The 72089-nt window shown below is 44.5% G+C and overlaps 10 non-coding genes across 10 annotated transcripts; 3 read left to right on the top strand and 7 right to left on the bottom strand.

Annotated features, from left to right (window-relative positions):
- The first annotated feature begins 3073 nt into the window (after positions 1-3073).
- On the top strand, positions 3074-3155 carry trnas-gcu (transfer RNA serine (anticodon GCU)). Its single transcript has one exon. It is a non-coding gene; the product is annotated as a tRNA-Ser (tRNA).
- Positions 3156-8208: 5053 nt separating this feature from the next.
- trnap-agg (transfer RNA proline (anticodon AGG)) lies at positions 8209-8297 on the bottom strand. Its single transcript is given in 2 exon segments — positions 8209-8244; positions 8262-8297. It is a non-coding gene; the product is annotated as a tRNA-Pro (tRNA).
- Positions 8298-12505: 4208 nt separating this feature from the next.
- trnat-agu (transfer RNA threonine (anticodon AGU)) lies at positions 12506-12579 on the top strand. The gene has a single exon. It is a non-coding gene; the product is annotated as a tRNA-Thr (tRNA).
- Positions 12580-16500: 3921 nt separating this feature from the next.
- trnas-cga (transfer RNA serine (anticodon CGA)) lies at positions 16501-16582 on the top strand. Its single transcript has one exon. It is a non-coding gene; the product is annotated as a tRNA-Ser (tRNA).
- A 4670-nt stretch (positions 16583-21252) lies between these two features.
- On the bottom strand, positions 21253-21326 carry trnat-agu (transfer RNA threonine (anticodon AGU)). Its single transcript has one exon. It is a non-coding gene; the product is annotated as a tRNA-Thr (tRNA).
- Positions 21327-32760: 11434 nt separating this feature from the next.
- On the bottom strand, positions 32761-32842 carry trnas-gcu (transfer RNA serine (anticodon GCU)). Its single transcript has one exon. It is a non-coding gene; the product is annotated as a tRNA-Ser (tRNA).
- Positions 32843-36199: 3357 nt separating this feature from the next.
- Positions 36200-36273, bottom strand: trnat-ugu (transfer RNA threonine (anticodon UGU)). The gene has a single exon. It is a non-coding gene; the product is annotated as a tRNA-Thr (tRNA).
- A 7884-nt stretch (positions 36274-44157) lies between these two features.
- On the bottom strand, positions 44158-44228 carry trnag-ccc (transfer RNA glycine (anticodon CCC)). Its single transcript has one exon. It is a non-coding gene; the product is annotated as a tRNA-Gly (tRNA).
- Positions 44229-55732: 11504 nt separating this feature from the next.
- On the bottom strand, positions 55733-55805 carry trnav-cac (transfer RNA valine (anticodon CAC)). The gene has a single exon. It is a non-coding gene; the product is annotated as a tRNA-Val (tRNA).
- Positions 55806-58783: 2978 nt separating this feature from the next.
- trnaa-agc (transfer RNA alanine (anticodon AGC)) lies at positions 58784-58856 on the bottom strand. Its single transcript has one exon. It is a non-coding gene; the product is annotated as a tRNA-Ala (tRNA).
- Between the last annotated feature and the right edge of the window lie 13233 nt (positions 58857-72089).

Raw genomic sequence — 72089 nt, 5'->3', positions numbered from 1 at the left:
ACACACTTTCATTATTCAGACAGACCTCTCATTGAATGTGTCTCTAACACGTTCTTGTTTCTGGTCTCGTTGGGGTCGGAGTATAATTCACGATTTGAAGTTTAAACCCGGAAGTAGTCCTAATTCTGACCGAGACTTGTGATCTTGACCAGCGGTGCAAACTTTTGAAAACTGGAAAGTGAAAGTTTCCAAATCACTCCACCTGAATCCCCGGGCCCTGACGAAATATATCCCAGGCTGTTAATAGAAGCAAGGAAGGAAATAGCGGAGGCTCTGACCATCGTTTTCCAATCCTCCCTGGTTACAGGTGTGATGCCGGAGGATTGGAGGGCTGCTAAAGATGTACCGTTGTTTAAAAGGGAGAAAGAGATCGATCGAGTAATTACTGGCCAGTCAGAATAACCTCGGTCAGGCTGAAGGTATTTCATTAAATCTACACTGTACTTCCTCCACAGCCAATACTGGGAGGAGGGGACTCTTGACTGACAAGCCTCAGCTACACCAGGAGAGCAAACCCGCGCTCTCTCTTATTCCTGGGATGTGCTACTTTTGAAAAAAAAAGGTGAGTATCTCTATACCTTTAAACTCTCTGTCTCTCTGCACAGCATTGACAGTGTATTGTAGGACGGTGTGAGTGTCTTTATACCTTTAAACTCTCTGTTTCACTGCACAGCATTGACAGTGTATTGTAGGACGGTATGAATGGGATGAGGGTCTGTGGGGCGAAGTGCAGCCGATTGGGAGCAGCGCCCATTTGCGGGATGAGTATTGCACGCTTGATTTTGTCTCTCCCTTCTATCTTTCTTTCTCTCTTTCTTCCTTTCACCTCCCTCTCTCCCATTCTTTCTTTCACTCTCATGTCATTCTTCTTATTTCGTGCTTTTTCTTTCTGCCCCAGCACCTTTGTCTGGATCCTGTTTTTGTTCTCTCATGTGTCTCTGTTGGATGATCCAAAATTCAGACCCGCCGCTGCCTCCAGCTTTTTCTTCCTTCCACAATCATGGTCTATTTCATTGAGACTTTCCTGCGGCCTTGCCTACTCTAACACTCACTTTCACATTTAAGTTTGCTCGACATCGACCGCGGTTTCTCGGGGGCACATGTCCCGTTCGCATCAATGTTCATGTGTGCCTTGAAACCAGTCGATACATTTCCATCTGCTCCAGAGACAAGCTCAAAGAAAGCAGGGCTGGCATTCGGAAGGACAGCGCATACTTTTCCGTGAAATTTCCACGGGGTATCTTGTGACACGGGGGATGTTAACTGAAGAACTGGGTTTTGTTTCCATGGTCGTTCGCGCTTTTCCCCGAGCAGTTGATTTGCGGGAGAGACGGGCGGCGCGACATAGCTGCGAAAGACGGATGAAAGCTGCACTTTTGGCAATCTGGGCGGTGCAGGAAAGTCGGAAATGTTCTGCTTGATCGTAATAGGTCTGTGGAAATGTCCGATTGTAAAGGAATGAGGAGAAATGAAAAGAGCGGCAATGGTGAAAAAGTGTCGATTACAGGAGGTTGGCCGTGAGCGAAAGGTCCTTTGAAAGCTGGGCGCGGAGGGGATTTTGTTCCGAAACGGCAGACTTTAAGCGCGTGGGGAAAGTAAAGTGCGAGCTTTGTCCTTGGGTCAAAATGGGTGTTTTCAGGAAAACAGCCATTGTGAAATCTCAAAAATGAAAACAGAAAATGCTGAAAACGCTGAGCAGGTCAGGCAGCACCTGTGGAAAAAGAACCAGAGGTAATGTTTCAGCTCCATGACCTGAATCATCAGATCTGAAGGGTTTGCCATGTGCGTGAGTAACTTCGCTGTCTCAGATGCTGGCTTCCATCTCTGAATTATGTGGGCTCGAATCGCACTGCTGCCAGAATTTGTGGAGTTTTTCATTTTGGCCGCCTCACCAAAAACCCTTCTTTAATACAAGTGCTTTTCCGCATTGCTGGTTTAAACCTATTTGCACAATTCAGCAAAGTATGGATTGCCACCCAACTGTTTCTTAGACGGAGGTGTTGGGATTGTAAGGTGTGATCTCGGTGAAGTATCAATCAATGTGCACAATGGCGCCCTGGTGAACCGAGTACCTCTTATAGTCAGTATAATATGAAAGGTATGCACCATAATTATGAATGTCTTCTTTGCATCACACTAGGATTTATTATCAGGGAATGTACATGAGCAGGTCGATTTACGTCACGCTCCGGTCGCTTCGCATCGCCTCCTACAAATAGAATAGAATCATCGAAAGGTCACAGCACGAAAAGAGGCCATTCGGCACATCGAGTCCGTGCCGGCTCTCTGCAAGTGCATTCCAGATAGACCCACTCCCCCACCCTTTCCCTGTCGCCCTGCATTTTCTTTCGTTTCAAATACTTATCCAGTTCCTTATTGAAGAAGATGATTGAATCTGCCTCCACCACCCCCTCGGGCGGTGTATTCCAGATCCGAAACACTCGCTGTGTAGAAAAGTTTTTCCTCATGTCACCTTTGGTTCTTTTGCCAAACCACTTCAATCGATGTTCTCTGGTCCTTGAACCTTCCGCCAATAGGAACAGTTTCTCTCTATCGACTCTGTCTGGATCCTTCATGATTTTGAATACCTCTATCAAATCTCCTCGTAACCGTCTCTGTTCCAAGCAGAACAACCCCAGCTTCTCCAATCGATCCATGAAACTTATTCCCCTCATCCCTGGAATCTTTACAGTAAATCTCTTCTGCTGGGATTTGGTATTAACATCGCCGAACCGCCACCATCAACATACTAGTGGTTATCATTAACCAGAAACATAACTGGACCAGCCACATATATACTGTGGTTACAAAAGCAGGTCAGAGGCTGGATATTCTGAGCCAAGTCACTCACCTTCTAATTCCCTAAAGCCGTTCAACCATCGACAAGGCGCAAGTTGAGTGAGTTGGAATACTCATGTGATGGTCATCGACCTGAAACGTTAACTCTGTTTCTATGTCGAAAGATTCTGCCTGACCTGCTGAGGATAAACACATTTACAGTTTTCATTTCAGTTTGGCAACATTGCCAGTATTTTCATTTTGAATAAAGGAGCTTTCGCTTATTTCACCATGCGACGAGGTGGCCGAGAGGTTAAGGCGATGGACTGCTAATCCATTGTGCTATGCACGCGTGGGTTCGAATCCCATCCTCGTCGTTATTTTGTTTAAATTTTGTTTCTCTCATTCAGTCCACCCAGAAGATCTGGTCGAAGTCCCATCCTTCTCGAAACGGCAGACGGAGGGTTTTGCATTGTTTGCTGAAATCAGCAACAGTTCCTTCCAGGAAGGTGTTGAGATTGTGAGATCGCGAAATATCAGAGTGTACATTGGTGTCATTGTAAAAAGAGTAAATCTTATGGTCAACGTCAGAGAAACTTATGGACCACAATGAAGATTTATGACCGGATCATTCCGTGTGCGTGTCCGTTAAAAAGGGACGTACTGTTCGTCCCGGATTATTCCGTATCTGTGTCTATTTAAAAGGGGTGTGCTGTAAGTCCCGGATCATTCTGTGTGCGTTTTACCCGATTTTCTTGAGACCTTGTTCCTTCTGAACTGCAATGACGATCCTCTCTCGAGAAGAAGGTTCACCGCCTGTTTCGGGCAACTGGTAGGAAAAATAACAAAAACTGATGAGACCAAGTTCATTCTGATGAGCTTCCATCCCAATCTCCGCACTCTATCCCCCATTCAGTTCCACCCCGCCTGGACATTATAATCTGCGATATTCATAAGGGAATGGAAAAGCCGAATTTCACGGTTATAATTTTCTTGGTTGCTCAACACTGAATAGCATCAATTGCAATGATTCAGAAGGTAATCAGAGAATCATAGAATATTACAGCACAGAAGGAGGCCATTCGGCCGTCGTGCCAGTGTCGGCTTTTTCGAAGATCTGTCCAAATTAGACCCACACCCCAGATTTTTCCCCATAACACTGCAAATTAGTCCTCTTCAATTATGTCCAATTGCCTTTTAAATGATCCAATGGAATCTGCTTCCACCATCCTTTCAGGAAGTGCGTTCCTGATCTTAACAACCCTCTGTGTGAAAAAAATTCTTCTCAATTCCCCTCTTGTTCTTTTGCCAATTATTTTAAATCTGTGATCTCTGGTTACCGACCCACTTGCCAGAGGAAACAGTTTCTCCCTACTTGCTCTTTCAAAACCCCTCATTATTTTGAATATCTCTATTAGGTCTCCCGTTAACCATCTCTGTTGTAAGGAGAACAATCCCAGCTTCTCCAATCTCTCCACATAACTGAAGTCCCTCAGCACTGGTGTCATCCAGGTCAACCTGCTCTGAATCCTCTTCACTGCCTTTTCATCCTAAAGTGTGGTGCCCAGATCTGTACAATATACTTCAGCTGAGGCCGAACCAATGATTTGTAAGGATTAGTATGATTTCCTTTTTAAATATTCAATGCCCCGATTCACAAAGCCAAGTATCCCATACGCTTTCTTAATCACCTTATTAACTTGCCCTGTTTTCTGAATATGAACCCCCAGGTCCCTCTGCTCTTAGAACCCCCCATAAATAGTTCCATTTAGATTATACTGCCTCTCCATGTTCTTCTTCCAAAAGTGCATCACTTCACACTGATCGGCGTTAAATCTGTCACGTGACCGCCCATTTCACCAGTCTGTCGTTGTCCTCCTGAAGTCTGCTATTATCTTGCTCACTATTTACCACGTTACCAAGTTTTGTATCATCCGCAAACTTCGAAATTGTACTCCCTATTGCCACATCCAAGTCATTTATATATAACAAGAAAATCAATAATCCTAATACCGACCCCTGGGGGATCCCACTGCATATTTCTCTCCAATCAGAAAAACATCCGTTCACCACGAATCTCTGCCTCCTATCCTTTAGCCAATTACTTGTCCACGTTTCCACCGACCCTTTAATCCCACGTGCTTCTAGTTTTCGAATAAGTCTGTAATGTGTTAATTTCTAAAATGTGTCCTCAAAATAAATATATCCCTATAATTTTATTGTTAAACAATGAGAATACAGATATTAAATCGAGTGCTAGATCGGGTTCATTCCCATTACCCGAAGGTGACGGGACCCGAGGACGGGGAATCCCATCTGGGTTTATTTTTTCCGAAAACGGAGACGGAAAATAGCAAATCTCATCCCGTTGAAATCCAACAATTGGACGAAGAACCGACAGCCTTTTCCCATCCCGGGTTTGCAGACCTGGCCGTTGAAGGAAGCCTGATAAGTCCATTAGGGATCAACAGCGAAAGTGAAGAAACGCAGACAGAGATAGATAGATACATGCAAAGAAAAATAGTATAAATCTCCAATTCTGTGATTGAGCAGAATTTAGGTGGCAGCTTAAAGGAAATTCGTCGCATGCCGTGAAATCTTAGACGTGTACATAGGGCTGGATTCTTACATTATTTCTGAAAAAAGTAAACACTGCCTGGTAACGACAGCTCTTATTTATTTGACCATTTTACAGTGGCGGTGTGAAGTGATTTCGAATCTCAGTGAATTTCAAGACCATGCTTGACCCACTCGTTTGGTCACCCACAGGTAGCACGCGGTTGGAGACTGCGCTGGCTTATCCCAGGAACTCTGCCAGACTGCATGTTCCAGACTTGTATCCAACGCTACACGTGCAGCCTGCAGCCGTGTGTGGATTGGTGGTTCAGTGTAGAATCCACGCCTGCGACGGGAAACCAGGGGTTTGGTTCCAGGCCAATGCAGCTTCCTTTACCTTTTGTATCTGTACCCATGAGATCGCCTGAATTGGGATAAATTCATGTGCCGGCTTCAATCTGCACAACTTCTTGAAAGATTATCTTCATTTCGTCCACTTGTCTTTCGTGGACATACCCTCTGCATTCTCTCCTCTGGTGTTCAAACATGCTCGGCTGGAGATAAGTCAAACCTGCCTTCTGCACTTGCTTCAAAGATGTGAGAAGCCAATTGGTGGTTTTTGACGAAAAATGGGGAAGCAAGGGGGCTCATACCGGGATTTGAACCAGTGAAACTCCCTGAGCGAGAATCAGATCCAAAGTCCAACTGGGAACAGAGCCGTGCAGCCACTGTAAAATTTCGCTGCCACGCAGCCGATCCGCCATCCTTTCAGAACACCATGGCCATCCAAACTCGCTTTCTTGTACGATATACGATGTAGAGCAATATCAGGTTCTAAACTAATTATTTCAGATCAACAATATTCGTCTCTCTTTATCAAATTTGTTTTGAATGTACGACTTGTATTATCAAGTAACACTTTACAGAATGAATTACTCTGAAACTACATTGTCGTCTGTCTCGGCACCGTCATAGTTTACACTCTACCATAAGTACACTTTACTCAAATTGTTGCTTTCATTCACCATGAGAACGAAGAGCCAAGGATGTGGAAACATTAGCTACGAATTTATCAGCTGGGTTGCACCTTTCCTTTTCCGACTTCCTCAGTCTTTTTTTTCTTTAACCTTCTCTGCTATTGTTGCAGGTTAGATCAGCCATCGCCGTTCAAGGAAGCCTGAGAAGTCCATTGTGGACAATACAGAGAGACAAGAAACAGAGACATGGAGAGATAGAGAGATGCATGCAAAGAAAATAAAGAGTATAAATGTCAGGTTTTGCAAACTAGCAGAATTTAAGTTACAGATTGGGAGAGATTCCTTCTTGGATCTTGAAATCTTGCAAGAGAAGATTGGACACAAGTTGAAAGCATCGGCCTCGCTGGAGAATCTCTCATTCTGGGAGAGAGATAAATGCGGTCAATTAATTCCAATTAATCTATTTCAGCACTGAAGTGATCTTTAAACAGTAGCTCTGCGAGCAGAATTCAAACCTGCGCAGGAAAACCTCAATTGAATTTTGAGTCCAACGCTTTAAACACTCGGCCACCGCAGCTGTAAACGGCATGTTCATTCAGATCGGATTCCAAATGGACACATGCTGCTGTTCCAAACGCGCGCATTGATGGTGCTTGGGGTCGAATTCTTACTTGTTACGCTGGAGACCTTGGTTCGATTCCCAATACAATGCAGGATCATTCTGTAACAATGAGGAGCTGAAGAGCAAAAGTATACTATTTGGCCCCTCGAGCCTTATGCGCAATTCAGTGAGATCCTGGTTGATATGTAACCTAACTGCATATTATCACCTTAGCCCCATGTCCCTGAATGCCTTTGGTTAACAAAAATCTATCAATTTCAGTTTTAAAATGAACAATTGAGCTCGCATCAACTGCCGTTTGCGGAAGAGAGTTCCAAACTTCTACCTCCCTTTGCTTGCAGAGGTGTTTCCCAACTTCACTCCTGAAAGTCCTGACCCTAATATTTAGGCTGCGTCCCCGAGTCCTGGACACGCTAACGGGCGGAAATCTTTTTTTTTCTGTTTACCCCATCAGTTCCCCTTCATATTTTGAAATGTTCGATCAAATCAGCACTTAATCTACTGAATTCGAGGCAAACCCGAGTTTATGTAATCTCTCCGCGTAATTTAAACTGTGGAGTCCAGGCAACATTCTAGTAAATAGACGCTGCACTCCCTTTATAGCCAATATATCCTTCCGAAGGTGCGTTGCCCAGAACTGAAGGCAATACTCCAGGTGTGGTCGAACCAGAGCTTTGTATAGCTGTATCATAATGCCGATCACCTTGAATCTAGTCCTCTGGATATAAAGACCAACATTCCATTAACCTTTTTGATTATTTTTTGTACCTGTCCATGACATTTTAATGATGTATGTTCATGGACCCCAAAGTCGTTTTGGACCTCCACTGTTTCGAGCTTTTCACCATTTAGAAAGTGCTCTGATTTATCCTTTTAGGTCCAAAGTAGATGACCTCACACTTGACGAAATTCATATCGATTTGCCACAATTTTGCACATTCATTTATTATATTAATGCCTCTCTGTAATTTTATGCTTTCATCTGCACTGCTGACAATGCTGCCCATCTTGGTGTCATCGGCAAACTTGGATATGTGGCTTTCTATCCCGTCATCGAATATCCGCCTGAATTGGGAAAAATTAAAATTCAGTTTCAATCTCCTCATCATCTTGAGACATTTTATTTGCTTCATGTGTATTGCGCCGACGAAACTTCGGCATTCAGTCCACTGGAGCTCAAACATCCTCTGGATATAATTCAGTTCTCCCAACAGCAAAACTGAAAAGATGTGAGAAGACAATTGGTGACTTTTCACTCAAAGGAGAAAAACATGCAGGCTTGTCCGGGATTTGAACCCGGGACCTCTCGCATATCACTCAATGAAACGCCCTAAGCGAGAATCATACCCCTAGACCAACGAGCCACTGTTACTTTAGTTTTGCAGCCAGTGTAAATGTTGGTTGCGTCTCACAGCCGATCGACCATCCTTTCAGACCACTTCGATCCATTCAATCTCGTTTTCTGTTCGGGTGGACAGCAATATCAAGTTGTGCACCAACTATTTCCATTCACCAATATTAGTCTCCCTTTACCAAATTGCTTTCGAGTGCACGACTTGAGTTATCAAGTAAGACGTTTCAGAATTAGTTGCTCTTAAAATACATTGCTTGTGAGGATACTCAGAGTCGTGTCGATTTATGGCACGCTCTGTTCCCTTTGCATTGCAACCTGCACATAGAATTGAATCATAGAAAGCTGACAGCACGGAAAGAGGCCATTCGCGCCATCGAGTCCGTGCGAGATCTCTGCAAGAGCAATCCAGCTAGAACCACTCCCCCGCCTTTCCCCGAAGCCCTGCATTTTTTTTCCCTTTCAAGTACCTGTCCAGCTCCCCTTTGAAGGCCATGATTGAATCTGCCTCCATCACACCCTCGGGCAGTGCATTCGAGATCCGAACCTCTCGCTGTGTAAAAAAGTTTTTCCTCATGTCACCTTTGGTTATTTTGCCAATCACTTTAAATCTATGTCCTCTGGTTCTTGACCCTTCCGCCAATGGGAACAGTTTCTCTCCATCTTCCATGCCGAGATCCTTCATGATTTTGAATACCTCTATCAAATCTCTACAAAACCGTCTCTGTTCCAAGGAGAACAACCTCAGATTCTCCGGTCTATCCACGTCAGTAAAGTCCCTTATCCCTGGAATTCTGACAGTATTTTTTTTCTGCACCCCCTCGAAGGCCTTCACATCTTTCCTGAAGTGCGGTGTCCCGAACCCCACACAAAATTTCAGTTGTGTTCGAACCAGTGTGTTATAAAGTTTCATCCTGACTTCTATACTTTTGTACTTTTGTACTCTATACATCTATTTCTGAAGCCCAGGATCTCGTATGCTTTTTAACCGATTTCTCAACCTGCCCTGCCACATTCAACGATTTGTACACATAAACACCTCTTTGTTCCTCTACCGCTTTTACATTTGTGCCCTGGAGTTCATTTTGCCTCTCCTCGTTTTTCCGACCGAAATGTATCACTTCGCATTTTTTTTGCGTTAAATTTCATCTGCCCCGTCTCCGCCCATGCCACCAGCCTGTCTATATCCTTTGAAGTCTATTACTATCCGTATCACTGTTCACTACCCTTCCAAGTTTTGTTTCATCTGCAAATTTTGAAATTGTGCTCTGTGCACTCAAGTCCAAGTGATTAATATATATCAAGAAAAGCAGTGGTCCCAGCACTGATCCCTGGGGAACGCCACTGGACACCTCTCGCCTGTTCGAAAAACAACAGTTCACCAGTAATCTGATTCTTGCTGTTCGTCAATTCTGCATTTATGTTGTTTCTGCCCCGTTTATTCCATGGGCCGCAATCTTGATGAGAAGCCCACCATGTGGCACTTTAGCAAACACCTTTTGAAAGTCCTTACACACCACATCAACTAAATTGCCCTCATCTATCCTCTCTGTTACCTCATCAAAAAACTCTAACAGGTCAGTTAAACACGATTTGCCTTTAACAAATCCGTGCTGCCTTTCCCTAATCAATCCACCCTCGCCCAAGTGGCTGTTAATTCTGTCCCGGGTTATGGTTTCTGAACGTTTCCCCACCACTGAGGTTAAACTGACTGGCCTATAATTGCTGGGTTTAGCCGTACACCCTTTTTTGGACAAGGGTGTAACCTTTGCAATTTTCCAGTCCGCTGGCACCACACACATGTTGATAGATAATGGCCAGTACCTCCGCAATTTCCACCCTTACTTCCCTCAACAACCTAGCATGCATCCCATCCGGACGTGGTGGCTTATCTACTTTAAGTACAGCCAGCCGTTCAAGTGCCTCTTCTTTATCAATTTTTAGACCATCCAGTATCTCAACGATAACTTCCTTTGCTGAGACTCTGTCTTCTTGGTAAAGATAGATGCAAAATACTCATTTGTTACATCGGCCATCCCCTCTGCCTCCATGAGTAGATCTCCTTTATCGTGCCGAATCGGCCTCACCCCTCCCCTTACTACCCGTTTACTGTTTACATGCCTGTCGAAGTCTTTTGGATTCCCTTTTATGTTGGCCGTCAGTCCATAGTCATATTTCTCTTTGCCTCTCATTTCCTTTTTCACTTCCCCTCTGAACGCCCGAAATTCGGCCTGGTGAATTAACGCATTAAAAATTTATCATTTCTTTCAGCCGGAAACAGAAAGTTACAGGTTGATCAATGGCGATTTGAACAAGTATTCGTCTTTTTTACAGAGTTGAATGAGTTTTGCGAAATTAATACAGTGAACTAATACAGTAAAGTTGAATTCCTGATCGGGAACCGCCTCAGACAGCGCATTACTGCCCATCCCTGGGAAACAAGATACGATCGAAACTTTGACAACACATCGCAGGTCCCGCTGCAAAGACACAGCTTGCCAGCTGTTCCGAAATCTGGAGCCTGGACAGGGAGTTAAACGCTGGACCTTCAGCTCACTGCCCACTTTGAAAGTCTGATACTCTACCGACTGAGCTACTCAGGCTCGATACTACATAAGCTCCCATCGTACATATTCATGGGAGGCCTCTGAATCATCCCTGCAGCCGGCGAGCAAGGGTGAGGTCCGTTTGATAAAATTCTCAGCAACGTGTTGAGGAGAATCCTTGTTCCTGTTGAACATGATGTAAGAAACATGGACAGTGAACTCGTGAGTTTACAATTATTCTTCTATGTGCCAAATGTTTTGTCATTCGTTTGCACCAATTAAAATAACACTTTACCCAGCGGCTCAAATGCTGAACTTGTCCCACACGGGAGTTGGAAAAGGCCTCTCGACCTTTCAGCGTATTAACATCTGGAAGCTGAATAATTTCTTCCGTTACACAGTGACACCAGGCAGAATATTTCCCTAACAAATTTTGCCAACACGAAACTTCCAACCGATGAATATCGGCTTAACGAAAAGAAGAATTGTTTGTTTGGTTCTTTAGATTTAAAGATCTCGTACCGGCCCCTTTGCCATATGAGCTGCCGCTAAAAGCCCCCTCTCCCCCTATGAACAAGTAAACTGGCACCTGCTATTGCAAGACGGCAGGCCGGAGGAACCCAAGAGCTCCCATGGGAACACTGAGAAGTAGATGCGTTATTGAACATACCAGTTGTACATTGAACTCCAGTCAAAATGTTCGGAGTAAAAGGTTTGATTGTTTTAGAAGACGCTCGAACTCACACCCTGGTCATTTCTGGAGTCCATACTGCTATAAATAAGTAACGCACGCTCAATAATTGTGCAACACGAGAGCAGCGAACAACCGACAGCATCAGCGCTCCTGCCAAACAGCTTCATTTTCGGTCTCTCAATTATCACTTCGAGATCTTTCTCAAACAGAAGCCTCCAATCAAGATGCGCTTCGTTAAATAACAATTCTTAAATCAAGAGAGTTTTGATCGATCATGACTGAAGCATGTACAATTTCCTCACTTGTTCCTTTCAATCCCCTGGGATGGTAAACATCAGGTCCTGGAGATTTGTCTATCTTTAGCCTAATTATTTTCTCCATTGCCATTATTTTACTAAAACGAAACCCCTTGATTTATTAACAGTTTTCCTCGTGTCTCTGCTATGTTAGCCTCATCCATTTCTGTGACGACCGATGCTAAGTAAAAATTTAGCAACTCTGCCATTTCCTGATTTTCAATTACAATATCACCTCCATCTGTCTTCAAGCGGCCCACATTACTCCAAGCCTCCCTTCGTTCTCTTAATATATTTGGAAAAACCTTGAGAGTTGTCCTAATTTTCCCTCACAAGTTTTTCTCCTTTTCCTTTTTTGCTCCTCTTACGCTTTTTTTTAGTTTCAGCACGACAATAAACAACACATCGCTGTAAAGTTCGGCTCAATAGTTCTCCAATGTCAGAGCGAGAATTGTCTGATCCCCGAATTTATTTAATGTAACAAATACAATCACACATAATCATCCGTGTAACAACGCACTGATGGATACACAAAGATAAACACAGCGAGAAATCCAGTCAGTGTCGGAATGCACAGGTGAACGGACAAGCGAAACAGACAAAGACAAAACGGCCTGAACCCCCAAAAGTGAAGTGTCGCTGATAGATATTAATGAGAGGAGGTGGAGATAAAGTGTCATCAATTGGCGCTGTGGCTTAGTTGGTTAAAGCGTCTGTCTAGTAAACAGAAGATCCTGGGTTCAACTCCCAGCAGTGCCTTGTGCAGCTGGTTATTTTACCTAATTTGTGGAATTGAGCGACAAAATAACACTGTGGTGTTTGTTCAGGAGGAAACGGATAACCGAATGACTGTTCAAAAACGCCCTTTCATTGTGCAGACAGACCTCTCATGGAATGTGTCTGCAACACGTTAATTTAAAGACACGTTCTTGTTTCTGGGCTCGTTGTGGTCGTGGTTTCATTCACGATTTGAGGTTCAAACCCGGAAGTGGTCCTAATTTGGACCTGGACTTGTGATCTTGACCTGCGGTGCAAACGTTTGCAAAGAGGGAAAGGAAGTCCCCAAATCACTCCACCTGAATCGCCAGGCCCGGATGAAATACATCCCAGGCTGTTAACAGAAGCAAGGAAGGAAATAGCGGAGGCTCTGACCATCATTTTCCAATCCTCCCTGGCTGCAGGTGTGATGCCGGAGGATTGGAGGACTGCTGAAGTTGTACCGTTGTTTAAAAAGGGAGAAAGGAATAGATCGAATTATTGCAGGCCAATCAGCCTAACCTCGGTATTGAGCACAATTCTGGGGGAAAGTATTAATCTTCATTTCGAAAGGGACGGATTAATGAAGGGCAGTCAGCATGGATTTGTGAAGGGAAGGTCGTTTGAATTGAATTTTTTTGGAGGTATCAAGGAAGGTGGATGAGGGTAGTGCGTTTTTTGTAGTCTACATAGATTTTCGCGAGGCTTTTGACAAAGTCCTACATGGCAGATTGGTCAAAAGTGTAAAAGTCCATTGGATCCAAGGGAAATTGGCAAGTTGACCCAAAATTGACTGAGTGGCAGGAAGCAATGGTCGATGGGTGTTTTTGTGACTGCAAGGCTGTCTCGAGTGGGGTTCCGCAGGGATCCGTACTAGGTCGCTGCTTTTCGTAGCACAGATCATTGATTTGGATTTAAATGTACGGGGTATTATTAACAATTTTGCAGAAGATGCAAAAATTGGTCGTGTGGTTGATGGTGAGGAGGGAAGCTGTGGACTGCAGGAAGATATCAGTGGAATGGACAGGTGGATAGAATAGTGGCAAATGCAATTCAATCTGGAGAATGAGGTAATACATTTAGGGAGGGCAAACAAGGCAAGGGAATACACAATAAATATTGAAACTAATTTGCCATTTACACGCCCATTTTGCAAGTTTACTGACGTCTTCCTGTATTTTTCGCATTTTTCCTTTGCATTCACTACAGCTCCCAATTATGTGCTGCCTGTCAATTTTGAAATTGTATTTCCGATTCCTATGACTAAATCATTTTTGTAAATTGTGAACAACAATGGTCCCATCACCGATAAATTGTGAACAACAGTTGTCCCAGCACCGATAAATTGTGAACAACAGTGGTCCCAGCACTGACAAAATTGTGAACAACAGTGGTCCCAGCACTAATTCCTTGACTTGGAATCGAACTCATGAGGTGGTCGGTTGAGTCGGTTGAGAGGAGATTTGATAGAAGTGATCAAAATCATGAAGGGTTTCGAAAAAGTAAATAAAGAGAACCTGTTCCCATTGGCTGAAGGGTTGAGAACCAGAGGACACAGATTTAAGGTGATTGGCAAAAAAAAACAAAGGCAAAATGAGTAAAACTTTTTTACGCAGCGAGTGGTTATAATCTGGAAGGTGCTGCCTGAAACGGTGGAAGCAGAATCAATCGTGGCTTTCAAAAAGGAATTGGATAACTACTTGAAGGGAAAAATTTGCAGGGCCACGTGGAAAGAGCGGGGGAATGAGGCTAACTGGATTCCTCTTACAAAGAGATAGCACGGTCTGGATGGGCCGAATTGACTTCCTTCTGTGCTGTAACCATTCTATGATTCGATGATTGGATGGACAGAGCGGTCTAAAAGGATAGGCGATCGGTTGTGGGGAGCAGGGAAACTTTCGACTGGTTGCACGGCTGTGTTACTGACGGCTCGTTGGTCTCGGATTATGGTTTTCACTTTGGGCGTTTCACTAATTGATATGTGAGAGGTCCGGGGTTCAAAATCCCGGACGAGCCCTCCTGTGTCACTATTTTCAGTGGAAATTCATTCATTTGTTTTCCACATCTTTTCAGCGTTGCAGAATACAGGATTGACTTAATTCTAGAGCATGTTTGACGTTCAGTGGCTCGAATGCAGAGCGTTTGTCGACGCAACATCACATCGGGAAAGGAAAATGTCTCAACGTGGTGTGCAGATTGAAGCTGAATGTGAATCTATCCCTTTTCAGGCGATCTCATAGGTGCAGAAAGAAAATCCTCCTTAATCGGCCGGGAATCAATCCCCGTCTCCTCGGGTGGCAGGTGAGAATTCTACCAGTGAAACAGCAACGTCCGGACCGTAGCGGCTGCATGTGTCCAGTTGGAAACCTGTCTGAAAGAACATATAGTCTCACAAATCTCCTGTGAGTACCCTGTGCATTCTGATTTAAAGCCGTGCATCAAAGGCGCTCGCAGCTGCGGTAGTCGAGTGGTTCAGACGTTAGATCTGAAACCCAACGGGGTATTCCGGCAGAAGTTGGAATCGTGCTATCGGCGCTATTGTGTAAAGTTTTGTTCAATGCTCAAATAAATATGATCTGGAGATAACGGGCTGCAATTCCTTCCCTCAGAGAGATACTCCACCGCGGCAGATCATTTTAACTGGGAGCCCAGTGGTCACTTGCAAAATATCAAGATATGTGAAGGGAACTTCACAATATTCCACAACTGTCCAAAACTGGGCACCGCACTTTATAAAGGATGTGAAGGCCTAAGACAGGGTGCAGAAACATTAACTGGAATGGTTCCAGGGATGAGGTCTTCAGTTACGCGGGTCGACTGGAGAAGCTGAAGTTGTTCCCTTGGAGCAGAGAAGGTTGAGTGGAGATTTGATAGAAGTGTTCAAAATCATGACGGGTTTAGATAAAGTAAATAAAGAGAAACTGCTCCCGTTGGCGGAAGGGTCGAGAACCAGAGGACGCAGATTTACGGTGGTTGACAAAAGAACCAAAGGCGACATGAGGAAATTTTTTTAAAACTAGCGAGTCGATATAATCGGGAATGCATCGGCTGAAAGGGTGGTGGAAGCAGAATTAATCGTGGTTTCTAAAAGGAATTGGATAAGTATTTGAAGGGAAAATATTTGCAGGTATACGTGGAAAGAACGGGTGAATGGGACGATCTGGATTGCACTTAAAGAGAGCCGGCACAGGCTCGATGGGCCGAATGGCCTCCATCTGTGCAGTGACGCTTCTATGATTCCCAATCTCCATCTTAAATTCTGCTAACTTGATGTTAGGTTTTTACTATACTTTTATCTCTCTATCTCTCTCTGTCTTTGTCTCTCTGTGTTTCCCCCTGATGGACTTCTCAGGCAGCCTTGAACGGCCATAGCTGATCGAACCTGCGACACCAGCAGAGAAGGGTAAAGATAGAAAGACTGAGACGGCAGGAAAAGTAAAAATCTAACCCAGATGATGATTTCGCAGCTAATGTCTACACATTAATGTCTCTTCGTCCTCACAGTGTAAATATCAGTAATTTTATTCCACTATAAAAAGAAAGAAAGTCTTGTATTTATAAAGCGCTTTTCACGACCTCAAGACGTCCCAAAGTGCTTTACAACCAATGAAGTATTTTTGAAGTGCAGTCACTTGTGGGAGAGTGGATAATCTGCGGATGCCGAGGGAGACAACAATGTAACATTAGAGCAATTAATTCTGCAAAGTCTCACTTGGCATTACAAGTCGCACATTGAAAACGAATGTGGTAAGGAGAGGCTAATATTGTTGACATGAAATAGTTAGTGTACAACTTCACATTGCTGCACATCGGAATAGAAAAAGTGATCGGATGGATTGTCGGATGGCCGATCGGCTGTGGGTGGCACCGAATTCTGCACTGGTTGCACCCTTTTGGTAGCAGTAGCTGTCAAGTCATTTCACAGCTGCGATGGCCGAGTGGTTAAGGCGTTGGACTCGAAATCCAATGGGGTTTTCCTACGCAGGTTCGAATCCTGCTCGTAGCGCTATTTCTTAAAGATTTGTTCAATGCTCAAATAAATATGAACTGGAGTTGACGGACCGTGTTCCCTCCCTCAGAGAGATGCTCCAGCGCGGAAAACTCTTCTAATTCGGAGCCCAATGGTCTCTTGCAAAGTTGCACGGCACGTGAAAGAATCTCTCCCAAGCTCCATCTTAAATTCTGCTCGTTCGCAGAGCTTGATATTTATACTATTTGTTTCTATACTTTAATCTCTCCCTGTCTCTGTCTCTTGACTCTCTGAGTTTTCCCCTGATGGACTTCTCAGGCTTTCTTGAACGGCCAAGGATGATCGAACCTGCAACACCAGCAGAGAAGGGTAAAGATGGAAAGACTGAGACGGGGGGAAAAACAAAGGTGCAAACCAGCTGATGAATTTTTAGCTAATATACACACATTTATGTCTCTTCGCCCTTACAGTGAAAACATCAGCAATTTGAGTACAGTGCACTTATAGTAGAGTGTTTGAATGCGGAGGTCGAGACAGACACCAATCGATCCGTTGCCATGGTGATGACCGAATCTAAACACTGGACCACAAGGAAACGCTGAAAAGTCTTTGCTGTGAACAGGCAGACCAACGCGACCTTTCCTACTTGCCCCTTCGTTATTCAGGTAATTTTCCTGCCAGACAAGCTGCTCGCACAAAATGGCATTTTCTGTTCAAACCACTATCGCGACAGAAGGTGATGTTCAGGCAATGACAGCACCAATTGAAAGTAGACATGTACATGAAATGGAAAGTGAGGTAAAATATTACCACAAGCTGCTGATGGACATGTTTCTATTTCCAAAATTCACGCACCGAATGCAGCTCCTGGGAAAACTGCAAGGCCACGCAGGTCCATCATAAATCATTTGAAGCAACTGCCATTTTAAAGTGGCATCTCCTGCTGCTTCTGTCGGGGGTGAACCGTACAGTTTGCTTTTGTACAGAACTGTACAGAGAAGGAGCACATATACTGGGGCTGTGAGATATTCTATATTATTCATATTTAACCACAAGAATATCCACAGTCAGAAGCTGAAAAGAAGGGAGAGATAAGAGGCCTGAGAATAAACACACAGTTGAATGAATCACGGGGGGTGCGCGCCCTTGGGAGCTTCCCCATGGACTGATAGTTTGAATTCAGTGTTCGCCAAAACCTCATGAGTTCGCTTCCAAGTCAAGGAATTAACTTTAGCAAGAGTTATGAAATTATTAAATTAATGACATGAAACTAATTAAATCCTATTGGTAGATGAATGACTGTTTTATTCACCATTAATCAAACGATAACTTTCTATTTCACACTGAAGGAGATGTTGACGTGGTTACCGAGAGACAGTCAAAACTTTAATCAGATTTTTATGCTTTGCAGATGATCAAATTTCATCATTTTACAGACTGTATCTTAAGGTTATGATTAAAAGCTCAGTGCAGCTGTTGTTAAATTTAAAATGAATAGGCAATTGTCGCCGTTGATCACAGGAACGCCCAAACCGGTTCTACTATCAAGATGAAAGTAACGCAACGAGCAACATCTGATACAAAAATCCCCACCGTTTTGCTTTTCCAACATAAAGGGTGCGCCATTTATTCTCTGAACATAGGAACAGTCTGGTCTCGCTCACTACAGAAATCTCCATGTCACAGCGAACCAGCTCTCCTGCAGCGAGTGCGGCCTCCCTTCTGGCCTTTCGAGGGCTTGTCTGCCAAGGAGAATTGTGATTTTCTTGCTTCCAAAACACACATTGAAACCCTGGAACTTTGAGGCGAAGAATCCTGAGGAAAAATCAAATAAGAGCTCGAACCTAAACATCAAACTTCCGTGCTAACCGACATCACCAACTGGACAGGCGAAGAGGTCACCTGCTGAACCAATAATTAATTGGGCTAAACTTTGAGTTTGCAGCGACCAATATAACAACTGTCCACAGTCAGTCCAAAATGAATGGTTGAAGCTTGTAGGAGTGAAAATCCAAACAGCCGGTCTTCACTCTTAAACCAGCAACTATGAAGAAAAACATGCCGGAGAAATACTCGATTTCAGCGCGGTGACAACGGACCAGAGTAAAGCTCAGTTAATGTGATTGGTGAGTGGCTGGAGGGTGGATTCAGAACTCCTGATCGACCGCACTGTGCATTTTCCAGATCTGCTTGGAGCACCAATCCCTTCAATTCATCACTTACAGGGACAATTCGATTCTCGGTTTCATTTCGCTGACGCTTGGTGAAATTGTACAAATTGGAAGCGATCAGTGTCAAAGCTAACCACGTCACCGACATGCTCACAGATATAAAGCGGCCACACTCTGCTTCAGCAAGATGAAAGCCGAGAGCGATTTCACGGTCAAATATAATGGCGAACAAAACTTATTCAAATAAAGTGCAGGTCGTTGAGTTGCCTTTAAAGTCCTGATTGTTTGCATTGAACTTCTTCCCAATGCGTTTGAGAGCCACGTGGGGCGATTCGGGGACTTAATTTCCTTTTATGCAAAAGTTTCAAATGCAGTTCAAGTCAAAAGTACTGGGACCATTGTTGTTCACAATTTATCGGTACTGGGACCACTGTTGTTCACAATTTATCGGTGCTGGGACCACTGTTGTTCACAATTTATCGGTGCTGGGACCACTGTTGTTCACAATTTATCGGTGCTGGGACCACTGTTGATCACAATTTATTGGTGCTGGGACAACTGTTGTTCACAATTTATCGGTGATTGGATCACTGTTATTCACAATTTATCGATGCTGGGACCACTGTTGTTCACAATTTATCGGTGCTGGGACCACTGTTGTTCACAATTTATCGGTGCTGGGACCACTGTTGTTCACAATTTATCGGTGCTGGAGGAACTGTTGTTCACAAATTATCGGTGCTGGGGCCACTGTTGTTCACAATTTATCGGTGCTGGGACCATTGTTGTTCACAATTTATCGGTGCTGGAGGAACTGTTGTTCACAAATTATCGGTGCTGGGGCCACTGTTGTTCACAATTTATCGGTGATTGGATCACTGTTGTTCACAATTTATCGGTGCTGGGACCATTGTTGTTCTCAATTTATCGATGCTGGGACCACTGTTGTTCAAAATTTATCGGTGCTGGGGCCACTGTTGTTCACAATTTATCGGTGATGGGATCACTGTTGTTCACAATTTATCGGTGCTGCGACCACTGTTGTTCACAATTTATCGGTGCTGGGACCACTGTTGTTCACAATTTATCGGTGCTGGGACCACTGTTGTTCACAATTTATCGGTGCTGGGACCATTGTTGTTCACAATTGAAAGATGCTGGGATCATTGTTGTTCTCAATTTATCGTTGCTGGGACCACTGTTGTTCACAATTTATCGGTGATGGGACCCCTGTTGTTGACAATTTACATTAATGATTTGGTCACAGGAATCGGAAATACAAATTCGAAATTGACAGACAGCACATAATTGGGAGCTGTCGTTAATACAAAGGAAAAATGCGAAAAATACAGGAAGACATCAGTAAACTTGCAAAATTGGCGTGTAAATGGCAAATTAGTTTCAATATTTATTGTGTATTACCTTGCCTTGTTTGCCCTCCCTAAATACATTACCTCATTCCCCAGATTGAATTGCATTTGCCACTATTCTATCCACCTGTCCAGTCCACTGATATCTCGCTGCAGTCTACAGCTTCCCTCCTCACCATCAACCACACGACCAATTTTTGTATCTTCTGCAAACTTGTTAATAATACCCCGTACATTTAAATCCAAATCAATGATCTGTACTACGAAAAGCAGCGACCTAGTACGGAGCCCTGTGGAACCCCACTCGAGACAGCCTTGCAGTCACAAAAACACCCGTCGACCATTACCCTTTGCTTCCTGCTACTCGGTCAATTTTGGATCAACTTGTCAATTTCCCTTGGATCCAATGGGCTTTTACATTTTTGACCAATCTGCCATGTAGGACTTTGTCAAAAGCCTCGCGAAAATCTATGTCGACGACAAAAAACGCACGACCCTTATCCACCTTCCTTGATACCTCCTCAAAAAATTCAATTCAAACGACCTTCCCTGAACAAATCCATGCTGACTGTCCTTCATTAATCCGTGCCTTTCTAAATGAAGATTAATACTTTCCCCCAGAATTGTGCTCAATATCGAGGTGAGGCTGACTGGCCTGCAATAATTCGATCTGTCCCTTTCTCCCTTTTTAAACAACGGTACAACTTCAGCAGTCCTCCAATCCTCCGGCATCGCACCTGGAGCCAGGGAGGATTGGAAAATGATGGTCAGAGCCTCCGCTATTTCCTTCCTTGCTTCTGTTAACAGCCTGTGATATATTTCATCCGGGCCTGGCGATTCAGGTGGAGTGATTTGGGGACTTCCTTTCCCTCTTTGCAAAAGTTTCCAACGCAGGTCAAGATCACAAGTCCAGGTCCAAATGAGGACTACTTCCGGGTTTGAACCTCAAATCGTGAATGATACCACGACCCCAACGAGCCCAGAAACAAGAACGTGTCTTTAAATTAACGTGTTTCAAAAACATTCCATGAGAGGTCTGTCTGGACAATGAAAGAGCGATTTTGAACAGTCTTTCTGGTGTCCGTTTCCTCCTGAACAAATACCAATACCACAGTGTTATTTTGTCGCTCAATTCCACAAATTAGGTAAAATAACCAGCTGCACAAGGCACTGCTGGGAGTTGAACCCAGGATCTTCTGTTTACTAGACAGACGCTTTAACCAACTAAGCCACAGCGCCAATTGATGACACTTTATCTCCACCTCCTCTCATTAATATCTATCAGCGACACTTCACTTTTGGGGGTTCAGGCCGTTTTATCTTTGTCTGTTTCGCTTGTCCGTTCACCTGTGCATTCCGACACTGACTGGATTTCTCGCTGTGTTTATCTATGTGTATCCATCAGTGCGTTGTTACACGGATGATTATGTGTGATTGTATTTGTTACATTAAATAAATTCGGGGATCAGACAATTCTCGCTCTGACATTGGAGAACTATTGAGCCGATCTTTACAGCGGAGTGTTGTTTATCGTGGTGCTGAAACTAAAAAATCGTAAGAGGAGCAAAAAGGGAAAAGGAGAAAAACGTGTGAGGGAAAATGAGGACAACTCTCAAGGTTTTTACAAGTATATTAAGAGAGAGAAGGGAGGCTTAGAGTAGTGTGGGCCACTTAAAGACAGATGGAGGTGAAATTGTAAGTGAAAATCAGGAAATGGTGGAGTTGCTAAATTTTTACTTTGCATCGGTCGACACAGAAAAGGATGAGGCTAACATACCAGAGACAAGAGGAAAACTGTTAATAAATCAAGGGGTTTCGTACAAGTAAAATAATGGCAATGGAGAAAATAATTAGACTAAAGATAGACAAATCTCCAGGACCTGATTGTTGCCACCCCAGGGGATTAAAAGGAACAGGTGAGGAAATTGTACATGCTTCAGTCATGATCGATCAAAACTTTCCTGAGTTAGGAATTTTTATTTAACGAAGCGCATCTTGATTGGAGGCTTCTGTTTCAGTAAGATCTCGAATTGATAATTGAGAGACCGAAAATGTAGCTGTTTCACAGGAGCGCTGATGCTGTCGGTTGTTCGCTGCTCTCGTGTTGCACAATTGTTAAGAATGCGTTACTTATTTACAGCAGTATGGGCTCCAGATATGACCAGGTTGTGAGTTCGAGCGTCTTTTAAAACAATCAATCCTTTTACTCCGAACATTTTGACCGGAGTTCAAAGTACAACTGGTAAGTTCCATAATGCATCTACTTCATAGTGTTCCCATGTGGGCACTTGTGTTCCTCTGGCCTACCGTCTTTCAATAGCAGGTGCCAGTTTCCTTGTTCATCGGGGGAGAGGGGGCTTTTAGCGGCAGCTCATATGGCAAAGGGGCAGGTACGAGATCATTAAATCTAAAGAACCAAACAAACAATTCTTATTTTCGTCAAGCCGATATTCATCGGTTGGAAGTTTCTTGTGGGGAAAATTTGGAAGGGAAATATGCTGCCTGGTGTCACTGTGTAACGGAAGAAATTATTCAGCTTACAGATGTTAACACGCTGAAAGTTCGTGAGGCCTTTTCCAGCTCCCGTGTGGGACAAGTTCAGCTTTTGAGCCGCTGGGTAAAGTGTGATTTTAATTGCTGCTAACGAATGACAAGACATTTGGCACAAACAAGAAGAATTGTAAACTCACGAGTTCACTGTCCATGTTTCTTACATCATGTTCAACAGAAACAAGGATTCTCCTCAACACGTTACTGAGAATTTTATCAAACGGACCTCACCCTTGTTCGACGGCTGCATGGATAATTCAGAGACCTCCCATAAATATGTACGATGGGAGCTTATGTAGTATCGAGCCTGGGTAGCTCAGTCGGTAGAGTATCAGACTTTTAAAGTGGGTAGTGAGCTGAAGGTCCAGCGTTTAACTCCCTGTCCAGGATCCAAATTTCGAAACAGCTGGCAAGCTGTGTCTTTTCAGCGGGACCTGCGATGTGTTGTCAAAGTTTCGGTAGTATCTTGTTTCCCAGGGATGGGCAGTAATGCGCTGTCTGAGGCGGGTCCCGATCAGGAATTCAACTTTACTGTATTAGTTCACTGTATTAATTTCGCAAAACTCATCAAACCCTAAAAAAGAGGAATACTTGTTTAAATCGCCATTCATCAACCAGTAACTTTCTGTTTCCGGCTGAAAGAAATGCTAACTTTTTTATGCGTTAATTCACCAGGCCGAATTCAGGGAGTTCAGAGGGAAAGTGAAAAAGGAAATGAGAGGCAAAGAGAAATAGGACTATAGACTGACGGCCAACATAAAAGGGAATCCAAAAGGCTTCGACAGGCATGCAAACAGTAAACGGGTAGTCAGAGGAGGGGTGAGGCCGATTCGGCACGATAAAGGAGATCTACTCATGGAGGCAGAGGGGATGGCCTTGGTACCAAATGAGTACTTTGCATCTGTCTTTACCAAGAAGACAGAGTCTCAGCAAAGGAAGTTATCGTTGAGATACTGGATGGTCTAAAAAATGATAAAGAAGAGGCACTTGAACGGCTGGCTGTACTTAAAGTAGATAAGCCACCACGTCCGGATGGGATGCATGCTCGGTTGTTGAAGGAAGTAAGGGTGGAAATTGCGGAGGTACTGGCCATAATCCACCAACATCCTTAGATATGTGTGTGGTGCCAGAGGACTGGAGAATTGCAAAGGTTACACCCTTGTCCAAAAAAGGGTGTACGATTAAACCCAGCAATTATCGGCCAGTCAGTTTCACCTCAGTGGTGGGTAAACGTTTAGAAACCATAACCCGGGACAGAATTAACAGCCACTTGGACGAGGGTGGATTGATTAGGGAAAGGCAGCACGGATTTGTTAAAGGCAAATCGTGTTTAACTGACCTGTTAGAGTTTTTTGATGAGGTAACAGAGAGGTTAGATGAGGGCAATTTAGTTGATGTGGTGTATAAGGACTTTCAAAAGGTGTTTGCTAAAGTGCCGCATGGTAGGCTTCTCATCAAGATTGCGGCCCATGGAATAAACGGGGCAGAAACAACATAAATGCAGAATTGACGAACAGAAGGAAACAGATTACTGGTGAACTGTTGTTTTTCGAACTGGCGAGAGGTGTACAGTGGCGTTCCCCAGGGATCAGTGCTGGGACCACTGCTTTTCTTGATACATATTAATGACTTGGACTTGAGTGCACAGAGCACAATTTCAAAATTTGCAGATGAAACAAAACTTGGAAGGGTAGTAAACAGTGATAAGGATAGTGATAGACTTCAAAGGATATAGACAGGCTGGTGGCATGGGCGGAGACGGGGCAGATGAAATTTAACGCAAAAAAATGCGAAGTGATACATTTCGGTCGGAAAAACGAGGAGAGGCAAAATAAACTCCAGGGCACAAATGTAAAAGCGGTAGAGGAACAAAGAGGGGTTTATGTGTACAAATCGTTGAATGTGGCAGGGCAGGTTGAGAAAGCGGTTAAAAAGCATACGGCATCTTGGGCTTGAGAAATAGATGTATAGAGTACAAAAGTATAAAAGTATAGAAATCAGGATGAAACTTTATAACACACTGGTTCGAACACAACTGAAATGTTGTGTGGGGTTCGGGACACCGCACTTCAGGAAAGATGTGAAGGCCTTCGAGGGGGTTCCGGAAAAAAATACTATCATAATTCCAGGGATGAGGGACTTTACTCACGTGGATAGACCGGAGAATCTGAGGTTGTTCTCCTTGGAACAGAGATGGTTTTGTAGAGATTTGATAGAGGTATTCAAAATCATGAAGGATCAAGACATGGAAGATGGAGAGAAACTGTTCCCATTGGCGGAAGGGTCAAGAACCAGAGGATATAGATTTAAAGTGATTGGCAAAATAACCAAAGGTGACATGAGGAAAAACTTTTTTACACAGCGAGAGGTTCGGATCTCGAATGCACTACCCGAGGGTGTGATGGAGGCCGATTCAATCATGGCCTTCAAAGGGGAGATGGATAAGTACTTGAAAGGAAACAAAATGCAGGGCTTCGGGGAAAGGCGGGGGAGTGGTTCTAGCTGGATTGCTCTTGCAGAGATCTCGCACGGACTCGATGGCGCGAATGGCCTCTTTCCGTGCTGTAAGCTTTCTATGATTCAATTCTATGTGTAGGTTGCAATGCAAAGGGAACAGAGCGTGCCATAAATCGACACGACTCTGAGTCACTTCACAAGCAATGTATTTTAAGAGCAACTCATTCTGAAACGTCTTACTTGATAACTCAAGTCGTGCACTCGAAACCAATTTGGTAAAGAGAGACTAATATTGGTGACTGGAAATAGTTGGTGCACAACTTGATATTGCTGTCCACCCGAATAGAAAACGAGATTGAATGTATCGAAATGGTCTGAAAGGATGGTCGATCGGCTGTGAGACGCAACCAACTTTTACATTGGCTGCACAACTATAGTAACAGCGGCTCGTTGGTCTAGGGGTATGATTCTCGCTTAGGGAGTTTCATTGAGTGATATGCGAGAGGTCCCGGGTTCAAATCCCAGACGAGCCCGCATGTTTTTCTCCTTTTCGTGAAAAGTCACCAATCGTCTTCTCACATCTTTTCAGTTTTGCTGTTGGGAGAACTGAATTATGTCTGGAGGATGTTTGAGCTCCAGTGGACTGAATGCCGAAGTTTCGTCGACGCAATACACATGAAGCAAATAAAATGTCTCAAGATGATGAGGAGATTGAAACTGAATTTGGATTTTTCCCAATTCAGGCGGATATTAGATGACGGGATAGAAAGCCACATATCCAAGTTTGCCGATGACACCAAGATGGGCAGCATTGTGAGCAGTGCAGATGAAAGCATAAAATTACAGAGAGGCATTAATATAATAAATGAATGTGCAAAATTGTGGCAAATCGATATGAATTTCGTCAAGTGTGAGGTCATCCACTTTGGACCTAAAAGGATAAATCAAAGTACTTTCTAAATGGTGAAAAGCTCGAAACAGTGGAGGTCCAAAAAGACTTTGGGGTCCATGAACATACATCATTAAAATGTCATGGACAGGTACAAAAAATAATCAAAAAGGTTAATGGAATGTTGGTCTTTATATCCAGAGGACTAGATTCAAGGGGATAGGCATTATGATACAGTTATACAAAGCTCTGGTTAGACCAGACCTGGTGTATTGCCTTCAGTTCTGGGCAACGCACCTTCGGAAGGATATATTGGCTATGAAGGGAGTGCAGCGTCTATTTACTGGAATGTTGCCTGGACTCCACAGTTTAAATTACGCGGAGAGATTACATAAACTCGGGTTTGCCTCGAATTCAGTCGATTAAGTGCTGATTTGATCGAAGATTTCAAAATATTAAGGGGAACTGATGGGGTAAATAGAAAAAAAAAAGATTTCCGCCCGTTCGCGTGTCCAGGACTCGGGGACGCAGCCTAAAAATTAGTGTCAGGACTTTCAGGAGTGAAGTTGGGAAACACCTCTGCAAGCAAAGGGAGGTAGAAGTTTGGAATTCTCTTCCACAAACGGCAGTTGATGCGAACTCAATTGTTAATTTTAAAACTGAAATTGATAGATTTTTGTTAACCAAAGGCGTTAAGGGACATGGGGCTAAGGCGATAATATGCAGTTATGTTACATGTCAACCAGGATCTCACTGAATTGCGCATAAGGCTCGAGGGGCGAAATAGTATACTTTTGTTCTTCAGCTCCTCATTGTTACAGAATGATCCTGCATTGATTGGGAATCGAACCAAGGTCTCCAGCGTAACAAGTAAGAATTCGACCCCAAGCACCATCAACGCGCGCGTTTGCAACAGCAGCATGTGTCCATTTGGAATCCGATCTGAATGAACATGCCGTTTACAGCTGCGGTGGCCGAGTGTTTGAAGCGTTGGACTCAAAATTCAATTGAGGATTTTCTGCCCAGGTTTGAATTCTGCTCGCAGAGCTACTGTTTAAAGATCACTTCAGTGCTGAAATAGATTAATTGGAGTTAATTGACCGCATTTATCTCTCTCCCAGAATGAGAGATTCTCCAGCGAGGCCGGTGCTTTTAACTTGTGTCCAATCTTCTCTTGCAAGATTTCAAGACCCAAGAAGGAATCTCTCCCAATCTGTAACTTAAATTCTGCTAGTTTGCAAAACCTGACATTTATACTCTTTATTTTCTTTGTCTGCATCTCTCCATCTCTCCATGTCTCCGTCTTTTGTCTCTCTGTGTTGTCCCCGATAGACTTCTCAGGCTTCCTTGAACGGCGATGGCTGATCTAACCTGCAACAATAGCAGAGAAGGGTAAAGAAAAAAAAGACTGAGACAGCAGGAAAAGGAAAGGTGCAACCCAGCTGATAATTTCGCAGCTAATGTTTCCACATTCGTGGCTCTTCGTTCTCATGGTGAATGAAAGCAGCAATTTGAGCAAAGTGTACTTATGGTGGAGTGTAAACTATGACGATGCCGAGACAGACGACAATGTCGTTTCAGAGTAATTCATTCTGGAAAGTGTTACTTGATAATACAAGTCATACATTCAAAACAAATTTGATAAAGAGAGACTAATGTTGTTGATCTGAAATAATTAGTTTAGAACCTGATATTGCTCTACATCGTATATCGGACAAGAAAACGAGTTTGGATGGCCATTGTGTTCTGAAAGGATTGCGGATCAGCTGCGCGGCAGCGAAATTTTACAGTGGCTGCACGGCTCTGTTACCAGTTGGACTTTGGATCTGATTCTCGCTCAGGGAGTTTCACTGGTTCAAATCCCGGTATGAGCCCCCTTGCGTCCCCATTTTTCGTCAAAAACCACCAATTGGCTTCTCACATCTTTGAAGCAAGTGCAGAAGGCAGGTTTGACTTATCTCCAGCCGAGCATGTTTGATCACCAGAGGAGAGAATGCAGAGGGTATGTCCACGAAAGACACGTCGACGAAATGAAGATAATCTTTCAAGAAGTTGTACAGATTGAAGCCGGCACATGAATTTATCCCAATTCAGGCGATTTCATGGTTCCAGATACAAAAGGTAAAGGAAGCTGCATTGGCCTGGAACTAAACCCCTGGTTTCCCGTCGGCAGGCGAGGGTTCTACACTCAACCACCAATCCACACACGGCTGCAGGCTGCACGTGGAGCGTTGGATACAAGTCTGGAACATGCAGTCTGGCAGAGTTCCTGTGATGAGCCTGCGCAGTCTACAACCGCGTGCTATCTGTGGGTGACCAAACGAGTGGGTCAAGCATGGTCTTGAAATTCACTGAGATTCGAAATCACTTCAAACCGCCACTGTAAAATGGTCAAATAAATAAGAGCTGTCGTTACCAGGCAGTGTTTACTTTTTTCAGAAATAATGTCAGAATCCAGCCCTATGTCGAACTCTTAGATTTCACGGCATGCGACGAATTTCCATTAAGCTGCCACCTAAATTCTGCTCAATGACAGAATTGGAGATTTATACTATTTTTCTTTGCATGTATCTATCTATCTCTGTCTGCGTTTCTTCACTTTCGCTGTTGATCCCTAATGGACTTATCAGGCTTCCTTCAACAGCCAGGTCTGCAAACCCGGGATGGGAAAAGGCTGTCGGTTCTTCGTCCAATTGTTGGATTTCGACGGGTTGAGTTTTGCTATTTTCCGTCTCCGTTTTCGGAAAATATAAACCGAGATGGGATTTCCCCTGCTCGGGTCCCGTCACCTGCGGATAATGGGAATGAACCCGATCTATCATCCGGTCCTAATATCTGTATTCTCATTGTTTAACAATAAAATTACGGGGTTACAGTTATTTTCAGAACACATTTTAGAAATTCAGACTTATTCGAAAACTAGAAGCACGTGGGATTAAAGGGCCGGTGGTAACGTGGGCAAGTAATAGGCTGGGGGATAGGAGAAAGAGAGTAGTGGTGAACGGATGTTTTTCTGACTGGGGAGAAATATGCAGTGGAATCCCCCAGGGGTCGGTATTAGGACTATTGCTTTTCTTGTTATATATAAATGTCTTGGATGTGGGAATAGGGAGTACAATTTCGAAGTTTGCGGATGATACAGAACTTGGCAACGTAGTAAATAGTGAGCATGATGATAGCAGAATTCAGGAGGACATGGACAGACTGGTGAAATGGGAGGTCACGTGACAGATTTAACGCCGATCAGTGTGAAGTGATGCACTTTTAGAAGAAGAACATGGAGAGGCAGTATAATCGAAATGGAACAATTTATGGGGGGTTCCAAGAGCAGAGGAACCTGGGGGTTCATATTCAGAAAACAGGGCAAGTTGATAAGGCGGTTAAGAAAGCATATGGGATACTTCGCTTTGCAAATAGGGGCATTGAATACAAAAAATGGAAATCATACTAATCCTTACAAATCAGTGTTCAGGTCTCATCTGGAGTATATTGTACAGATCTGGGCACCACACTTTAGGATGAAAAGGGATTGAAGAGGATTCAGAGCAGGTTGACCTGGATGATACCAGGGATGAGGGACTTCAGTTATTTGGAGAGATTGGAGAAGCTGGGATTGTTCTCCTTACAGCAGAGATGGTTAACGGGAGACCTAATAGAGGTATTCAAAATAATGAGAGGTTTTGAAAGAGCAAGTAGGGAGAAACTGTTTCCTCTGGCATGTGGGTTGGCAACCAGAGATCATAGATTTAAAATAATTGGGGAAAGAACGAGAGGGGAATTGAGGAGAATTTTTTTCACACAGAGGGTTGTTAAGATCAGGAACGCACTTCCTGAAAGGGTGGTGGAAGCAGATTCCATGGGATCATTCAAAAGGCAATTGGACATAATTGAAGAGGACTAATTTGCAGTGTTATGGGGAAAAATCTGGGGTGTGGGTCTAATTTGGACAGGTCTTCGAAAAAGCCGACACTGGCACGACGGCCGAATGGCCTCCTTCTGTGCTGTAAGATTCTATGATTCTATGATTACCTTCTGAATCATTACAATTGAAGCTATTCAGTGTTGAGCAACCAAGAAAATTATAACCGTGATATTCTGCGTCTCCATTCCCTTATGAATATCGCAGATTATAATGTCCAGGCGGCGGCGGGTCCGAATGGGGGATAGAGTGCGGAGCTTGGAATGGAAGCCCAGCAGAATGAACTTGGTCTCATCAGTTTTTGTTATTTTTCCGACCAGTTGCCCGAAGCAGGCGGTGAACCTTTTTCTCGAGAGAGGATCGTCATTTCAGTTCAGAAGGAAAAAGGTATCAAGAAAATCGCGTAAAACGCACACAGAATGATCCGGGACTTACAGCACATCCCTTTTAAACAGACACAGACACGGAATGATCCGGACATAAATCATAATTATGGGACATAAGTTTCTCTTACGTTGACCATAAGATTTCCTCATTGGCAGGCAAAGGGACGTCTGGTAAGTGGGAGGCTTTCAAAAGTGTGTTAACCAGGGTTCAGGGTAAGCACATTCCTTATAAAGTGAAGGGCAAGGCTGGTAGAAGTAGGGAACCTTGGATGACTCGGGAGATTGAGGCACTAGTCAAAAATAAGAAGGAGGCATATGACATGCATAGGCAGCTGGGATCAAGTGGATCCCTTGAAGAGTATAGAGATTGCCGGAGTAGAGTTCAGAGAGAAATCAGGAGGGCAAAAAGGGGATATGAGATTGCTTTGGCAGATCAGGCAAAGGTGAATCCAAAGAGCTTCTACAAATACATAAAGGGCAAAAGGGTAACTAGGGAGAGAGTAGGGCCTCTTAAGGATCAACAAGGTCATCTATGTGCGGAACCACAAGAGATGGGTGAGATCCTGAATGAATATTTCACATCGGTATTTACGGTTGAGAAAGGCATGGATGTTAGGGAACTTGGGGAAATAAATAGTGATGTCTTGAGGAGTGTAGATATTACTGAGAGGGAGGTGCTGGAAGTCTTAACGCGCATCAAGGTAGATAAATCTCCGGGACCTGATGAAATGTATCCCAGGACGTTATGGGAGGTTAGGGAGGAAATTGCGGGTCCCCTAGCAGAGATATTTGAATCATCCACCGCTACAGGTGAGGTGCCTGAAGATTGGAGGGTAGCAAATGTTGTGCCTTTGTTTAAGAAGGGCGGCAGGGAAAAGCCTGGGAACTACAGACCAGTGAGCCTGACATCTGTAGTGGGTAAGTTGTTAGAGGGTATTCTGAGGGACAGGATCTACAGGCATTTGGAGAGGCAGGGACTAATTAGGAACAGTCAGCATGGTTTTGTGAGAGGAAAATCATGTCTCACGAATTTGATTGAGTTTTTTGAAGGGGTAACCAAGAAGATAGATGAGGGCTGTGCAGTAGACGTGGTCTACATGGACTTCAGCAAAGCATTTGACAAGGTACCGCATGGTAGGTTGTTACATAAGGTTAAATCTCATGGGATCCAAGGTGAGGTAGCCAATTGGATACAAAATTGGCTTGACGACAGAAGACAGAGGGTGGTTGTCGAGGGTTGTTTTTCAAACTGGATGCCTGTGTCCAGCGGTGTGCCTCAGGGATCGGTGCTGGGTCCGCTGTTATTTGTTATTTATATTAATGATTTGGATGAGAATTTAGGAGGCATGGTTAGTAAGTTTGCAGATTACACCAAGATTGGTGGCATTGTGGACAGTGAAGAAGGTTATCTAGGATTGCAACGGGATCTTGATAAATTGGGCCAGTGGGCCGATGAATGGCAGATGGAGTTTAATTTAGATAAATGTGAGGTGATGCATTTTGGTAGATCGAATCGGGCCAGGACCTACTCCGTTAATGGTAGGGCGTTGGGGAGAGTTATGGAACAAAGAGATCTAGGAGTACAGATTCATAGCTCCTTGAAAGTGGAGTCACAGGTGGATAGGGTGGTGAAGAAGGCATTCAGCATGCTTGGTTTCATTGGTCAGAACATTGAATGCAGGAGTTGGGATGTCTTGTTGAAGTTGTACAGGGCATTGGTGAGGCCACACTTGGAGTACTGTGTACAGTTCTGGTCACCCTATTATAGAAAGGATATTATTAAACTAGAAAGAGTGCAGAAAAGATTTACTAGGATGCTACCGGGACTTGATGGTTTGACTTACAGGGAGAGGTTAGACAGACTGGGACTTTATTCCCTGGAGAGTAGGAGGTTAAGGGGTGATCTTATAGAAGTCTATAAAATAATGAGGGGCATAGATAAGGTCGATAGTCAAAATCTTTTCCCAAAGGTAGGGGAGTCTATAACGAGGGGGCACAGATTTAAGGTGAGAGGGGAGAGATACAAAAGGATCCAGAGGGGCAATTTCTTCACTCAAAGGGTGGTGAGTGTCTGGAACGAGCTGCCAGAGGCAGTAGTAGAGGCGGGTACAATTTTGTCTTTTAAAAAGCATTTGGACAGTTACATGGGGAAGATGGGTATCGAGGGATATGGGCCAAGTGCAGGCAATTGGGACTAGCTTAGTGGTATAAACTGGGCGACATGGACATGTTGGGCCGAAGGGCCTGTTTCCATGTTGTAACTTCTACTTCTATGATTTTACAATGACACCAATGTGCACTCTGATATTTCACGATCTCACAATCTCACAATCTCAACACCTCCCTGGAAGGAACTGTTGCTGATTTCAGCAAACAATGCAAAACCCTCCGTCTGCCGTTTCGAGAAGGATAGGACTTTCACCAGACCTTCTGGGTGGACTGAATGGGAGAAACAAAACTTAAACGCAATAACGACGAAGATGGGATTCGAACCCACGTGTGCAGAGCACAATGGATTAGCAGTCCATCGCCTTAACCTCTCGGCCACCTCGTCGCATGCGGAAACATGCGAAACCCCCTTTATTCAAAATTAAAATTCTGGCTATGTTGCCAATCTGAAATAAAAACTGTCAATGTGTCTATCCTCAGCAGGTCAGGCAGAATCTTTCGACATAGAAACAGAGTTAACGTTTCAGGTCCATGACCATCACATGAGTATTCCAACTCACTCAACTTGCGCCTTGTAAATGGGTGAACGGCTTTAGGGAGTTAGAAGGTGAGTCACTTGGCGCAGAATATCCAGCCTCTGACCTGCTCTTGTCGCCACAATATTTATGTCGCTGGTCCAGTTATGTTTCTGGTTAATGGTGACCACTAGTATGTTGATAGTGGGGGATTCGGCGATGTTACTAACGAATCCCCACAGAAGAGATTTACTGTAATGATTCCAGGGATGAGGGGTATAAGTTTCATTAATAGATTGGAGAAGCTGGGGTTGTTCTGCTTGGAACAGAGACGGTTCCGAGGAGATTTGATAGAGGTATTCAAAATCATGAAGGATCTAGACAGAGTAGATAGAGAGAAACTGTTCCAATTGGCGGAAGGTTCAAGGACCAGAGAACATAGATTTAAGGTGTTTGGCAAAAGAACCAAAGGTGACATGAGGAAAAACTTTTCGACACAGCGAGTGTTTCGGGTCTGGAATACACCGCCCGAGGGGGTGGTGGAGGCAGATTCAATCATGGTGTTCAATAAAGAACTGGATAAGTATTTGAAACGAAAGAGAATACAGGTCTACAGGGATAGGGTGGGGGAGTGGGTCTGTCTGGATTGCACTTGCAGAGAGCCGGCACGGACTCGATGTGCCGAATGGCCTCTTTTCGTGCTGTGACCTTTCTATGATTCTATTCTATTTGTGGGAGGCGATGCGAAGCGACCGGAGCGTGACGTAAATCGACCTGCTCATGTACATTCCCTGATAATAAATCCTAGTGTGATGCAAAGAAGAAATTCATAATTATGGTGCATATCTTTTATATTATACTGACTATAAGAGGTACTCGGTTCACCAGGGCGCCATTGTGCACATTGATTGATGCTTCACCTCGATCACCACTTGAAGTCCCAACACCTCCGTCCAAGAAACAGTTGGGTGGCAATCCAGACTTTGCTGAATTTTGCAAACAGGTTTAAACCAGCAATGCGGAAAAGCACTTCTTATCAAAGAAGGGTTTTTGGTCAGGCGGCGAAAATGGAAGGGTGCACATATTCTGGCAGCAGTGAGATTCGAACCCTCATAATTCAGAGATGGAAACCAACATCCAAGACAGCGCAGTTATTCACGCACATGGTAAGCCATTTGGATCGGATGACAAAGCTCATACAGCTGAAACGTTTCCTCTGGTTCTTTCACCACAGGTGCTGCCTGACCTGCTCAGCGTTTTCAGCATTTTCTGTTTTCATTTTTGTGATTTCACAATGGCTGTTTGCCTGAAAACACCCAATTTGACCCAAGGACGCAGCTCGCACTTTACTTTCCTCACGCGCTTAAAGTCTGCCGTTTCCGAACTAAATCTCCTCCACGCCGAGCTTTCAAAGGACCTTTCGCTCACGGCCAACCTCCTGTAATCGACACCTTTTCACCATTGCCGCTCTTTTCATTTCTCCTCATTCCTTTTCAATCGGACATTTCCACAGACCTATTAAGATCAAGCGGAACATTTCCGACTTTCCTGCACCGCCCAGATTGCCAAAAATGCACATTTCAGCCGTCTTTCGCAGCAATGTCGCGCCGCCCGTCTCTCCCGCACATCAACTGTTCGGGGAAAAGCGCCAACGACCATGAAAACAAAACCCAGTTCTTCAGTTAACATCCCCCGTGTCACAAGATACCCCATGGAAATTTCACGGAAAAGTATGCGCTGTCCTTCCGAATGCCAACCCTGCTTTCTTAGAGCTTGTCTCTGGAGCAGATCGAAATGTATCGACTGGTTTCAAGGCACAAATGAACATTGATGCGAACGGGACATGTGCCCCCGAGAAACAGCGGTCGATGGAGAGCAAACTTAAAGCCGGAAGAATGTGAAAGTGAATGTTAGATTCGGCAAGGCCGCAGGAAAGTCTCAATGAAATAGACCATGATCGTCGAAGGAAGGAAAAGCTGGAAGAAGCGGCAGGTCTGAATTGTGGATCATCCAGCAGAGACACATGGAGAACAAAAACAGGATAAAGACAAAGGTGCTGGGGCAGAAAGAAAAAGCACGAAATAAGAAGAATGAAAAGAGAGTGAAAGAAAGAATGGGAGAGAGGGAGGTGAAAGAAAGAAAGAGAGAAAGAAAGATAGAAGGGAGAGAGAAAATCAAGCGTGCAATACTCACCCCGCAAACGGGCCCTGCTCCCAATCGGCTACACTTGGCCCCACAGACCCTCATCCCATTCACACCATCCTTCAATACACTGTCAATGTTGTGCAGTGAAACAGAGAGTTTAAAGGTATAAAGACACACACACCATCCTAAAATACACTTTCGATACCTGTGCAGAGAGACAGAGAGTTTAAAGATGCAGAGATACTTACATACTATCCTACAGTACACATCAAACATCCGTGCAGTGAGTCAGAGAGTTTCCAGGTACAGAGACACACAGCGTCCCACAATACACTTCAAATCACGTGCAGTGAGTCAGAGCGTTTCAGGATATAGAGAAATTCACTTTCTTTTTTCAAAAGTGGTACATCCCAGAAGCAAGAGAGAGCGTGGGTCAGTCTCCCTCTCCTGATAGAGCTGAGGCTTGTCAGTCATGAGTCCTCTCCTCCGTGTATTGGCCGTGGAGGAAGTGCAGAGTAGATTTAATAGAATACCTTCAGCCTGACCGAGATTAGGCTGACTGGCCTGTAATTACTTGATCTATCCTTTTCTCCCTGTTTATACAACAGTACAACTTTAGCAGTCCTCCAATCCTTCGGCATATCACCTGTAACCAGGGAGGATTGGAAAATGATGACCAGAGCCTCCGTTATTTCCTTCCTTGCTTCTGTTAACAGCCTGGGATATATTTAATCGGGGTCGGGAGATTCAGGTGGAGTGATCTGCGGACTTCATTTTCCTCTTTGCAAAGATTTTCACCGCAGGTCAAGATCACAAGTCTCGGTCCAAATTAGGACGACTTCCGGGTTTGAACCTCAAATCGTGAATTATACCCTGACCTCAACGAGCCCAAAAACGAGAACGTGTCTTTAAGTTAACCCGTTACAGACACATTCTATGAGAGGTCTGACTGTACACTGAAAGGGCGTTTTAGAAGAGTCAATCCAATATCAGTTTCCTCCTCAAACCTGAACAAATACCAATTCCAAAGTGCCATTTTGTCGCTTAATTCCACAAATTAGGTAAAAATAATTAGTTACACAAGGCACTGCTGGGAGTTGAACCCAGGATTTCCTGTTTACAAGACAGATGCTTTAACCAACTAAGCCACAGCGCCCATTCATAATCACTCAGCCCCACCTCCTCTCACTAATATCTATCAGCGATACGTCACTGTCTGTTTGGGGTTCAGACCGTTTCATCTTTGTCTGTTTGGTTTGTCCGTTCACCTGTGCATCCCGATGCTGCCTCCATATCTCGTTTTGTTTATCTTTGTGTCTCCATCAATGCGTTGATATACGGATAAGTATGTGTACTTATGTTTGTTACATTAAATAAATTACCGGTTTAGACAATTCTCGCTCTGAAAGTGAAGAACTATTGAGACGCACTTTACAGCAAAGTATTGTTTATTTTGGTGCTGAAAATAAAAAAAACCGTAAGAGGTCCAAACAGGGAAAAGGAGATAAACATGTTAGGGAAAATGAGGACAACAGTCAAGATTTTTACCAGTATATTAAGTGAAAGAAGGGAGGCTTAGAGTAATGTGGGCCGCTTAAAGACAGATGGAGGTGATATTGTAATTGAAAATCATGAAATGTAGAGTTGCTGAATATTTACTTCGCTTCGTTCTTCACAGAAATAAATGAGGCTAACATATCAGAGACATGAGGAAAACTGTAAATAAATCAAGGGGTTTCAGTATAAGTAAAATAATGGCAATGGAGAAAATAATTCGATTAAAGATAGACAAATCTCCAGGACCTGATGGTGACCATCCCAGGGGACTGAGAGGACGAGGTGAGGAAATTGTACATGCTTTAGTCATGATCGTTCAAACTCTCTTGATTCAGGAATTGTTCCTTTGATGGAAACAATTTCAATGTCACTCCATTATTTGGGATGGGTAGCAGAGATGATGTTGGAAATTATAGACCCATTAGTCTGACATCCGTTGTGGGGAAGTTGCCAGTATCCGTTATTAGAGAAAGAGAGATTGAGCACTTGGATAAACATGAATTGATCAGAGAGAACCAGCATGGATTTGTAAAGGGTAAGTCAAGTCTAACAAAACTAGTTGAACTTTATGAAGATGTAACTAACGTGGTAGTTAATGGAGTGTCCATGGTTGTTAAATGATATTGACTTCCAGAGGTATTCGATAAGGTACCATATAAGAGACTGTTAACCACAATGACAGTGCGTAGAATTTAAGGCAACCTAATGAAATGGGTAGGGAGTTGGTTAGAAGGTGGGAGACAGAGTCCCGGTATATAAATGACAGAAACGAAGGAATAGAGAGCCGTGTATCCACGTGTGTCGCTGACACCAAGATAGGTGTCGCAGTGAGTCGTGTAGATGGAAGCATAAAGTTACAAAGGGAAATTGATAAATTAAGTGAGTTGGCAAAACTGTGGCAGATGGAGCAACATAGAATTACATGGAAAGTACATCACGGAAACAGGCAATTCGGCCCAACTAGACAATGCCGGTGTTTATGCTGCAAACAAGCCTCCGCCATCCCCATTTAATCTAACCCTATGAGCAAACCCTTAGATTCCTTTCTCCTCTATTTGTTTTTCTAGCTTCGCTGTAAACGAATCCATGCTATTCGCCTAAACTACTCCTTGTGGGAGCGAATTGAACATTCTAGCCACTCTCTGGGTGAATGTGTTCCTCTTGAATGCCATATAGAATTAAATTGTGAATACCTTATATTCATTGCCCCAATGATTTGGAGTCGCCACCTCCACAAATGCAAACACCTTATCTACGTCTAACCTATCAAACCCTTGCATAATCTTAAAGTCCTATATCAGGTCACCCCTCAGCCTTCTCTTTTCTATACAGAAGAGTTCCAGTCTGTTCAAACTTTCAATATGGAGAAGTGTGAGTTCATCTACTTTGGACTGAAGCAAGATAGATCAGAGTATTTTCTGAAAGGTGAGAAGCTAGGAACTGTGGAGGAGCAGAGAGATTTAGGGGTCCAAGTACAGAAATCGCTAAAAGCCAGTGGAATGGTCGAAAAATTTATTTAAATGTCTCATGGGATGTTGGCCTTTATCTCAAAGAAGCTGGTATTCAAAGGGGGAGAATGTTACAGATAGAAATATCTGCTGAGACCCCATTTAAAGTACTGCATTCAGCTCTGGGCACCACACATCAGGAAGGAAATATTGGCCTTGGAGAGGCTGCAGCGCAGATTCACCAGAATGATACCGGGGCTAAAATGGTTAAATTATGAGGACAGGTTATGCGGAGGTCGGTCCTCATTTTTCTCTTATGGATCCGGCCCCATCCGTTTACTGTTGACGGGAGCGCGTCTGATACTAAGTCAGTCAGAATCGGATGCAAATCACATAACCGGCACAGCGGCTCTGGGACTGGCGACTGGTTTTACATTGAGTCTTTTTTATGGGATAGGCTGTACATTGTTTGTATAATAATAATAAGTTTGATACAATGAAGGTTTTTTCAGTTATTTCCCATTTCCACCCACACCAGTTTTACATAGCAAAAGGTAACAATATTTAAGGGATGTGATGTACAGTGTTAGTGGAATCAATGTAATTTAACTTGATATATTGTAGAATCTCTTGTCTATCCCAGGCTCTTACCTCAGGCTTAGATCCTCACCGAGTTTAAAACCAGTCACTCACTGATATAAATAAACCAGTAACAACCCCGAAACCTCAGCGGGTATATTTGTTCCGATACTAAGTGACGGTCCCAATTTCCACTGAAATTCTCGATCAGCAAATACCAGAGGCTGTTTTGGGTTTGACAAACTGTGAAACAGATTGTTTTAAAAGCCGGAAAGAGGGAAAAACTGGTGGTTGATATTAAGTGTTTTACATTAACGCTTTCTGTTTCAGATTTACAATTTATCTTTCTGTGTTACTGACAGGAGCGGCTATAACGGAGCCCAGTGACTGGGTAACGAGCTGTACTGAATCATTGTCCTGTGTTACTGACCGGCTCGTTAGACCTGTTCATTTCGTCTCATCTCATTGTCAGCAAACAGAAAATTACTAAAGTTTAGGCTGGTGAATAACAGCTCGAAATATCAATCCTCTCCACCATTGGGGACAGATTCTTCCGAAAAACAGGGATTTTCACTCGTGCAAATTTCATCCACATTTTCTGCTCTTCATTTCTCTTATCTGTTTGATGCGCCTTTCCCTTCCATTCACGACCTACAGGAAAAACCCGATTTTATCGTCGATTTTCGGGTCAAGAGGTATTGTGAGATTTCAAATAATTGAAATCGACCCTTATTAACGCCAATATCGTCACCTACACGTTTGATGAATGCAAAGCGGCTTCACTCACGGTTTTGCTGCACAACTCGTTCAAAGATACTTTCGGTAATTGGAGGGTATTTGAAGTGATGACACGAACATCACAATTCGCGCTGCCATTTTCCTCAAGACGCTTCAGATTCATGTGGAATGATTACGGTCTGGCGTTTAAATCCGTTCCCTTTTCACAAATCCCCCTTTGAACCTGTATCCTTCAGTATTTTTGATAACCGATACCAAATCGGTTTGCCCTGTACTGTACATTACTTTTTAAATATTACAGATAAGCGGAGCACTTGAGCTGTCACAGCAGTGACTTTGACTTTTATCCCTCTCCTCTCGATCTCCCCGGTAACTGCTACTAACCACAATCTTCTGTCACACTTCTCCATCAGAAAGTTCCGAGCCTCGGTTTTCAAATGAAATAACTCCCATCTCTTCAATCAACGACAGCTCAGAGAGAGTTTCTCAGTTTCATTTCACACTTTATCCAAATCCTCCTTAAAGTACCATCAAAAATTGTCCTTTAGTTAATAATAATATAAATAAAAGTTCTTATCTTCTGGGGCTTTGTTTCAGATTCCACGACTTTTAAAGGTCACTGCGGATATTTATCGAAGCACATCTTGATTGGACGCTTCTTGGAGAAATCGGAGAAAGATCACAAAGCGATAATTGGGAGACGGAAAATGAAGCTGTTTGACGGGAGCACTGATATTACCGATTGTGCGCCGATCTTGTGGCGCAAGCGGTCAGTGTGCGGTACTTTTTTGAGCTCCAGAAATGTCCAGGTTGTGAGTTTAAGCCTCATCTAGAACAGTGGAACATTTTGAACCTAGTTCAAGGTACAACTGGTATGTTCCATAACGCATCTCCTTCTTAGTTTTCCCATGTGGGCACTTGGGTTCCTCTGGCCTCCCGTCTTGCAATACCAGGTGTGAGTTTACTTGTTTATAGTGGGAGAGGGGGCGATTCGCGACAGCTGATATGGCAAAGGGGTCGGTACGAGACCTTTAAATCTAAAGAACCAAACACACAATTCTTCTTTTCGTTACGCGGATATTCATCGCTTGGAAGTTTCGTGTGGGGAAAATTTGGAAGGGAAATCTGCTGCCTGGTGTCACTGTGAAACGGGTGAAATTATTCAGCTTACAGATGTTAATACGCTGAAAGGTCGAGAGGCCTTTTCCAGCTCCCGTGTGGGACAAGTTTAGCTTTTGAGCCGCTGGGTAACGTGCTATTTTAATTGGTGCTAACGAATGACAAGACATTTGGCACAAACAAGATGAATTGTAAACTCACGAGTTCACTGTCCATGTTTCTTACATCATGTTCAACAGAAACAAGGATGCTCCTCAACACGTTACTGAGAATTTTCAAAAAGGGATCCTCATCATGGTTCGACGTTAACTGGGGATAATTCCGAGTACAGGAATCTGCATAATGGAAACTTTTCGAATCGCGAGTCCGGGTCGCTCAATCGGGAGAACATCGGACTTTTAAACCCGATAATGATCTGAAGGTTCAAAGTCTGGTTCAGGCTGTAAATTTTGAAACAGCTGGCAAGTTCTGTCTTTGCAGCGGAGCAACAACTGCGGGACAGACGAGGCCTGCGATGTGCTGTCAAAGCTTCGGTGGTATCTTGTTTCCCAGGGATGGATAGAAATGCGCTTTCTTCGGCGGCATTTGCTGCTTTCCGCCAGCAACGTGTGATTGGAGAGAGCGGGGCCGGACAGGCGGCCTGAATGTTGTTGCTGTCGTGGCCTCACTCAATCCGGTAGCTGGGTAACATCTAAATCGAAAAACTGACAGACGCAGTGCTGTTTAGAACTGTCGGTATTAACCGAGGAAGCGCTGCAGGATTCTGTAATGATCTCTCACAAATCAACTGAAAACAGTCGCAAGGTGCAGCTTTGAGCGGGGCTTTCTGCACCGTGAGGGCAGGAAACGGGAGTGAGTGGGAGAGACACTGTCGGTATTTCTGTAATGCTTGAGTTTGTGCAGAACTGTACATAGGTTCTATGTCGTTAAATATTCATATTTAACTACAGAGTGAATTCTTGCTTTATTTATATTAATTAAATGTTAGTGGATAACGTTTTCAAAATGTTTCCGCCTGGTTTCAAACCGGGTTTATTTGGTGTGTTAGGCGAACGTGATAATAATACACGACGAAACATCAACTGTGTAAATGCATATATGCTTAACTCAGACGACAGCTGCCGTCTACAAATGCTCTCAGTGCGAGAGCCGGGTCAGATTCCCGTTCAGGGAATTAACTTTTACAAAATAGTTTATTCTATTAATTTCATTTAGTGTGTCATTAAACTCTGTAAAAATAAGATGAATACTCGTTCTAATCGTCATTAACATTCTGTTTCAGACTGAAGGAAATCCGAACATTTTTTTAATCATTCAGGGGATGTCAGCGTCGGTGGAAAGGCCACCACTTATTGCCCAATCCGAATTGCCCTTGAGAAGATGGAGGTGATCCGTCTTCTTGAACCGCTGCGGTCCGTGTGGTGAAGGTTCTCCCACGGTGCTGCAATGCACGGGGTTCCAGCATTTTGAACCAGCGACGATGAAGGAACGGCGATATATTTCCAAGTAACGATGGTGTGCGACTTGGAGGGGCCGTGCAGGTTGCGGTGTTCATATGTGCCTTCTGCCCTTGTCCTTCCAGTTCGTAGAGGTCGCGGGTCTGTGAGGTGCATCTTGTGGATGGTACACACTGCAGCCACGGTGCGCTGGTGGTGGAGGGAGTGAATGTTTAAGGTGGTGGATGAGGTGCCAATCAAGTGGGCTGCTTTTTCCTGGGTTGTGTCGAGCCTCTTGAGTGTTGTTGGAGCTGCACTCATCCAGGCAAGTGGAGAGCATTCCATCACACTCCTGACTTATGCCTTGTAGATGTTAGAAAGGTTTTGGGGAGTCACGAGTCTCCAGTGCAATCACATCTTTCCTGTAATGTGATGACCACAACTGCACGCAGTAGTCAAGTTGTGGCCTAACTAATGTTATGTACAGTTCAAGCATAATCTCACTGCTATTATAGTCTATGCCTCTGCTAATTAAGGAAACTATCCTGTATGCCTTTTAACCACCTTACCAACCTGTCTTTCTACATTCAGGGATCTGTGGACATGCACTTCAAGGTCCCTATGTTCAACTACACCTCTCAGTATCCTCCCAAGCAAGGTAGTTTCAGAGCAACTAGTTCTGAAACGTCTTACTTGATAATACAAGTCGGACAGTCAAAACCATTTGGTAAAGGGAGACTAATATTGGTGACTGGAAATAGTTAGTGTACAAGTTGATATTGCTGGACACCAGAATAGAAAACGAGATGGGATGGACAGAAGCGGTCTGAAAGATTGCTGATCGGCTGTGGGGGGCAGCGGACATTAAAACTGGCTGCACGACGTCAGCGACAGTGGTTTGTTGTTCTTGGGGTATGATTATCACTTTGGGGATTTTATTGATTAATGATACGAACGGTCCCGGGTTCGAATCCACGACGACACTGACAACCACAAGGCTTTTTGTGAAAAGTCACCAATTCGATTCTGATCCCTTTTCAGTGTTGCTGTTGGTCGAATTGAATTATATCGAGAGCATTTTTAAGACCCAGAGGAGAGAGTGCTGAACTTTCCAAGGCGAAGCACGTGTGAAGTAAATAAATGTCTCAAGCTGATGAGGAGATTGAAGCTCGATGTGAATTTACCTTCAGGCGGCCTCATTGATATTAGATGTCAGGATAGAAGGCCACATATCCAAATTAGCCGATACCACCAAGATGGGCAGCATTGTACGCAGTGCAGATGGAAGAACAATATTACAGAGAGACATTAATATAATAAATGAATGGGCAAAACTGTGACAAATGGATTTCAATTTCGTCCAGTGTGAGTTCATCCACTTTGGACCTAAAGAGGATATTTCAGAATACTTTCTAAATGATGAAATGCTCGAAACTGTGGAGGTCCAAAGGGACTTGGGGTCCAGCTGCATAGTCATTAGAATGTCATGGCGCAGAAAATAATCAAAAAGGTTAATGTAATGCTGGCCTTTATATTTAGAGGAATAGAATACTAGAGAATAGACATTATGCTACAGCTAATGAAAGCTCTGGTTAGACCACACCTGTGTTCAGTTCAATGCACCGCACCTGAGGGACGATATATTGGCTGTGGAGGGAGTGCAGTGTGGATTTACGACAATGATACCTGGACTCCAAGGGTTAAATTCTGACGAGAGATTACACAAACTAGGATTGTTTACCCTGGAATTTGGTAGGTTAAGGGCTGATTTTATCGAAGTTTTCAATATATTAAGGGGAATTGTTGGGGTAGATGGCGAGAAACTATTTCTGCTCGTTGGGTGCCTGGGACGAGGGGACGTCGCATAAACATTGGAGTCAGTAATTTCAGGAGTGAAGTTGGGAAACACTTCCACAAGCAAAGGGAGGTAGAAGTTTGGAAATCTCTTTCGCAATCAGCAGTTGATGCAAGCTTAATTGTTAATTTTAAACCTGAGATTGATAGGTTTTTGTGAACCAAAGGAATTGAGGTACATGTTGGTGGTTGTCTGGATGTTGGTCACAGATCAGCCATAATCTCATTGAATTGCGGAACAGTCTCGAGGGGCAAAATGGCCGAATCCAGTTCCCAAGTTGCTCATTGGTGCAGAATGCAAAACGATCCTGCATTGGCCGGGAATCGAACCCGAGTCCCTCGCGTGGGAGGCGAGAATTCTACCACTGAACCACCAATGCTGGCACGCCTGCAAGTTGCAAATGTCCACTTACGTCTCTTCGCTCTCATAGTGAATGAAAGCAGCAATTTGAGTAAAGTTTCCTTCTGGTCGAGTCCATATTGTGACGATACCGAGACAGACGATAATGTCGTTTTTCCGCAGTTCATTCGGCAAAGTGTTACTTGATATTACAAGTCGTACATTCCACACGAATTTGTTAAAGAGAGACTAATATTCTTGATTTGAAATAATTGGTGCAGAACCTGATATTGCTCCACATCGTACATAGTACAAGAAAGCGAGATTGGATGGACACAGCGTTCTGAAAGGATGGCGGATCGGGTATATGGGAGCGGAATGTTACCCTGGCTGAACGTCTCCGTTACCTTTGGGTCTGATTCTCGCTCAGGGAGTTTCACTGGTTCAAACCGGATGAGCCCGGTTGTGTCCCCATGTTTAATAAAACATCACCAATTGGTTTCCCACATCTTTTCAGCGGTGCAGAAGGCAGGTTTGACTTATCTCCAGCAGAGCCTGTTTGAACACCAGAGGACAGAATGCAGAGCGTTTGTCCACGTAACACACGTAGACGAAATGAAGATAATCTTTCAAGAAGTTTTACAGATTGAAGCCGACACGTGAATTTATCCCAATTCAGTCGATCTCATGTGTGCAGAATGAAAAGGTAAAGGATGCTGCATTGGCCTGGAAACAACGCTCTGGTTTCCCACCGGCAGGCGAGGGTTCCACCACTGAATCGCTAATGCACACACAGCTGCAGGTTGCACGTGTAGCGTGTGATATATGTCTTGAATATGCAGTCTGCAAAGCTCCTGTGCAGCCAGCTTTTACAGCCGCGCGGTATCTGTGGGTTAACCAGCGAATGAGGCAAGGCGTGGACTTTGAAATTCACTGGGCGTTCAAAACCAACTCACACTCATAGTGCGAAATGCTCCAATAAATAAGAGCTGTAATTACCGGGCAGTACTTCTCTCAGAGATAAAGAGATAATCCAGCCAAATGTTTACCTGTAAGATTTCACGATATGGGATTTAATTTAAACTGCACCTTAAATTCAGCTTAATCACCGAATGTGGAGATTTATACTATTGTTCTCTTTGCGTGCTACTCTCTAACTCTAACTGCATTTCTGCTCTCTCTGTGTTTTCCCCTGATGGACTTATCGGGCTTCCTTGAACGGCCAGGTCTGGAAGGGATGTGGCTGACGGATCTTCAGTCAAATGTTGTATTTCGACGGGATGATCTTTACGATTTTCCGTCTCCGTTTTCGGAAAATATAAACCCAGATGGGATTTCCCCTCCTCAGGTCCCGTCACCTGCGGGTAATGGGAATGAACCTGATCTATCACTCGGCCTTAATATCTGTATTCTCATTGCTTAAGAATAAGATAACGGGATTGCAGCTATTCTCAGGTCACATTTTAGAAATTAATACACAACAGATTTATTCGAAAACTAGAAGCACGTGGGGTTAAAGGACCAGTGGTAATGCGGGCACGTAATTGGCGAAGGGATAGGCGGCAGAGAGTAGTGGTGAACGGATGTTTTTCTGACTGGGGAGAAATATGCAGTGGGATCCCCCAGGGGTCGGTATTAGGACTATTGCTTTTCTTGTTATATATAAATGCCTTGGATGTGGGAATAGGGAGTACAATTTCGAAGTTTGCGGACATTACAAAACTTGACAAAGTAGTAAATAGTGAGGAAGATAGTAGCAGACTTCAGGAGGACATGGACAGAATGGTGAAAATGGGCATTCACGTGACAGATTTAACGCCGATCAGTGTGAAGTGATGCACTTTTGGAAGAAGAACATGGAGAGGCAGTATAATCTAAATGGAACAATTTATGGGGGGGGGGGCGGGGGGTGCAAGAGTTGAGGAACCTGGGGTGCATATTCACAAAACACGGCAAGTTGATAAGGCGGTTTATAAAGCATAAGGGATACTTTGCTTTGTAAATAGGGGCATTGAGTACAAAAAAAGGAAGTCATACTAATCCTTACAAATCAGTGGTTAGGCCTCAGCTGGACTATATGTCGGGTTCTGGGCACCACACTTTAGGATGAAAAAGCATTGAAGGGGATTCAGAGCAGGTTGACCTGGATGATACCAGTGATGAGGGACTTCAGTTATGTGGAGAGATTGGAGAAGCTGGGATTATTCTCCTTACAGCAGAGAAGGTTAACGGGAGACCTAATAGAGATATTCAAAATAATGAGGGGTTTTGAAAGAGCAAGTAGGGAGAAACTGTTTCCTCTGGCAAGTGGGTCGCTAACTGGAGGTCATAGATTTAAAATAATTGGGAAAAGAACGAGAGCGGAATTGAGGAGAATTTTTTAACACAGAGGGATGTTAAGATCAGGAACGCACTTCCTGAAAGGGCGGTGGAAGCAGATTCCATAGAATCATTCAAAAGGCAATTGGACATGTACTTGAAGAGAACTAATTTGCAGGGAAAAATCTGGGTGTGGGTCTAATTGGATAGGTCTTCGAAAGATCAAGCACAGGTACCACGCCGGAATGGCCTCCTTCTGTGCTGTAAGCTTCTATGATTCTATGATTACCTTCTGAATCATTACAATTGATGTTATTCAGTGTTGAGGAACCAAGAAAATTATAACCATGATATTCGTCATCTCCATTCCCTTACCAATATCGCAGATTATACTGTCCAGGCGGGGGTGGGACTGAATGGGGGATAGAGTGCGGAGATTGGAATGGAAGCCCAGCAGAATGAACTTGGTCTCATCAGTTTTGTTAATTTTCCTACCAGTTGCCCGAAGCAGGCGGTGAACCTTCTTCTCGAGAGAGGATCGTCATTTCAGTTGAGAAGGAAAAAGGTATCAAGAAAATCGGGTGAAATGCACACGGAATGATCCGGGACTGACAGCACATCCCTTTCAAACAGATACGGACACAGAATAAACTGGGTCTTACGGCACATCCCATTTAAACAGACACAGACCCGGAATGATCCGGGATATAAATCACAATTATGGTCGATTCGTTTCTCTTACGTTGACCATAAGATAGACTCTTTTTACCAGGACACCTCTGTACTTTTGATACGTCGCGATCTCACAATCTCAACACCTTCGTGGAAGGAACTGTTGCTGATTGCAGCCAACAACGCAAAAACCTCCGTCTGCCGTTTCGAGAAGCTTGGGACTGACAGCCACACCTTCTGGATGGAGTGAATGAGAGAAACAAGACTTTAACACAAAAATCGGATTCAAACCTACGCGTGCAGATCACAATAGATAAACAATCCATTGCCTTAACCTTTGGGCCACCGCGTCACATAAACAGAAATTGGAAAGCCCTTTTATTCAAAATGAAAATACTGGCTATGTTGCCAATCTGAAATAATAAGAGTAGATGCTGGAAATCGTCAGCAGGTCAGACAGAATTTTTAGATACAGAAAGAGAGTTAATGTTTCAGGTCGATGACCTTTCGTCTGAGCTGAGTCAGAGTAAAAGCGCTTCTTTTTTCTTTTTTTGAATGTAAAGCCCTGGACTCTGAGGACAAGAAAGTCTGACCGGACGATATGACCTGCCCATGCACCCAAAACGAGAATGTTGTAAATATCCAGACAGCAGAAAACCTCGGTGGAAGAACAGATTTTGTCACTGCATGCAGCATGCTGGAAGGACCAAAGACTAATGGTGAGCGTGGGGAATTGCCAGGATACCAAGCATGAGGATTCACTCGATGTTTTGGCAGAGAGTCCGTTGATGGATTTCAGATGGAACAGCAACAGGCTGAAATCCAGTCGGTGTGTGAAAGAAAGCGAGTTCTAATGGAAGGAGCTGGGAGTTCAGCAGTGTGGGACCGTGTGCCCAAACACAGTAGTTAAATCCGATTCCCAATTAGTGAACCCATCCAAATGGTCTGTTTGTTTGTTTGAGGTTTTTTTTTAATTCGTTCGTGGGATGTGACCGTCGCTGGCGAGGCCAACATTTATTGCCTATCCCTAATTGCCCTTGAGAAGGTGGTGGTGAGCCGCCTTCTTGAACCGCTGCAGTCCGTGTGGTGAAGGTTCTCCCAGAGTGCTGTTCGGTAGTGAGTTCTAGGATTTTGACCCAGCGACGATGAAGGAACGGCGATATATTTCCAAGTCGGGATGGTGTGTGACTTGGAGGGGAATGTGCAGGTGGTATTGTTCCCATGTGCCTGCTGCTCTTGTCCTGCTAGCTGGTAGAGATCGTGGGTTTGGGAGGTGCTGTCGAAGAAGCCTTGGCGAGTTGCTGCAGTGCATCCTGTGGATGGTACACACTGCAGCCACAGTGCGCCGGTGGTGGAGGGAGTGAATGTTTGGGGTGGTGGATGGGGTGCCAATCAAGCGGGCTGCTTTTTCTGGATGGTGTCGAGCTTCTTGAGTGTTGTTGGAGCTGCACTCATCCAGGCAAGTGGAGAGTATTCCATCGCACTCGTTACTCGTGCCTTGTAGATGGTGGAGAGACTCTGGGGAGTCAGGAGGTGAGTCACTCGCCGCAGAATATCAAGCGTCTAACCTGGTCTTGTAGCCACAGTATTTATGTGGCTGGTCCAGTTAAGTTTCTGGTCAATGTGACCCCAAGGATGTTGATGGTTGGGGATTCGGCGATGGTAATGCCGTTGAATGTCAAGGGGACATGGTTAGACTCTCTTTTGTTGGAGACAGTCATTGCTTGGCAATTGTCTGGCGCGAATGTTACTTGCCACTTATCAGCCCAAGCCTGGATGTTGTCCAGGTCTTGCTTCATGCGGGCACGGACTGCTTCTTTATCTGAGGGGTTGCGAATGGAACTGAGAACCGTGCAATCATCAGCGAAGATCCCCATTTATAGCCTTATGATGGAGGGAAGGCCATTGATGAAGCAACTGAAGATGGTTGGGCCTCGGACACTGCCCTGTACTGTACACTACTTTTTAAATATTACAGCTAAGCTGAGCACTTGAGCAGTCACAGCTGTGACTTTGACTTTTCTCCCTCTCCTCTATATCTCCCCGGCAACTACCACTAACCAACCGCAATCTTGTGTCACACGTCTCCACGAGAAAGTTCCGTGCCTCAGTTTTCAAATGAAATAACTTCCATCTCTTCAGTCACGGACAGCCCAGAGAGAGTTTCTGAGTCTCAGGTCCCACTTTGCCTCAATCCTCCATGAAGTACCATGCAAAAATGTCCTTCAGTTAATAATATTATAAATAAAAATTCTTATCTTTTGGGGTTTTGTTCAGATTCCACGGCTTTTAAAGATCATTGCGGATATTTGACGAAGCGCCTCTTGATTGGCGGCTTCTCTTTGATTAAGATTCCGAAGCGATCATTGAGAGGCCGAAAATCAAGCTGTTTGTCAGAAACACTGTTATTTCGGTACTGATGAAAGCAGTATGGGCTCTGGAAGTGCTCAGGTTGTGAGTTTCAGTCTCACCTTCAACAATCCAACATTTCACTCCGGGCATTTTGACCGGAGTTCAAAGTACAACTTTTTTTTTATTCGTTCACGGGATGTGGGCGTCGCTGGCAAGGCCGGCATTTATTGCCCATCCCTAATTGCCCTCGAGAAGGTGGTGGTGAGCCGCCTTCTTGAACCGCTGCAGTCCGTGTGGTGACGGTTCTCCCACAGTGCTGTTAGGAAGGGAGTTCCAGGATTTTGACCTAGCGACAATGAAGGAACGGCGATATATTTCCAAGTCGGGATAGTGTGTGACTTGGAGGGGAACGTGCAGGTGGTGTTGTTCCCAAGCGCCTGCTGCCCTTGTCCTTCTAGGTGGTAGAGGTCGCGGGTTTGGGAGGTGCTGTCGAAGAAGCCTTGGCGAGTTGCTGCAGTGCATCCTGTGGATGGTGCACACTGCAGCCACAGTGCGCCGGTGGTGGAGGGAGTGAATGTTTAGGGCTGCTTTATCTTGGATGGTGTCGAGCTTCTTGAGTGTTGTTGGAGCTGCACTCATCCAGGCAAGTGGAGAGTATTCCATCACACTCCTGACTTGTGCCTTGTCGATGGTGGAAAGGCTTTGGGGAGTCAGGAGGTGAGTCACTCGCCGCAGAATACCCGGCCTCTGACCTGCTCTCGTAGCCACGGTATTTATATGGCTGGTCCAGTTAAGTTTCTGGTCAATGGTGACCCCCAGGATGTTGATGTTGGGGGATTCGGCGATGGTAATGCCGTTGAATGTCAAGGGGAGGTGGTTAGACTCTCTCTTGTTGGAGATGGTCATTGCCTGGCACTTATCTGGCGCGAATGTTACTTGCCACTTATGAGCCCAAGCCTGGATGTTGTCCAGGTCTTGCTGCATGCAGGCTCGGACTGCTTCATTATCTGAGGGGTTGCGAATGGAACTGAACACTGTGCAGTCATCAGCGAACATCCCCATTTCTGACCTTATGATGGAGGGAAGGTCATTGATGAAGCAGCTGAAGATGGTTGGGCCGAGGACACTGCCCTGAGGAACTCCTGCAGCAATGCCCTGGGGCTGAGATGATTGGCCTCCAACAACCACTACCATCTTCCTTTGTGCTAGGTATGACTCCAGCCACTGGAGAGTTTTCCCCCTGATTCCCATTGACTTCAATTTTACTAGGGCTCCTTGGTGCCACACTCGGTCAAATGCTGCCTTGATGTCAAGGGCAGTCACTCTCACCTCACCTCTGGAATTCAGCTCTTTTGTCCATGTTTGGACCAAGGCTGTAATGAAGTCTGGAGCCGAGTGGTCCTGGCGGAACCCAAACTGAGCATCGGTGAGCAGGTTATTGGTGAGTGAGTGCCGCTTGATAGCACTGTCGACGACACCTTCCATCACTTTGCTGATGATTGAGAGTAGACTGATGGGGCGGTAATTGGCCGGATTGGATTTGTCCTGCTTTTTGTGGACAGGACATACCTGGGCAATTTTCCACATTGTCGGGTGGATGCCAGTGTTGTAGCTGTACTGGAACAGCTTGGCTAGAGGCGCAGCTAGTTCTGGTCTGTTCCATGACGCATCTACTTCTTAGTGTTCCCATGTGGGCACTGGGGTTCCTCTGGCCTTCGGTCTTGCTTGAGCAGATGCGAGTTTCGTTGTTTTTGAGGGAGAGGGGGATCTCTGCGTCAGCTGATATGGCAAAGGGGCCGGGATAAGATCTTTAAATCGACGGAACCAAACATACGATTATTCTTTTCGTTAAGCGGATATTCCTCGGTTGGAAGTTCCGTGTGGGGAAAATTTGGAAGGGAAATATGCTGCCTGGTGTCACTGTGTAACGGGTGAAATTATTCAGCTTACAGATGTTAATAGACTGAAAGGTCGAGAGGCCTTTTCCAACTCCCGTGTGGGACAAGTTCAGCTTTTGGGCCATTGGGTAAAGTGTTATTTTAATTGGTGCAAACGAATGACAAGACATTTGGCACAACAAGAAGAATTTTAATCTCACGAGTTCGCTCTCCATGTTTCTTCGATCATGTTCAATAAAATCAAGGATACCCCTCAGCACGTGACTGAGAATTTTAGAACAGTGACCCTCACCCCCGTTCGACGTCTTCGAGGGATAATTCAGAGTCCTCTTATGAATATGTAAGATGGGAACTTAACGACCAGCGAGCCTGGGTAGCTCAGTCGTTAAAGCATCAAACTTTTAAAGCGGGTAGTGATATCAGGGTCCAGTGTTCAAGCTATAAATTTTGAAACAGCTGGTAAGTTCTGCCTTTGTTGCGGAGCAACAGCTCCGGGACAGACGATGCCTGTGATGTGTTGTCAAAGCTTCGGTGGTGCCTTGTTTCCCAGGGATGGGCAGTAATGCGCTGTCTGTAGCGGGAATTGCAGCTTCCCGCCAGCAACGTGTGATTGGAGAGAGCGGGGCCGAAAGAGGTGCTTAATGTTGTTTCTGTCGTGGCCTCAATCAATCCGGGAGCTGGGGAATATCGAACATCGAAAAACTGATGTTTGTTGCCGCGGCCGCAATGCTGTCTATAACTGTGGTTATTAACCGAAGCTGCACTGCAGGAGCCTTTAATGATATCTCACAAATCAACTGAAATTATTCGCAATGCGCAGCTTTGAGAGGGACTTTCTGCACCGTCAGTGCAGGAAACGTGAGTGAGTGTGAAACACTGTCTGTATATGTGCAGTGTTTGAGTTTGTGTTGAACGAAACAGAGAATGGAAAATATACGGTTCTGTGAAGTGTGGTATTTTATTCACATTTAACCACAGACTGAATTCTTGCTTTTTTTCAGACTTAATGATTTTTAGAGGGTAACGTTTCCAAAACGTAATTGCTTGATTTCGAAGCGCGGACCGTTTGCGTGTTAAACAAATGTGATAACCACTAAACTACAGAAACCCTACTGCTCACATTGTTATAGGAAACCCTCAGAAGATCGCTGCCGTCTGCAAATGCTCTCAGTGTGGGAGACGGGTCCCTTTCCAGTTCAGGGGATTAACTTCTACAAAATAGTTTACTGTATTAATTTCGCAATACTCATCAAACTCTGAAAAAAGACGAATAGTTGTTCAAATCGCCATTAATCAACCAATAACTTTCTGTTGGAGGCGGACGGAAATCCTAACTTTTTTTTTCTTCATTCATTCACCAGGCAGAATATGGAAAGTTCAGAGGGGAATTGAAAGGGGAAATCAGAGGGGCAAAGAGAGGGTATGAGAATAGACTGGCGGTCAACATAAAAGGCAATCCAAAAGTCTTCCACAGGCATGTAAACATTAAACGGGGAGGAAGAACCCGACTCTGATTCGGGGCCAAAAAGGAGATCGACTCGTGGAGCCAGCCCAAAAATGCTCCTGCGCGGTTTCGAATCGGGGGCTTTTCGCGTGTTAGGCAAACGTGATAGCCACTAAACTATAGAAACTCTGGTGCAGATGTGTTTCGAGGAAAGCCTCAGAAGATCGCTGCCGTCTGCAAATGCTCTCAGTGTGGGAGACGGGTCCCTTTCCCGTTCAGGGAATTAACTTCTGCAAAATCCTTTTGCTGCATTAATTTCGCAATACTCATTACACTCTGAAAAAGACGAATAGTTGTTCAAATCGCCATTAATCAAGTAATAACTTTCTGTTGTCGGCTGACGGAAATGCTAACTTTTTTTTTTATTCATTCATTCACCAGGCATAATATCGAAAGTTCAGAGGGGAATTTAGGGGAGTCTATGACGAGGGGTCATAGATTTAAGGTGAGAGGGGAGAGATACAAATGGTCCAGAGGGGCAATTTTTTCACTCAAAGTGTGGTGAGTGTCTGGAACTAGCTGCCAGAGGCAGTAATGGAGGCAGGTACAATTTTTTCTTTTAAAAAGCATTTGGACAGTTACATGGGTAAGATGGGTACAGTGGGATATGGGCCAAGTGCAGGCAACTGGGACCAGCTTCGTAGTATAAACTGGGCCACATGGACATGTTGGGCCGAAGGGCTTGTTTCCATGTTGGAAACTTCTATGATTCTAAACTTCTATGAATTGAAAGGGGAAATCAGAGGGCCAAAGAGAGGGTGTTAGAATAGACTGGCGGCCAACATAAAAGGCAATCCCAAAGTCTTCCACAGGCATGTAAACATTAAACGGGTCGTGTGAACCCGACTCTAATTTGGACCAGAAAAGAAACCGACTCATGGAGGCAGCCCAAAACTGTTTCTGCCCGGTTTTAAACGAGGGACCTTTCGCGAACGTTATAACTTGAAGCGAATGTGATAACCACGACACTGCAGAAACTCTGCTGCACACGTTGTTACAGGAAACCCTCAGAAGATAGCTGCTGTCTGCAAAATGCTCTCAGTTTGGGAGATGGGTCCCTTTCCCGTTTCAGTAATTAACTTCAACAAAATCGTTTACTGTATTAATTTCGCAAAACGCATTAAACTCTGAAAAAGACGAATAGTTGTTCAAATCGCCATTAATCAACTAATAACTTTCTGTTTCAGGCTGACGGAAATCCTAACTTTTTTTTTATTCATTCACCAGGCAGAATATAGAAAGTTCAGAGGAGAATTGAAAGGGGAAATCAGAGGGGCAAAGCGAGGGTATGAGAATAGACTGGCGGCCAACATAAAAGGCAATCCCAAAGTCTTCCACAGGCATGCAAACATAAAACGGGTTGGAAGAACCTGACTCTGATTCGGGACCAAAAAGGAGATCGACTCATGGAGCCAGCCCAAAAATGCTCCTGCTCGGTTTCGAACCTGGGACAGCTCGCGTATTAAGCGAACGTGCTAACCACTATACTACAGAAACTCCGCTGCACATGTCCTTCGAGGAAAGCCTCAGAAGATCGCTGCCGTCTGCAAATGCTCTCAGTGTGGGAGACCGGTCCCTTTCCCGTTTAGTGAAATAACTTCAACAAAATTGTTTACTGTATTAATTTCGCAATACTCATTAAACTCTGAAAAAAGACGAATAGTTGTTCAAATCGCCATTAATCAACTAATAATTTTCAGTTGCAGGCTGACAGAAATCCTAACATTTTTTTTATTCATTCATTCACCAGGCAGAATATGGAAAGTTCAGAGGCGAATTTCGGGGAGTCTGTAACGAGGGGGCATAGATTTACGGTGAGAGGGGAGAGATACAAATGTCCAGAGGGGCAATTTTTTCACTCAAAGTGTGGTGAGTGTCTGGAACTAGCTGCCAGAGGCAGTAATGGAGGCGGGTACAATTTTTTTTTTAAAAAGCATTTGGACAGTTACATGGGTAAGATGGGTACAGTGGGATATGGGTCAAGTGCAGGCAACTGGGACTAGTTTAGCAGTAAAAACTGGGCGACATGGACATGTTGGGCCGAAGGGCTTGTTTCCATGTTGGAAACTTCTATGATTCTAAACTTCTATGAATTGAAAGGTGAAATCAGAGGGCCAAAGAGAGGGTATTAGAATAGACTGGCGGCCAACATAAAAGGCAATCCCAAAGACTTCCACAGGCATGTAAACATTAAACGGGTCGTGAGAACCCGACTCGAATTTGGACCAGAAAAGAAACCGACTCATGGAGGCAGCCCAAAACTGTTTCTGCCCGGTTTTAAACGAGGGACCTTTCGCGAACGTTATAACTTGAAGCGAATGTGATAACCACGACACTGCAGTAACTCTGCTGCACACGTTGTTACAGGAAACCCTCAGAAGTTAGCTGCTGTCTGCAAAATGCTCTCAGTTTGGGAGATGGGTCCCTTTCCCGTTTCGGGATTTAACTTCGACAAAATCGTTTACTGTATTAATTTCGCAAAACGCATTAAGCTCTGAAAAAGACGAATAGTTGTTCAAATCGCCATTAATCAACTAATAACTTTCTGTTTCAGGCTGACGGAAATCCTAACATTTTTTAATTCATTCACCAGGCAGAATATAGAAAGTTCAGAGGGGAACTGAAAGGGGAAATAAGAGGGGCAAATAGAGAGTATGAGATTTGACTAGCGGCCAACATAAAAGGGAAACCAAAAGTCTTCCACAGGCATGCAAACATTAACCGGGTCGGAAGAACCCGACTCTGATTCGGGACCAGAAAGGAGATCGACTCATGGAGGCGGAGGGGTTGTCCCAAAAATGTTTCTGCCCGGTTTCGAACCGGGGACCTTTCGCGTGTGAGGCGAACGTGATAACCACTACACTACAGAAACTCTGCTGGACAGGTACTTCTAGGAAACCCTCAGAAGATCACTGCCGTCTGCAAATGCTCTCAGTGTGGGAGACCGGTTCCTTTCCCGTTCAGGGAATTAACTTCGACCAAAAAGTTTGCTGTATTAATTTCGCAATACTCATTAAACTCTGTAAAAAAAGACGAATAGTTGTTCAAATCGCCATTAATCAACTAATAACTTTCTGTTTCAGGCTGACGGAAATCCTAACTTTTGTTTATTCATTCACCAGGCAGAATATAGAAAGGACAGAGGAGAACTGAAAGCGGAAATGAGAGGGCCAAAGAGAGAGGATGAGAATCGACTGGCGGCCAACATAAAAGGGAATCCAAATCTCTTCCACAGGCATGTAAACATTAAACGGGTAGAAAGAACCCGACTCTGATTCGGGACCGTAAACGAGATCGACTCATGGAGGCAGCCCAAAAATGTTTCTGCTCGTTTTCGAACCAGAGAACTTTCGCGTGTTAGATGCACGTGATAAACACTACACGACAGAAACTCTGAAGCCCACGTTGCTTTCGGAAATCCTCAGAAGATAGCTGCCGTCTGCAAATGCTCTCAGTGTGGGAGACGGGTCCCTTTCCCGGTCAGGGGATTAACTTCGACAAAATAGTTTACTGTATTAATTTCGCAATACTCATTAAACACTGAAAAAAGACGAATAGTTGTTCAAATCGCCATTAATCAACTAATAACTTTCTGTTGCAGGCGGACGGAAATCCTAACTTTTTGTTCAATCATTCATTCACCAGGCCGAATATAGAAAGTTCAGAGGAGAATTGAAAGGGGAAATCAGAGGGGCAAAGCGAGGGTATGAGAATAGACTGGCGGCCAACATAAAAGGCAATCCCAAAGTCTTCCACAGGCATGCAAACATTAAACGGGTTGGAAGAACCTGACTCTGATTCGGGACCAAAAAGGAGATCGACTCATGGAGCCAGCCCAAAAATGCTCCTGCTCGGTTTCGAACCAGGGACAGCTCGCGTATTAAGCGAACGTGCTAACCACTATAATACAGAAACTTTGCTACACATGTGCTTCGAGGAAAGCCTCAGAAGATCGCTGCCATCTGCAAATGCTCTCAGTGTGGGAATTGCAAACAATTTTACAACACCAAGTTATAGTCCAGCAATTTTATTTTAAATTCACAAGCTTTCGGAGGCTTCCTCCTTCGTCAGGTGAACGATGTGAAAATCAAGTGTGGGAGACCGGTCCCTTTCCCGTTTCGGGAAATAACTTCAAAAAATTGTTTACTGTATTAATTTCGCAATACTCATTAAACTCTGAAAAAAGACGAATAGTTGTTCAAATCGCCATTAATCAACTAATTACTTTCTGTTGTAGGCTGACGGAAATACCACCTTTTTTTTATTCATTCATTCACCAGGCATAATATAGAAAGTTCAGAGGGGAATTTAGGGGAGTCTTTCACGAGGGGGCATAGATTTATGGTGAGAGGGGAGAGATACAAATGGTCCAGAGGGGCAATTTTTTCTCTCAAAGGGTGGTGAGTGTCTGGAACTAGCTGCCAGAGGCAGGAGTAGAGGCGAGTACAATTTTGTCTTTTAAAAAGCATTTGGACAGTTAGATGGTTAAATGGGAACAGAGGGATATGGGCCAAGTGCAGGCAACTGGGACCAGCTTCGTGGTATAAACAGGGCGACATTGCCATGTTCGGCCGAAGGGCCTGTTTCCATGTTTTAAACTCCTATGATTCTAAACTTCTATGAATTGAAAGGGGAAATAAGAGGGGCAAAGAGAGGGCATGAGAATAGAATGGCGGCCAACATAAAAGGCAATCCCAAAGTCTTCCACACGCATGTAAACATTAAACGGGTCGGAAGAACCCGACTGTGATTCGGGACCATAAAAGAGATCGACTCATGGAGGCTCAGGGGGTGGCCCAAAAATGTTTCTGCTCGGATCTGAATTGGGGACCTGTCGCCTATTAAGCGAACGTGATAACCACTACACGACAGAAACTCTGCGGCACACGGTGTACTGGGAAACCCTCAGAAGATCGCTGCCGTCTGCAAATGCTCTCAGTGTGGGAGATGGGTCCCTTTCCCGTTCAGGGGATTAACTTCCACAAAATAGTTCACTGTATTAATTTCGCAATACTCATTGAACTCTGAAAAAAGACGAATAGTTGTTCAAATCGCCATTAATCAACTGATAACTTTCTGTTTCAGGCTGACCGAAATCCTAACTTTTTTATTTATTCATTCACCAGGCAGAATATTGAAAGTTGAGAGGGGAACTTGAAGGGGAAATCAGAGGGGCAAAGAGAGGTTATGAGAATAGACTGGCGGCCAACATAAAAGGGAATCCAAAAGTCTTCCACAGACATGTAAAAATTAAACGGGTCGTGAGAACCCGACTCTGATTCGGGACCATAAAGGAGATCGACTCATGGAGGCAGCCCAAAAAAGTTTTAAACCGGTTTTGAACCGAAGGCCTTACGCATGTTAAGCAAACGTGATAACCACTACACTACAAAACTCTGTAACACGGATTGCTGTAGGAAACTCTCAGAAGATAGCTGCCGTCTGCAAATGCTCTCAGTGTGGGAGATGGGTCCCTTTCCCGTTCAGGGAATTAACTTCTCCAAAATAGTTTGCTGTATTAATTTCGCAATACTGATTAAACTCTGAAAAAAGACGAATAATTGTTCAAAGCGCCATAGTTCAACTAATATCTTTCTGTTTCAGGCTGACGGAAATCTTAACTTGTTTTTAATTCATTCACCAGGCAGAATATAGAAAGTTGAGAGGGGAACTGAAAGGGGAAATAAGAGGGGCATCGAGTGGGTATGAGAATAGACTGGCGGCCAACATAAAAGGCAATCCAAATGTCTTCCACAGGCATGTGAACATTAAACGGTTCGTGAGAACCCGACGCTGATTCGGGACCAGAAAGGAGATCGACTCATGGAGGCAGAAGGGGTGGCCCAAAAATGCTTCTGCCCGGTTTCGAACCGAGGACTTTTCGCGTGCTCGGCGAACGTGATAACCACTACACTACAGAAACTCTGCCGCACACGTTGCTGTCGGAAACCCTCAGAAGATCGCTGCCGTCTGCAAATACTCTCAGTGTGGGAGACGGGTCCTTTTCCCGATCAGGGAATTAACTTCTCCAAAATAGTTCACTATATTAATTTCGCAATGCTCATTAAATTATGAAAAAAGACGAATAGTTGTTCAAATCGCCATGAATGAACGAATAACTTTCTGTTTCAGGCTGACGGGAATCCTAACTTGTTTTTTGATTCATTCACCAGGCAGAATATAGAAAGTTCAGAGGGGAACTGAAAGGGGAAATAAGTGGGGCAAAGAGAATACTTTGCATATGTCTTTCCCAAGGGTGAAGATGCTGCCAGAGTCTCAGCATAGGAAGATATAGTTGAGATACTGAATGGGTTAAACATTGATAAAGAACGGGTACTTGAAAGGCCAGCTGCATTGAAGTCGATAAGTCACCCGATCCGGATGGGATGCATTCTCGGTTGCTGAGGGAAGTAAGAGGGGAAATTGTGGAGTTACTGGCCATAATCTTCCAAACATCCAAAGATACGGGGGTGGTGCAAAGGACTGGAGAATTGCAAATGTTACACCCTTCTTCAAAAAAGAGTGCAAGGGTGAACCCAGCAACAAGAGGCCAGTCAGGTAATCTCAGTGGTGGGGAAACGTTTCGAAACGATAATCTGGGACAGAATTAACAGTCACTTGGACGAGTGTGGATTGATTAGGAAAAGCCAGCACGGATTTGTTAAAGGCCAATCGTGTTTAACTGACCTGATGGAATATTTTGATGCGTTAACATCGAGGGTAGATGAAAGCAATGCAGTTGATGCAGTGTATATGGATTTTCAAAAGGCGTTTGATAAAGTGCCGCACTTTAGACTTATCAGTAAGTTTGTGGCCCATGGATTAAAGGGGGCAGTAGAAACATGGATACAGAATTAGTTAAGGGACAGGAAACAGAGTGTCGTGGAGAACGGCTGTTTTGCGGAATGAAGGGAGTTGTACAGTGGTGTTCCCCAGGGGTCAATGCTGGGACCACGGCTTTTCTTGATATTTTTTAATGATTTGGACTTGGGTGTACAGGGCACAACTTCAAAATTTGCAGATGACACAAAATTTGGAAGGGTAGTAAAGAGTGTGGAGGAGAGTAATAATCTGCAAGAGGTTATAGACAGGCTGGTGGCATAGCGGACAAGTGGCAGATTAAATTTAACGCAGAAAATTGCGTACTGATCCATTTCGGTCGGAAGAACGAGTAGAGGCAATATAAACTAAAGGGCACAACTCTAAAAGAGGTACAGGAACAGATAGATATGGGGGTTTATGTGCACAACTCGTTGAAGGTGGCAGAGCAGGTTGAGAAAGCCATTAAAAAGCATCCGGGATCCTGGGCTTTTCAATAGAGGCATAGAGTACAAAAGTATGGAAGACATTATGAAACTTAATAAAACACTGGTTCGGCCACAACCGGAATATTGTGTCCAGTTCTGGGCACCGCAATTTAGTGAAGATGTGAAGGCCTTAGAGAGGGTGTAGAAGAGATTTACTAAAATTATAGAAGGGATGACCAACTTTAGTTACGTAGATAGACTGGAGAAGCTGGGATTGTTCTCCTTGGAACAGAGACGGTTGCGAGGTATTCAAGATCATGATGGGTCTGGACAGAATAGATGGGGAGAAACTTTTCCCATTGGCTGAAGTGTCAAGAACCAGAGGATATCGATTTCAGGTGATTGGCAAAAGAGCCAAAGGTGACATGAGGAAAAACTTTTTCAAACAGCGAATGGTTCGAACCTGGAATGCACTGCCCGAGGGGGTGGTGGGGGCAGATTCAATCTTGGCCTTCAAAAGGGAACTGGATAATTTCTTCAAAGGAAAAGAATTTCCGGGCTACGGCGATAGGGTGGGGAAGTGGGACCAGCTGGATTGTTGTTGCATTGAGCAGAAGGGTCTCCTTCCGTGCTGCAACCTTTCTCCGAAATCTATGATTTCATGGGATGTAGGTGTCGCTGACAATGCCAGCATTTATTGCCCATCCTTAATTGCCTTTGAGAAGGTGGTGGTGAGCCACCTTCCTGAACCGCTGAAGTCCGTGTGCTGAAGGTTCTCCAACAGTGCTGTTTGATAGGGAGTTCCAGGATTGCGACCAAGTGATGATGAAGGAACGGCGATATATTTCCAAGTGAGGATGGTGTGTGACTTGGAGGGGAATGTTCAGGTGGTGTTGTTCCCATGTGCCTACTGCCCTTGTCCTTCTAGGTGGTAGAGGCCGCGGGTTTGGGTGGTGCTGTCGAAGAAGCCTTGGCGAATAGCACTGCTACATTGCATCTTATAGATGGTACACACTGCAGCCATGGTGCGCTGGCCGTGGCGGGAGTGAATGTTTAAGGTAGTGAATGGAGAGCCATTCAAGCGGGCTACTTTGTCCTGGATGGTGTCGAACTTCTTGAGTGTTGTTGGAGCTGCACTCATCCAGGCAAGTGGACAGTATTCCATCACACACCTGACTTGTGCCGTGTAGATGGTGGAAAGGCGTTGGGGAGTCAGGAGGGCAGTCACTCGCCGCAGAATTCACAGCCTCTGACCTGCTCTTGTAGCCACAATATTTATGTGGCTGGTCCAGTTAAGTTTCTGTTCAATGGTGACCCCCTGGATTTTGATGGTGGGGGATTCGGCCATGGCAATGCCGTTGAATGTCAAGGGGAGGTGGTTAGACTCTCTCTTGTTGGAGATGGTCATTGTCTAGCACTTGCCTGGTGCGAATGTTGCTTGCTACTTAGAAGCCCAAGCCTGGATATTGTCCAGGTCTGGCTGCATGCGGGCTCGGACTGCTTCATTATTTGAGGGTTGCGAATGGAACTGAACATTGTGCAATCATCAGAGAACATCCCCATTTCTGACCTTATGATGGAAGGAAGTTCATTGATGAAGCAGCTGAAGATGGTTGAACCTCGGACACTGCCTTGAGGAACTCCTGCAGCAATATCCTGGGATGAGATGATTCGCTTCGAACAACCACTACCATCTTCCTTTGTGCCAGGTATGACTCTAGCCAGTGGATAGATTTCCCCTGATTCCCATTTACTTCAATTTAGTTGGTCTCCTTGGTGCCACACTAGGTCAAATGCTGCCTTGATATCAAGGGCAGTCACTCTCACCTCACCTCTGGAATTCAACTCTTTTGTCCATGTTTGAACTAAGGCTGTAATGAGGTCTGTAGCCGAGTGGTCCTGGCGGAACCCAAACTGAGCATCGTTGAGCAGGTTATTTGTGAGTAAGTGCCACTTGATAGCACTGTCGATGACACCTTCCATCACTTTGCTAATGATTGAGAGTAGACTGATGGAGCGGTAACTGGCCGGATTGGATTTGTCCTGCTTTTTGTGGACAGGACATACCTGGGCAATATTCCACATTGTCGGGTGGATGCCAGTGTTGTGGCTGTACTGGAACAGCTTGGCTTGAGGCGCAGCTAGTTCTGGAGCACATGTCTTGAGCATTACAGCGGGGATGTTGTCGGGGCCCATAGCCTTTGCTGTATCCAGTGCACTCAGCCGTTTCTTGATATCACGTGGAGTGAATCGATTTGGCTAAAGACTGGCTTCTGTGACGTTGGGGATATCGGGAGGAGGCCGAGATGGATCATTCCACTCGGCACTTCTGGCTTGTCTTTTGCACTCACGTGCTGGACTCCGCCATCGTTGAGGATGGGGATGTTTGCAGAGCCTCCTCCTCCCGTTAGTTTTTTAATTGTCCACCACCATTCACAACTGGATGTGGAAGGACTGCCAGAGCTTTGATCTGATCCGTTGGTTGTGGAATCGCTCAGCTCTTTCTATAGACTGCTGCTTCCGCTGTTTAGCATGCATGTAGTCCTGAGTTGTCGCTTCACTAGGTTGGCACCTCATTTTTAGGTACACCTGGTGCTGCTCTTCTACATTCCTCGTTGAACCAGGGTTGATCCCCTGGCTTGTTGGTAACGGTAGAGTGAGGAATATGCCGGGCCATGAGGTTACAGATTGTGCTGGAATACAATTCTGCTGCTGCTGATGGCCCACCGCACCTCATGGATGCCCAGTTTTGAGCTGCGTGACCTGTTCTGAATCTGTCCCATTTAGCACGGTGGTCGTGCCACAAAACACGTTGGATGATGTCCTCATTGTGAAGACGGGAATTCGTCTCAATGAGGACTGTGCGGTAGTCACTCCTACCAATGCTGTCATAGACAGATGCATCTGCGACCAGAAGATTGATGAGAGACGAGGTCAAGTAGGTTTTTCCCTCCTGTTGGTTCACTCACCACCTGTCGCATGCCGGGTCTGACAGTTATGGCCTTCAGAACTCGGCCAGCTCGGTCAGTAGTGGTGCTACCGAGCCACTCTTGGTGATAGACATTGAAGTCCCCCACCATCGTACATTCTGTGCCCTTTCCACCCTCAGTGCTTCCCAACATGGAAGAGGACTGATTCATCAGCTGAGGGAGGACGTCAGGTGGTAATCAGCAGGAGGTTTCCCTGCCCATGTTTTACCTGATGTCATGAGATTTCGTGCTGTCCCGCGTCAATGTTGAGGGCTCCCTCCTAACTGTTGATCACTGTACCGCCACCTCCGGTCGATCTGCCCTGCCGATGGGACAGAGCATACCCAGAGATGGATGATGGAAGAGTTTGGGACCTTGGCTGAAAGGTCCGATTCTGTGAGTATGTCTTTGTCAGGCTGTTGCTTGACTCGTCTGTGGGACAGCTCTCCCAATTTTGGCACATGTCCCCAGATGTTCGTGAGGAGGACTTTGGAGGGTGAACAATGGCTTGGTTTGCCTTTGTCGTATCCGGTGCGGAATGCTCCATCCGGTTTTATTCTTATTTTGATTTTTTTTTGGCGAGATTGTGCAACTGAATGGCTTTCTGGGACATTTCAGAGGGCAATTGAGAATCAAGCACATTACTGTGGGTCTGGAGTCACATATCGGCCAAACCGGGTAAGGGCGGCAGGTTGCCTTTCCAAAAGGACCCTACTGAACCAGATGGGTTTTTGCGACAATCCAGAAGTTTCATGGTCGTCTTTACTGATTACAGTTTTTTAAATTCCCGATTTTATTTAATTTAAATTTCCCACTTGCCGCAGTAAGATTTGAACGCATAATTGTGGATACATTAGTGCAGGTTGCTTGTATTAACTAGTTCAAGTAACATAACCACTATGCTACCGTGCAAAGCTAGTTAAGTTAAGGGTCAATAATGACCCCCAGGATGTTGATGATGGGAGATTCGGCGATGGTGTTGCCGTTAAATATTTAGGGGAGGTGGTTCGACTCTCTCTTTTTGGATATGATCATTGCCTGGCTGTTGAATGTTACTTACCACTTATCAGCCCAAGTCTAAATGTTGTCCAGGTCTTGCTGCATGCAGGCACGGACTGCTTCATTATCTGAGGGGTTGTGAATGGAACTGAAAAGAGTGTAATCATCAGTCAACGTCCTCACTCCTGACCATAGGATGGAGAGAAGGTCATTGATGAAGCAGCTGAAGATGGTTGAGACTTGGACAGTGCCCTGAGGATCTCTTGCAGCAATGCCCTGGGACTGAGATGATTGGCCTCCAACAACCACTACCATCTTCCTTTGTGCAGGCTAAGACTCCAGTCACTGGAGAGTTATCCCCCTGATTCCAACTTTCCTAAGGCTCCATGATGCTACACTCGGTCAAGACTGTCTTGATGTCAAGGGCAGTCACTCTCACCTCACCTCTGGAATTAAGCTCTTTTGCCCATGTTTGGCCCAAAGGCTGTACTGAGCCATGGAGCCGAGGGTCCCGGCGGAACCCAAACTGAGCATCGGTGAGCAGGTTCTTGGTGAGTAAGTGCCGCTTGATAGCACTGCCGCCGACTCCTTGCATCACTTTGCTGATGATTGAAAGGAGACTGATGGGGCGGTAATTGACTGGATTGGATTTTTCCTGCTTTTTCTGAGCAATTATCAATTATCAACTTTGTCGGTTTTCCACCTTGGTGACCAAGTGACAGTCTAAACTTTAATAAGTTTTTTGTGTTTTTCCTGAGTTGAATTGTCATCCGTTCCCATTTTACAGACGTGATTTTCGGACTTGATTAAAAATGTTCCGTGTTTATGATTCAAGGAATCTGGTGCAGTTAATTTCCCCACCTCGGTAACAAAGAAGGGCGACGACTGTTCCACTTTATCATACAACCTCAACTAGTGCCGCCTCAATTAAAGTACCTGAACTATTGTCCCCACTATTGTACAACCTCAAATGTGTACATACAAAGTGTGTGTGCGTTTGCTTGACTGTGATATTATGCAACAGCAGCCGCCAATCACTCCGTGTCAATGGAAAGTTTGCGAGCGACGAAAATCGAAACCCAACCGGACAATCCTGGAATATCAATGTCCGGGCTCAATCCACTCGGCCATGCTCTATGCCTCCATGCAGTGTTGTCCAGGAGAAATTGCTGACGAGCCGCAGGCGTGGCTATGGTGACATCGTTTTAGGCGCATGAACGAATTTTAGAAGAAAACATCTTACACACAAACAATATACAGTACTTCACATGTGTATATTTCATAGCAAACATCTCCCACCATTCAGTAACCAAGGAAGTAAAGCACTCACAACGATCAAAACACCCCTACACTCTGCTTTTCACCATTTTATCAAAAACACACAAAAAGTTGAAAGTCCACATGCATACGTCATGCAAATATGAGTATTGAGAACACAGGCCCAAAGACTGTATCCATTACTCATTCTTATTTAATAATCGCAATTGCAATTATCCACATCTGGATTCCCATTTCGCCAGATGAGGCGAGTGGCTGAGGTATTGGAACAACTGGTCAATGCCACAATGGACTGATTCCACGGGCCGTGTTCTGCTGACCCCAAACACTACACATTCTTACAACAAATAAAAACAAACCTGCCGTGGACGGATGTCGGGTTGGTTTTCTGGAAGCAGCAAATCAAGTGCGCGGAAAAATCACCTCCAGCAGAAGGAACAAAACAAAATTCCGACATGTAAAGGACTGAATGTGAGAATTCGAAACCACACCACGAGGGGAAATTGCGATCTGAATACAGCGCCTCAGACCGCTGGCTCATCCTGACTCCAGCAGCTGTAATTTACTGACCCTGATTTTCTCAATGAGGCCTAATGACAGTTTCACTCACTTTGGTTCTCGGTAAATCCTGCTGGAAGGCCAAGTGATCAGTATATAAACTCCCCGGAGCTTCCTCTGCCTGTGCTCGGTGTATGTGAAGGCTTGGTCGGGCCGTGGTACCCAGTTTCCCAGGGAAGGGCAGTCATGCTCGGTCTGAGACTGTATTCGCTGCTTTCCGTTGGCAGCCGGTGATTGGAGAGAGCAGGGCCGGACAGGCGGCCTGAATGACGCTGTTGTCACGGTCTCACGCACTCCGGGAGCTGGGGAACAGCGAACAACTGATGGGATTGTTGCTGCGTCTGAAATGCGGCTTAGAACTGCTGTTGTTAACGGCGGCAGCGCTGCAGGATCCTTTAATGATCCCTCACAAATCAACTGAAACCTGTCGGAATGTGAATACCATTTTACTTTTCCAAAGTAAGGGGAGTGACATTCATCACGGAAAAATGGGAAACAGTTTACATCTCGCTCACTGCAGAAATATCCACGTCACAGCGAGACAGCCCTCCGGACCTGGTCTATCAAGAAGATTTCTGATTTCCTTGAAGCCAATCTCGGTTTTTTAATTTATCGTTCGTGTGCCTGCTCTCCGACCGCAGGGTAAATGTTGGAATATCAGCCGTGCTCAGCTGGTAGCAGCACTTTAGAAACCCGGGAATGCGAGACAATGAATGTTAAGGTCACAGTCACCCCCTGTGAGTGGAATTCAACCACCAACCATTATTAATTAACAGGAACCAATTGCGCTGCAGAAACACGACGTCTTGCGCACTGAACCATTAATTCACCGAGCGAAAGCTTCAGCTTGCAGTGACCAATGTAACAGCTGTCTTACCATCAGTTTACTTTTCCAAAATAAAGGGTGTGCAGTTTGCACGAGTGAAAATCAAAGCTGTCTTATTTCTGAACTTCAAACGCCCCTTGCCCCCAAATGTCTGTATGTTGGAAGACTCAGTCACCCAGTGATAGACAGCATTGATTTTACGAGCTGTGATTCACCATCCTCTATTTCAGTAATATTCAGGTTTGCTGAAAATGAGATGAGATGAAATGAGCAGGTCCAACGAGCCGGTCTGTGACACGACACGGTGTCTACAATGTTGTCTCTTGCACTTACAGTGAAACGGACGGCAGTTTTCTCTTTTAAACCAGTGGTTAAGATGTTCAGAAAAAAATGTACCCGAGAAAGATTGGATTTCAGCGGGTGACTCCGGGCCAGAGTAAAGTTCACTCAAAATTTGTGATTGCCGAGTGGCTGAACGGTGGATTTGGAACTCCTGTGTGACTGCACATCCCGCTGTTCAGATCTGCTTGGATCGATATTCCCTTCAACTCATCACTTACAGGACAGTCCGACTCTAAGTTTCATTTCCCCGGCGCTTGGTGATATTTCAAAAATTGGATAAGACCCGTGCTTCGCACAACCTCGTCACTTACACGCTGACAGATACAAAGCGGCCATTCTCTGCTTCAGTGAGATGAAAGCCGACAGCAGTTTCACGATCGAATGTAATGGCGAACAAAACTCATTCAAAGCAAGTGCAGGTCACTGAGGTGCCTTTAAATTCCTGATTGTTTGCACTGAACTTCTTCCCAATGCGTTTGAGATTCACGCGGGGCGATTTGGTGACTTCTTTTCATTTTATGCAAACGTTTCAACTGCAGTTCAAGTTCAAAAGCCTTGGGACCACAATTGTTCACAATTTATCGGTGCTAGGACCACTGTTCACAATTTTTCGGTGCTGGGACCAATGTTCACAATTTATCGGTGCTGGGACCACTGTTGTTCAAAATTTACATTAATGATTTGGACACGGAAATCGGAAGGACAATTTCAAAATTTGCGGACGACATCTAATTGGAAGCTGTCGTTAATACAAACGCAAAATGCGAAAAATACAGGAAGACATTAGTAAACTTACAGAATGGGCGTGTAAATGGCAGATTAATTTCAATATAGATAAGTGTGAGGGGGTGCATTTTGTTAGGAAGAATAAGTAGGCCACATACTGCTGGATAATAAGAGTCCAAATGGAGGAGAGGAGCAAAGGGATCTATGGGTACAGATAGACAAATCATTAAAAGTCACGACACAGGTTAATAAGGCTATGAGAAAGCAAACTAAGCACTGGGGTTCATTTCTATAGGGATAGAATTGAAAAGCAGAGATGTTATATTAAACTAGTAGAAATCCTAGTTTAGACAACATTTGGAGTACTGGGCACAGTTCTGATCTCCATATTATAAGAAGGATATAGGGACATTGGGGAAGGTGCAATAAGATTCACAATGATGATACCAGAGCTGAGAGGATATACTTATCAGGAAAGGCTGAACAGGCTAAGGCTCTTTTCTCTAGAAAAGAGAAGGCCGAGGTGTGACCTGATAGAAGTTATGAAAATAATGAAAGGGTTTGATGGGGCAGACGTAGATAAAATCTTTCCACTTGCCTTGTGGGTGTGTCCAAAACTAGTGGTCATAAGTATAAGATAGTCACTAATAAATCCAATGGGGAATTCAGGATAAACTTCTTTAGCAAGGGTGTGGTTGGAATGTGGAGCACGCTAGCACAAAGAGTAGTTGAGGCAAATAGCATAGATACATTTAAAGGGAAACTAGTTAAGCACACGAAGGAGAAAGGAATAGAAAGATATGCTGATCGGGTTAGATGTGGAAGGGTGAGAGGAGGCTCGTGTGGTGCATAAACGCCAGCATTGACAAGTTGGGCCGAATGGCCTGTGTCGGCGCTGTACACTCTATGTGAAAGTCGAGGGCAGAAAGAGACACCTTCCTGAAACTGGGGAACTCGGGAGACAGACCTTAGAGCAAGGTTCTGTATATTTAGAATGAGCAAATAAAACATTCATTCTGGAACATCCAGAATCCGATCAGCTCTAAAATCAACTGTTAGCCCCGCGTGATTTGAACACGCAGCTTTCCTGTGACACAATAAGTAATGTGGATGGAAGCAGGAAGTTGAGAAGTGACTTTGACAGATTAAGAGAGTGGGGCAAACTGCGGCAAATAGAGTTCAATGTGGGAAAGTGCGAGGTCATCCACTTTGGTCCTAAGAAAGATAGATCAGAGTATTTTCTAAATGGCGAGAAGCTAGGAATTGTGGAGGAGTAGACAAATTTAAGGGTCCATGTACATAAACCACTGCCAACGAGCGTGCAGGTACAAAACATAATTCAAATCAATAACGGAGTATTAGAAAGGGTCGTTAGCTCACTTGGTTAGTCCGAATCGCGGGTTTGATCCCCGTACGGGCCATCAGAAGCTCACTGGATTCGTTTCCGTTTTTTGCAAGTCTTAAAATCCAACCTTTACAAGCAAATCCACACTCCGAGTCAAGGGAATTTTTCTGGTTAACATTCATTGCATCTTTGCCCCTGGGGCGGAAAAAAAACAGATCTTTCTTTTTATTTGTCTTCCTCTGGTTTGCAGATAAACGTTTAACTCGCGGCCTGTTCCCATTAATGGTCAGAAGCAGTAACAGACAGACAGAGCGGGTCTGACCGCCACGAGATCTGGAAAAGACAACAGTTTAGGACAAATGCATCAAATCCAATGGTGACCTGGAACCGGGGGAGACAAAACCAAGAGAAAAAGGCAGAGAGGAATAGAGAAATAAAAGCTAAAGGAATATGATCGAAATTTTTCCCAAACGTGATTCCTTTCTATTCCATCCCCAATCCTCCAGTGGCGGATCTAAAATTTCACTGTAAATAAACGCAAGAATGGACCTAAATCTGGTTCTGGGGAATGAGGTGGGCCAATTGGAGCAAATGTCAATGGGGGAACATTTAGGGAACAACGATCATAGTATCATAAGGTTTAGAATCGATAAGGTTTATGGAAAAGAACAAGGAGCAATCTAGAGTAAAATTAGTTAATTGAGGAGGGCCAATTTTAATGGGTTGAGAACGCATCTGGCCAAGGTAAATTGGAATCAAAGATTGACATGGAAAACTGTAATTGAACAATGGGCGGGCTTTAAAGAAGTGAAGGTTCAGGTACAGTCTAGGTACATTCGCACGAGGGGGAAAGGTCGGGCAAATAAAGCCAGAGCTCACTGGATGACGAAAGAGATAGAGAGTAAGGTGAAACAGAAAAAAGAGGCGTAGGACAGATGTCAGATTGATAATACAAGTGAGAACCGGGCTGAATGTAGAGAGTTCAGAGGGGAAGTGAAAAGGGAAAAAAGGGGCATGGAGAGAATCTGAGTATAGACTGGCGGTTAACATAAAAGGGAATCCAAAAGTCTTCTTTTGGCATGTGAACAGTAAACGGGTAGGAAGAGGAGGGGTGCGACCGATTAGGGACCAAAAAGGAGAGCTACGCATGGAGGCAAAGGGCATGGCTGTGGTACAAAATGAGTACGTTGCATTTGTCTTTACCAAGGAAGAAGATGCTGCCAAATTACAGTAAAAGAAGGAGTTGAGATACGAGATGGGATATAAATTAATAAAGAGGAGCTATTAGGAAGGCCAGCTGTATTTAAAGTCGATCAGTCACCTGGTCCAGATGGGATGCATCATAGTTTGCTGAGAGAATTAGGAGTGGAAATTGTGGAGGTACTGGCCATAATCTTCCAATCATCCTTAGATACGGGGGTCGTGCCAGAGGACTGGAGAATTGCAAATATTACACCCTTGTTCAAAAAGGTGTGTATGGATAAATCCAGGAACGACAGGCCAGTCAGTTTAACCTCGGTGAAGGGGAAACTTTTAGTAACGATAATCCGAGACAAAGTTAATCGCCAATGGACAAGTGTGGATTAATTAAGGAAAGCAGCACGGATTTGTTGAAGGCAAATCGTGTTTAACTAACTTGATTGAGTTTTTTGTTGAGGTAAGAGAGATTCGATGAGGGCAATGTGGTTGACATGGTATATCTGGACTAGCAAAAGCCGTTTGATAAAGTGTTGTATAATAGGCTTGTCATCAAAGTTGAAGCCCATAGAATAAAAGGGGCAGTGGCAGTACGAAATTGGCTCAGTGACAGGAAACAGAGATCAGTGGTGAACGGTTGTTCATCAGACTGGAGGGAGGTGTACAGTCGTGTTCCTCACGGGTCGGTACTCGGACCACTGCTTTTCTTGATATATATTAATGAATTGGACTTTGGTGTAAAGGGCACAACTTCAAAATTTGCCGATGACACAAAGCTTGGAAGTGTAATGAACAGTGAAGAGGATAGTGATAGGACAAAGACAGGTTGGTGGAATGGGCGAACACATGGCAGGTCAAATTTAACGCAGAGAAAAGCGAAGCGATACATTTTAGTAGGAAAAACGAGGAGAGGCGACTTCAACTCAAGGGCTTAATTCTAAAGGAGCTGCAGGAACCGAGAAATCTGGGGGTATTTGTGAACAAATCTTTAAAGGTGGCAGGGCAGATTGGGAAAACGGTTAAAAAAAGCTTATGGGATCCTGTGCTTTACAAATTGAGGCAAAGAGAACAAAAACAAGGAAGTTACGATGAGCTTTTATAAAACACTGGTTCGGCCACAACTGCAGTATTGTGTCCAGTTCTCGGCAGCGCACTTTGGGACAGGTGTGAAGGCCTTAGAGAGGGTGAAGAAAACATTTATTAGAATTGTTCAGGGGATGTAGGACTTCAGTTACGTGGATAGACTGGAGAAGCTGGGGTTGTTGTCCTTCGAGCAGAGAACTTTAAGAGGAGATTTAATCGATGTATTTAAAATCACGAAGGATCTGGACAGAGTAGATTGAGAGACACTGCTCCCATGGGCGGAAGTGTCAAGAACCAGAGGACAAAGATTTATGGTGATTGCAAAAGAATGAAAGTCGACATGAGGAAAAACGCTTTTACACAGCGAGTGGTTAAGATCTGGAATTCACTGCCTGAGTGAGTGCTGGAGGCAGATTCAATCGTGGCTTTCCAAAGGGAATTGTATAAGTACTTGAAGGGAAAAAAATGCAGGGCTACGGGTAAACTGCGGGGGAGTGTGACGAGCTGGATTGCTCTTGCAGAGTTCCGGCATGGACTCGATGGGCAGAATGGCCTCCTTCCGCGCTGTAACCATTCTAGGATTCAA

This window comes from Heptranchias perlo, chromosome 20, assembly GCF_035084215.1.
Source record: "Heptranchias perlo isolate sHepPer1 chromosome 20, sHepPer1.hap1, whole genome shotgun sequence".
Taxonomy (NCBI): domain Eukaryota; kingdom Metazoa; phylum Chordata; class Chondrichthyes; order Hexanchiformes; family Hexanchidae; genus Heptranchias; species Heptranchias perlo.
This window is presented reverse-complemented; position numbering and strand designations above follow the sequence as displayed.